We start from the raw sequence: 72,089 nt of genomic DNA, 5'->3' as shown, positions 1-72,089 counted from the left end.
CATTCATATACTTGGCAAAGAGAGTGTCCATGAAATTTCTGGCAGCACCAGAGTCAATGAATGCTGAGCCAACTATGGTCTTAGTGGCCAGAAGGATCTGTAAAGGCAGAAGAAACCTGTGAGAGTTCTCTTGAGATTTGGGAGCAACATCCCGCACATGAGACTTTCCAGGGTCACCTTGAAGAGGGGAACTCTGAGGCTTTACAGGAATAACACCCCCTACATGAGTCTTTCCAGGGTTACCATGAAGAGGGGAACTCTGAGGCTTCACAGGACAAGAGTTGGCAAAGTGGGACTGACCACCACAATAGAGACAAAGTCCAGCCGTACGTCTCCGGAGTTTCTCCTGTTCAGAGAGACAAACTCTTCCGACTTGCATAGGTTCCTCCGGAGGAATAACAAAAGGCTGCTGGGGGGTAGAAGGTAACAACGGTCTTTGGAAGCGAGGTGCCAACAAGGGTTGAAATCTTTTCAGCGCTCCTTCTCTACTTGATGCTCTCTGAGACGAGTGTCCACATTAATGGACAGAGCAATCAGATCTTCCAGCAGGTTAGGGAACTCCCTGGAGACAAGATCATCTTTAATTCAAATAGACAGGCCTTGATAGAATACAGCCTTATAGGCATCGTCATTCCAGGAAGTCTCGGCCATTAAAGTTCTAAAGTCAATAGCGTAGTCACTGACACTGCGGTTTCCCTGCCGGAGTTGCAGAAGACGAGAAGGGGTGCTTGTGACCCGACCCAGGGAGAAACTGACGTCACACATAAGGAAGGAATAAGAGGAGGGTTTACAAACAAGGAAATTAACAGCTTGCAATACAGCTTTGGTCAGTAGGTGGCAGCATAACAATGGGTATGCATATAAACATGTATATTCTAACCCTGATAACTTTAACTGCTGGGGCAGCACAAGACTATAAAACAGACTTGAGAGAATGCAATTAGCCCATATTTAACAGTATACAGTCAGAATGTATCTTAGGATTTTGGAATAAAAAAAATAATGTCCTTGATACATGTTCATAAAAGTATCATTTTTATATAAATCCATAAATAATTAACAAGTCAAATATAGAAAGGAAATACCACATGAGGAAAAGCAGCAAAAGTGAAACTTGTGAAAAGGGCGATTTAAATCTACCAATTTTTTAATGATGATAACAAGACACATCTAAATCCAAATTCATACCTCTGGCTAGTCTGGTATTTACATGTATAACCCTTTCTGGGCAGGAATATCCAGGGCCACACTGTGGCGCTAACAGTATAGATCCCAAGTCTCCGCTAAGTGGGAGATTTGCGGGGTTTGGATAAGTTAAGTGCCTCCACCCAGGGTTAAAACCAGATATTGGTGGCATACAACTCCCTGGGAACTGCAATAGCAGTGATTTTGGTACCAATTGTAGCAGACAATAAACCACACAATAGGCAGATATGTAGTAATATGTATTATTAGAAATGCAATATATGCAATGGAATAAGAACACTGAAATAACAATAATACAATGAATATTAGACAATATAATAAGTATCACCCTTTGTATGAATATGTCCACTGTCACTTTAAGAATGGTGAGTGTGCACACTAGGGTCTGCAGGGATAATATATTAGTAATCACAAATTAGTAAAATCAGAGTTATGTGTTGCAACACCAGATTGATCCACCCCGGGGTGTGTAAAGTAAAGGTCTCACCAATCCCAGTGATAGTGAATAAATTAGTCTAACGAGCCGTGTCTCGCTCACCATAAGTAAAGGGTGGCCCGGGTGCCCTCTGCCCCGGACCCTGCTCTTAAACTTTAGTACTAGACTTCCATATCATTACTCCACATTAAGAATATGTTAAAAAGGACTGGTATCTTACGTTGTGACCCAGGTGCTGCTACCCGAGTCCGTCACTAGGGGAAACGCTGACTGCAAATTAGTGGTTAGGTTCCCACTTTTCAACAAACTCAGGGATGAGTACTGCCCTTCCTAGTTATAAATCTGCAGCCTGACTCTACGATAACATTAAAATTCTATCTGTGCATAGTACAGGAGATATCTGTTAACCTTTTACCTGCCAAGAACATAGGTACTACGTTCTTGCAGGGAAAAGCCCTAACTGCCAAGCACATAGTACCTACGTTCTTGGCTGTAAAGGGCTTCTCTCTGATTGGGTAAGATAAATGCGGCTGCACTAGACAATTATCAGAAATGTCCTAAAAACCGCTGCCTTTAGCGTAGCTTTGCAGTAAGGTCGTTTGGAGTACAAAGACATAATTACCCATTTTAGATTCGTCGGAATGTGTACTTTCCAAACATATATGGTTTTGGGGGTGTCAGGAGGGTCTTTTGGCAAATAATACACAGTCATGGGTCATTCTTCACAGAAGGTGAAAAGACAGAAGAAAATTCAAATGCACTGATTTTATTTGGGGGTCCGCACATGCCAGCTGCCTTGGTGTATCAATGCATATTGGGCATCAAACTGTTCAGTAGACCCTTGGCGTCAATATTTAGGGTGTTTTACAATCGCATGTAAGAAATTGGGTGAGATAAATGCGGCCAATTGCAATATTTTTTGACAATTTTTCAGAGATGTCAAAAACTGTTGCCTTTAGCGTTGCTTTACAGTAAGGTAGTTTGGAGTAGAAATCATTTGTCATGATAAATAATAGTATGTTCGATATAAGATGCTGGTGGAAGTTTTGAGGTGATTTTTGGAAATGTCCCAAAAATTGCCAAATTTAGGAAAGATTTGCAGCTTGGTGCTTTGGGGTAGAAAGACATGCATACCCAATTTAGATTGGGGGGAATGTGTACTTTCTGAAAATATATAGTTTTCTGGGCTGAATGTACTTTTTTCTACCTTTGCCCACACCAAAATGATGTAAATGTGTTGATTTTGCAGTACCTGAAATGACAGACCAAATGGGGGTCTTCCTTTTGAGGCCCCTATATGCCACGTGCTTGGGTACACCTATACATATTGGGCATCAAACTGTTAAGCAGACCCCCGGCTTTCAAATTTGGGGTCATTTGTCTTGATAACTAATGGTATGTTCGATATAAGATGCTGCAGGGTGAAAGTTCTGAGGTGATTTTTGGAAATGTCCCCAAAATTGCCAAATTTAGGAAAGATTTGTGGCTTGGTGCTTTGGGGTAGAAAGACATGCATACCCAATTTAGATTCTGGGGAATGTTTTTTCTGAAAATATATGGTTTTCTGGGGTGAACCTAATGTTACTGGAATGTTTGGCCTTGAAATCAGAAGTATGCCGTTTTGTGGAACGGTGCTTTGGAAATTTGGTAGTGTACTGCTTGTAGATTTTGATCTATATAAGTGATAAATCTCCATAAAAGTATATATATTTGGTATTGCCATGTTCAGGAGACATAGACCTTTCCAAATTGGCTGTGTTCATCCTCCCTCTAGGGGAGGGTGTTGTAAGTAATGTATCAGTGTTTGCAGATGACACAAAACTATTCAGCCCAATTAATTCCATCCAGGATGTGGCACTTGCAACATGATCTTGACAAACTGGCAATCTGGGCAGCTAAGTGGCAAATGAGATTCACTGTTGATAAATGTAAAGTCAGGCACCTGGGATGTAACAATATCCACTTATACCCTTAATGGGACTGCACTAGGCAAATCCATTATGGAAAAGGACCTTGGAGTCCTTGTAGATGATAAACTTGTCTGTAGCAAGCAATGCCAGTCAGCAGCATCAAGGGCAAATAAGGTCTTGAGTTGTATTAAATGGGGCAGAGAGTCACTGGAGGAGGGGGTCATTCTTCCACTGTATAGAGCACTGGTAAGGCCCCATCTAGAATATGCCGTACAGTTTTGGTCTCCATCACTCAAACAGGACATTATTGTATTAGAGAGGGTACAGAGAAGGGCAACTAAACTGGTAAAGGGAAAATCTTAGCTATGAGGAAAGACTGGCCAAATTGGGGATGTTCACGCTGGAGAAGAGGCGCTTAAGGGGTGATATGATGACTATGTATAAATATATAAGGGGATCATATAATAATCTCTCTAACGATTTATTTACCAGTAGGTCTTTCCAGCTGACACAAGGTCACCCATTCTGATTAGAAGAAAAGAGGTTCCGCCTAAATATTGGGATAGCTTTAAGAAGGGGTTGGATGGTGTTTAGCAAGTGAGGGAATACAGGGATATGGGAGAGAGCTCATAGTACAAGTTGATCCAGGGACTGGTCCCATTGCCATTTTGGTGTCAGGAAGGAATTTTTCCCCCTCTGAGGCAAATTGGAGAGGCTTCAGATGGGGTTTTTTTTTTTTTTTTGCCTTCCTCTGGATCAACTGGCAGATAGGTAGTTAATAAAAAGAAGAAAAAAAAAAAAAAGGTTGAGCTCGATGGACATGTGCCTTTTTTCAACCTTACTTACTATGTTAAATAAATGATGTTTCTGATATATGTTATTGTACTATGTGAAACATGATTTGCAAATGCATGTGTTACAAAACAGGGGTTTTTAGTTACAAAGTAATGATCATAAAGTTGAAAAGCCACCATACCACGTCAAGGTAAACCCCATATGGCGGTCCCTAACTTATTTATTCTCAGGTTATAACATAAAAAGACAATTCTCTGCATAATAGCATTACCTGTAAAGGCTTTTAAGAGAGAGAGATTGCCCAAACCAACGCCCATATTTAAAAGCATAGGACCACCATTAGTATATAGGGGTGGGTATGGGGTGCTATTAAAAACCACATGAAGCTAGGCCACAGCTTCAATCTCTCGCTCTTAAAAGCCTTTACAGGTAATGCTATTATGCAGAGAATTGTCTTTTTATATTATGACCTGAGAATAAATAAGTTAGGGACCGCCATATGGGGTTTACCTTGACGTGGTTTGATGGCTTTTCAATTTTATGATCATAACTTTGTAACTGAAAACCCCTGTTTTGTAAACACATGCATTTGCATTTATATTGAATTGCTTATGAGACAGGGGCCCAGGGAAGTGCATTGTAAGTAGCACTTCCATTATACTTAAATATACTTTGATTTAGCCTTTTGAGTGCTTCCACAACCCCCCCAATTTTGTACATTATATTTTTTTACAGAAGTGGAATTACATCAAAATTCTTGCATATTTTGAAAGCTCAGGTTGTCCTGAAAAAAAACCATATATTGTTTTCCTGGGTAAACTAAAAGACCCCCCCAGGAAAGGCCCTTAAAGTGAAAGAGTGCAAAATGTTCAAAAATGGTCTGGCAATAAAAGTACTGAAATCAGCCAAATTATCTGGCAGCGAAAAGGTTAATAATGTGATTAATGTGTGTAAACTGAGGACTGTAAGTGAGAACACAAGACACATTTATCAAACGTCGAATTCATGTGAGTTTTTTTAAAACTCCCCTATACTCCCATAAATTCGACAAATTGAAATGGACGAATTTAAACGTCTCAAACTCCATCTCTAGTTTTTTGTCCGTAAAAAACTTGAATGTCATGAAGGCTGCAAACATCTCCAAAACTGGACCTCCCCATTGACTTAAACAGCAATTCAGCAGGTTTTAGGTGGCAAATAGTCAAATTCAAATTCTTAAAGGGCCAGAGTATTATAAATCTCGAAAAATCGAATTTGGATTTTTTGAAAAACTCAAATCGAATTTGGATAACTCCCTATTCGAATTTGACCATAAAAAAATTAAGAAAATTTTTATTTTAATTTTCAATTCGACCCTTGATACATCTGCCCCTTGATGTTACTTTGGATTCATTTCTGCTTTCTAATAAATTGACAAAAACTGAATATACATTAATAAATATTTTGCAGCAGAGCCTGAAAATTCGTGTGCTTCATCCTATCCCTTGGTTTGAAAGTATTACATTGGTCTAGTATTAGGCAGAGAGGTGCGCTAATATTCCTTTTTCAATATATGCACAAACATCTAAAAAGAAAGAACCAGGGCCGCCATCAGGGGGGGACAGGGGGGACAAGCGTACCGGGCCCGGGCATGAAGGGGGGCCCGGCAGCGCTGCATTTTTTGAAGATCCGGGCCCCCCTTACGAGCGCCCGAGCCGTACGTCTTGCCTCTTGCGTGCCGAATGCGGAAGTGCCGAAAAGCCGAAGCCGATGCGCCGAAAAGACCCGAAGTCACGGAAAAAGCCAAAGTCCCGAAGTCACGAAGCGCCGAAAAGACCCAAAGTCACGAAGCGCCGAAAAGACCCGAAGTCACGAAAACAGCCGAAGCCGAAGTCCTGAAGCAGCACAAAGACCCGAAGTCACGAAAACAGCCGAAATTGAAGTCCTGAAGCGGTGAAAAGACCCGAAGTCACGAAAGGAGGCGAAGTTGAAGTACTGAAGCCATGAGTTCAATTCTACTGAACACCAGTTTGTGTTTTTTTTTTTTTTAATCCCCTGGCCACCAATGTATTATTTTAATATTCTATAGGCCCCTGCCACCAATCTTTTTTTTAAAACTTTTTTTTTGGGGCCCCAATTTTTTTTTTAACTCGTAAGGGGCCCCTTGCCACCATTGTATTTTTTTGTTTGTTTTTTTTTTAAAAAAAAAAATAATTTTCTTTTTGGTGGCCCCAAATTTTTTTAACTTGTAAGGGGGCCCCTGCCACCAGTTTGTTTTTTTTTTTTTCAAAAAAAAAATTTTTTCAAATTTTTTTTTGGGGCCCCAATTTGTTTTTAACTTATAAGGGGGCCCCTGCCGCCAATGTTTTTTTTTTTTTCAAAAAAAAATTTTTTTTTCAAATTTTTTTTGAGGCCCCAATTTGTTTTTAACTTGTAAGGGGGCCCATGCCACCAATGTTTTTTTTCAAAAAAAATTAATTTTTTTTCAAATTTTTTTTTTGGGGCCCCAATTTGTTTTAACTTATAAGGGGGCCCCTGCCACCAATGTTTGTTTATTTTTTAGTTTTTTTACATTTTTTTTTGTTGGGGCCCCAAGTTTTTTTTAACTTTTAAGGGGGCCCCTGCCACCAATGTTTTTTAAAAAAAAAAAATTTTAATTTTTTTTTTTGGGGCCCCAATTTTTTATAAGGGGGCCCTGACCATCAATAGCTTTTTACAACTTGTGTGGGGGGGGGTTACTTTTTTAGCGCTGATGTCTGTGTGGTCTTTTAACTGCGATGTGGAGTAGGCGGGATATGGGGTGGAGCTTGGTCGTCAGTGTGGGCGGGGCCCCGTCGTCAGTGTGGGCGGGGCCCCGTGATTTCTAATGGCGGCCCTGGAAAGAACTGTATATAGAGTAGTACGTTCAGCACTTCTTGAAAATTTTTTCGATGTTAGAACTACTCACAATGCAGATCATCAAACACAAGCACGTAGATAGGTTCCCTGTAGCAGAATGTATGCACACGATGTAAGGCTATGCGGTAGTTCTGGAAAGGCAAATGCTACAGATAGTGAAGAATCGTCGGGAATCAACTGTAGGCCCTGCGGGTCCTATAAACCTACCAAACGGCAGCAGGATAGAGCGATACGTGAGCTGCGGGGTAACCACTCGATGTTAGCGTGTTTCTGAGACGCTGTTCGCCACCGGTATTTGGATGAAGGCGGCCTCACAGATGTAGTCGGCGTCCCTGACCGGTGCCGTATCTTTTTCTTCTGTCACAATCGGTCAGCAACCCTCGAGGTGGGAGTGTATGAATTGAATAAGTAATCAAAAGGGAGAGCTAATCTTTTCAAACTTTTATTAAATAATTAGATAAGGCCCAACGCGTTTCATATCCTACGATACTTCCTCAGGGTGTGCATACATTCTGCTACAGGGAACCTATCTATGCGCTTGTGTTTGATGATCTGCATTGTGAGTAGTTCTAACATCGAAAAAAATTTCAAGAAGTGCTGAACGTACTACTCTATATACAGTTCTTTCTTTTTAGGTGTTTGTGCATATATTGAAAAAGGAATATTAGCGCACCTCTCTGCTTAATACTAGTATCTACAGTGGAAGTGTGGATCCACTACCTCTGGTGCTGCTTTCCCCGTAGAAACTTCATATATAACAGCGCCGACTTCATCCTTTTCTGTTTATTACATTGGTCTGGCCTAAGCAAGGAAAGAGAGCAGAAACACATGTGGTTGCCGTTAGAACAAAGCCTTTCTTCATACATTAATACATAAGCCTGAAATTATCAAGGCTGCAGACAAGGGTGCACTTTGGTAGTGATGGATAGGGGTGATTACATTTTAGAAGTGAGATGTCAGCTAATGAATAAATCTACATACGGGGGGGGGGCAGATTTATCAAGGGTCTAATTTCAAGGGTTAAAAAACCCTCGAATTCGACCCTCGAAGTAAAATTGTTCGAATTCGAATGATTTTAGCGCAAAACGTCTAATAAAAATCGTTCGATCGATTTCGATAAAATCCCTCGAATCGAACAATTCAAAAGATTTTAAAAGATCGATCGAAGGATTTTTATTCGACCCAAAAAAACGTGCTGGGGAAGGTCCCCATAGGCTAACATTGGACTTCGGTAGGTTTAAAGTGGCGAAGTATGAAGTCGAAGTTTTTTTTAAAGAGACAGTACTTCGATTATCGAATGGTTGAACGATTTTTACTTCAATTCATTCGAATCATTCTATTCGATCGAATTTGACCAATTCGATGGTCGAAGTACCCAAAAAATTACTTCGAAATTTGAATATTTTTGCATTCGAATTATTCACTCGAGCTTAGTAAATCTGCCCCTAATGTAAACTATAAAAGCTGGATTGACTGGATGTCACGCTAACCTCAAGCCAGTAACTTTAAGGGTGGCGAGCACATTGGGCATAACTGATCAGTTAATTTTCTTTTGATCCTTTGCAAGCAGGTCAGATTCAAAAGTGAACGGTTATGTCCCATGCACCCCCCCCCCCACCCCATCACGGATTTGTTACTGGCTGTTAACAGGTTAGAGAGCTGCAAAGGAGAAAGTTATGTTCTGGCAATTATGTTAGAAATCCATTCACACCATCTTCAATAGATTTAATTTTTGGCTAACTAAATTGAATTTTTTTTATTTTGCGCCGTTTGATCAGTTCAGTTTGATGTTTACACTGAACAATTCCTTTAAAAGGGCTCTACCAAAATCTCACCTATATAGAGTGAAGGCATTAGTGTCCTTGAGTGGGGTGGCTAATATAATCACATGGGACTTTGCACACCACTTGTATGCAGGGGCGATCCTGGCCCTTCCGCCGTCTGAGGCAGCAGCAGTTGCTGCTGCCCCCCTCCCCCGGAAATTCACTCTTAAAGGGATACTGTCATGGGGAAAAAAATTATTTCAAAATGAATCATTTAATAGTGCTGCTCCAGCAGAATTCTGCACTGAAATTCATTTCTCAAAAGAGCAAACAGATCTTTTTATATTCAATTTTGAAATCTGACATGGGGCTGGACATATTGTCAATTTCCCAGCTGCCCCAAGTCATGTGACTTGTGCTCTGATAAACTTTAATCACTCTTTACTGCTGTACTGCAAGTTGGAGTGATATCACCCCCTCCCTTTCCCCCCCAGCAGCCAAACAACAGAACAATGGGAAGGTAACCAGATAGCAGCTCCCTAACACAAGATAACAGCTGCCTGGTAGATCTAAGAACACTCAATAGTAAAATCCAGGTCCCACTGAGACACATTCAGTTACATTGAGAAGGAAAAACAGCAGCCTGCCAGAAAGCATTTCTTTCCTAAAGTGCAGGCACAAGTCACATGACCAGGGGCAGCTGGGAAATTGACAAAATGTCTAGCCCCATGTCAGATTTCAAAATTGAATATAAAAAAAAAATCTGTTTGCTCTATTGAGAAATGGATTTCAGTGCAGAATTCTGCTAGAGCGGCACTATTAACTGATTCATTTTGAAAACAATTTTTTTCCCATGACAGTATCCCTTTAAAGTACCAGAAGCAGCATTTTTGCTGCCCCCGGTTCCTAGTGGGGTGCTGCGGCCTAAGGCGACAGCCTCAACATGCCTCATTGGCGAAGCACCCCTGCTTGTATGGACATTTGTGTTGTTTGACTACACCAATTATGGACTTTTTAATGAAGGGGTTGTTCTTCAGAAATAAAGACGTTTTTCAATTCCTTTCTAAAAAGTGTTTGAAAGGTGAACAACCCACGTGTTGCACCCAAGTGCAATTAATCAAAGGACTGGCAGTTTTTGCAATTTTTTTTGAACTATAACTATCCCTTCACTAATCCTTTCACGGAGATTTGATCATATCACTAATTAGGTATCTATTAAGATGCTGAGTAACTGATTTGTTATCAGGGACAAATTTACATAATGGGCACCCCTAGGCCCGCTGCCGTTTGTCGCCCTCATCCCTTTCCTTCTATTCGCTCAAATCTTCATCATCGGGACCGAAGCATTGGGGATTGGCGCACAGGAAATGTATTCCCTGTACTAAGCACAATTCAGCAGGAACAGTCCCCTAAGTTTGCTCATAGTCTGTACAGAGAGATCCCATAAAACTATGGCAGCATAGGTATTCCCCTGTACTAAGCACAATTCAGCAGGAACAGCCCCTAAATGTGCCCATAGTCTGTGCAGAGAGATCCCATAAAACTATGGCAGCATAGGTATTCCCTGTACTAAGCACAATTCGGCAGGAACAGTCCACCTAAAATGTACCATAACATTATGGCATAGTAATTCCCCATTTTTGAGGTGACTCTGATAAACGTGGGTCTGCACCTGTAAGTGGACACAGGTGGGTTTTGTTCAGTTTATTTTTGTGTTTTGTGAGGCCGGGGTCATTTGAGACATTGCATTTAATTCCATTAATTATAAATTAGACTATAGTTTTAATGTTGCTTTACTGTAATATAGGGATAATAGAAGTCTGAGGGGTTCTGTGACCATATAAAGGCACAAGGCTGCAGGATCTTTAAAGAGGACCGGTCACCTTGAGACATGAGTAATATATAGCTTTCCCTCCTTAGTTAAACCCTTTAGTCAGCTGTTTTTGTCTATATCCGAAACGGATTAGAAAATATCCTACATGTAAAAAGTGTTTCATAGGCGCTTCCATCTTGAAACAGGACCCCTCTGTTTTCTGTGTGTGGGCTGAGCCAAACTGCCAAATCTCATGTATGCTTAGTCATCTGTGATAGACATGCTCTGCACCACTCATGTCACACCAGGACTTGATATTCTATTAGGATTGTTTGAAACACATTCTGTATAAGCACATTGTGTGGGCTACTACTAAAAATCTCAAACCAAAATGTTAAAACCTACTAATGTGCAGTCCTTGGGGCTCATTTATAAACACTGGGCAAATCTGCACCTGTGCAATAACCAATTAAATGTTTGATTTCATTGTTCAACCTGCAGCTGCCTGTAAAAAGCCAGTCACTAATTGGTTGCTATGGGTTACTGCCCAGGTGCAAATTTGCCTTTAGCTTAAAGTCAACCCCAGAATAAAAATGTCCCTAATAAAAGAAAACATCATTCTAAACATCATTCTATGGATTTTTTGGCCATAGTGTATTTAAATCCAGCAATACATTGTAACAGCATGACTTGTATTCATTACAATACCCATTGGAAGATTTTGTTCAAATACAGTTATTTTTGTCTTGTGACCATTCCTTGATAGATTTAAACTTGGGGTAGCAAACACATTTTAGCAGATCAAGACGTCCATATGATTTGTGAACTTTAAATTTGAATTAACCTTGCCATGCTGCTGATATTTAAAAAAATAAAATGTGGGTGTCTGTGTGCCATCATAGCTAATGCATTTATAATGGCAAACGCAGAATACACAGGCATTAAATGTGCAGATTATTTGCACAGAGATATGACGATATAAAATACTTTTTAAAATGACACCATATTCTTTAAAAGGCACCTGTTTGCCTTATCTTCTGCCTACAAGAACGTATCTATTCCAGTGCAGGAGGGATAAAAAAAAATAATTAAAAAGCACCTGCTAAGTAACAAAATCAACCTTACATGCCTGGGCTTAATTACCTTGCCCGCTTGTCTTTATAATAGCAGAATTTTCTGATCGGCCAAAAAATAAATACATTAAAGGGGTGGGAGAAAAACACCACATTTATTGTATTTAGCACGAATACAGACAGACAAATGTTGCACAAGTTTTTTTTTTTGTTCATATAAGACTATTGAATCATTGATCCGAAAAATCACAGAGAACAAGTAAAATCGATTTGAAGTGACCCTCTAGGTCCCTTTTCACATCATTCAGAGACCCCCATTCCTTGGAACACAAAAGCTGAACCTTGGGAATGCCAGGCTAGTGAATTCAGTCTCTAAGCAAAGCGCCACCATTCCTGTTCTACAGCTAAAAATAATGTACAATATGGCACAAAATAAGCAGCAGATATTGTTAAAACTCCACATTTAGCTGTTGGGGGCTTTTTTTTAATTTTACTTATTTAATTTTTTTACAATGACTTGGGCTTTTAGTACTGTGTCTTTAGCCTAACATTCAGCAAGCACATAGGGGGCCATGGCAATCCTCACCCCTCACCCCGCGGAGCAGAGTTGCAGCTATCACTACAATGTGGGGCCAAAGTTTAAAAAACCTCAGCTAGTGAACTCCACTCTGCTCTACATGAAAAACCATGAGGCTATGTGGGGGCACATAATTCAAGTGATACCAACTGATCTTTTAAAATATCCTAAATAGGGATGCACCGAATCCAGGATTCAGTTTGGGATTCGGCCAAGATTCTGCCTTTTTCAGCAGCATTCGGCCGAATCCTTTTTGCCTGGCCAAACTGAATGCGAATCATAATTTGCATATGTGAATTAGGGGCTAGGAAGGAAATCGTGTGACTTTTTGTCACAAAACAAGGAAGTAAAACATTTTTTCCCCTTCCCAACCATTAATTTGCATATACAAATTAGGGTTCGGATTTGGTTCTGTATTCGGCCGAATGTTTCGAAAAAGAATTCAGGTGTTCAGCCGAATCCAAAATAGTGGATTTGGCGCATCACTAATCCTAATTCACTGCCTTGTGTCAGTGTGGGCATGCTTGCCACATGAAATTCTTGCAAATCCCCCCTATCTTCTTCTGCTACAATAACCTTCTGAAATATATATTATATATATATTTCTATATCTCAATAATACTATAAAACCATTGTCAACAATTTATAAGGTGTCAGAAATTCCTTTGTGCTTACTCATATTTGCTATTATTATTATCACATTACTCCTATTTATAGCATTCAAAAAGTAAATGAGGGACTTATATTGCATAAGATCCCAGACTCTTTCCTCTCCCAGACTCTTTTCTCCTTTTTTTATCAGGTGGCAACACCAATAGTAATCACCATTAGCTGGTAAACATATAATTAGCATGAATTGATGCCTTTAACTTTATTCCTTACCATACCAAAGACAGCAAAGTTTTAATTAAAAAAAATGACAGAATTGTTTTTAAATAAAATTTGGCAGAAATAAATTAGAACACTTTACAGAACTGTAAAAAAAAAAAAAACATTAAATCAGCCCCATCCCATGCTAAAACACACACAGACAAACACACAAAAAGACACAGAGACAAACACACACACACAGAGACACAAACACACACAGACACAAACACAGAGACACACACACACAAAAAGACACACAAACAGAGAGACACAAAGAGACACAGATACACACACACAGACAAACAAACACAGACAGACACACAGACACAGAGAGACACAGACACACACAAAGAGACACAAACACAGAGACACACACACAGACACAAACACATAAAAAGACAAATAGGGATGTAGCGAACTGCCGTTTATGTGTTCGCGAATGCCGTTCGCGAACACCGGCAAAAAATGCGAACAGTTCGCGAACTGTTCGCGAACTTCGAACATCCGAAAATCGTTCGATTCGAACGATCGAAGGATTTTAATCGTTCGATCGAAGGATTTTCGTTCGAATCGAACGATCGAAGCCATTCGATCGAATGATTTCATTCAATCCAATGGCTTCGATCGTTCGATTCGAACGACAATCCTTCGATTTTAGCGATCGAATGGTCGAACGATTTTGACGCGAACGCCTATTGGCGAACGTCGCGCGACGTTCGCGAACATTCGGCGGACGCGAACAGTCGAAGTTCGCGCGAACTAGTTCGCCGGCGAACAGTTCGCTACATCCCTAAAGACAAACAGAGAGACACACAGACACACACACACACAGAGACACACAAACACAGAGAGACACAGACACCCCTACCTCCCCCTACCTCTCCTAGGAGCTTCGTGAAACAGCACAGGAACTCTGACACCTCCCAACCCGTCTGCTGGCCAATCACCTTTGCCTTTTGCTGCTTGATGTGTGTGTGAAGCAGAAGCCCAGCGTGCATGCTGTAAATCTCTCTCTCCCTGCCCAGATGCCGCAAATCAGATTGTCAGTCCGGTCCTGCCTGAGGGCGCAATGACACCTAATCGTATCCATTGCGCTCCATTAAGAAGTGCGCCGTGCCATGACACACTGCTTGTCTTAGCAGCAATGATGCCGCAAGATTCACAAATCCATTGATTCGGCTTAAGGTCGCAACGAAAAGTAAATGAGATCTTTTTACCCCTCACTCCATGCAGGTTTGGTAGCAGGCTGGCCAGAGGCTTTAAGAGGCGCGCAGATACTTCTTCCTCGCTTCAAGCATTGACGCTGAGGTGAAATCTCACAAGATTTTGATTCAGCATATTTTTCCCATGAGGCTTTGCACACCGACTTTCAGAAAGTCGGGGCTTGTGGAGTCTCGTGCGCACTTTTGAACCTCTGTATTAGTTACATTTATTTAAAACAAAGAGAAGCTATGTGATTACTATTAACTCTTTATTTACAGTTCTACTATAAGTAAAAAAGTGACAGGTTTCCTTTAACATATTTCACATGAATTACACTTGAGTCAGAAAGGCAGCTCTTTATGTAAATATTTTTTTGCAGTTTTACCTCAAGTGGATGTGTACAGGATCATCACACTTTTACATGTGGGCTGCTTTGATTTTTTTGCCTGGGCTGCTTTTTACCCCCAGTCCGGCCCTGACCATTGCTAATTTTAGGGGCTTACAACATATCCATCAAAAGTAGAACAATTCACATGATCAAATTTGTTTTAAAGATGAAGAACTGAAAACCTATGTGTAGGGTTTTCGGTCCTTGGCCGCCCTTCCACCTACCACGCCCTTAGAGCCCCTCACTTAGGATCCAGAGATCTCCGGGAGACAAGCAGTACACCACACAAGATATGATGCAAAACTTGTCTGTTTATTAGCATGTAAAGCTAGATTTTATATTCTTTGCATGCCCCCTATGGCCCCTCCTTTAACCGCATACAAGGAGAGAGACAACAAATAGCACAGTGTGCAGAATCACAGGAATAGAGCATGTGTTACATTTAGAAGACGCAAACAAAGTTCCATAGGGTGGGGGAGGCAAAATGTCAAAGTTACAGAAATGTCAAAGTTACAGAAATAACTAAAGTGCAACAGCTGAAGTTACATATATTTCAGTAACAGTATGCAGCTTCTACAAGTTGTACAGATAATATTGATCCTGTATTTTAACTCAACCTTGCAATTGCAGTTACAAGCAACTAACAATGTAATATAAGAATTTAAAGGTGAAGGCATAAGAATCATGATTTTAAGCATATTCCTACAATCCCTCCTTTCATCCCGAAGGGATGACTCAAATGAGAAGGAAAGACTGACATCAGGAAGTGAAGCCAGAGCGAAAGGCTATTGTACAAATGAAATGAGTTGCACCAAACAGAACCCAGTTATCTTAACTATAATATAGCCATAAGGATGAGAGTGGTATTGTATTGGAGAAGGATGGAATTACCTTTTTGGCATCTTTGTTATATCCTCTATGGTGTTAGAGGGTTTATAATATAAGGCATGCTGCAAGCGGTAAAAAGAGAGTGTGTGCATTTCCAGAAATCAGAAGTTGTTAGGTGTGGCTGCTGCCATAACATGTATTTAGTACTTTTAGGCTCAAACAGTTGCAAAGTCCACAATACACAGTGACCACAATAAAACGAATTCTCTGGCAAAAATATGTAACCCAAAAAGATGATGTGATGTTAACGTGTTGTCCTCGGTTGTTGTCCTGGAGTATGATCTTCACCCGAAGGGGACCTCCCTGCATTAGCATTGGATACTGAGGTCCCTGGGACTTAGGTGGTGCAAGGAAAAGAGGCTTTATTGTGTCCTGCAATTCCCCCACTTACACAACTGGTTGAAGCGGAGTGTTCTTACAGTGTGATGAGTGTGTCCACTTGGGCTTCCACTCCACTTTCACTGCAGTATCTGTAGCAAGAGGCACTTGAAGTGGTCCATCCCAGCACAGCCGGAGAGCCTTTTGATGAGGACCTATTTTCTGGAAGCAAAGCTAGGTGATCATGGAACATCTGCTGGATCTGGTAATGCAGAATAAACTCAAAAATACAATTTGGTCAGTTCCAATGCAACTGGGTAGCATACTGAGTCAAACTTCCATGGTTCATGCAAAGCTAGATCAGCAAGAGTAAAGCATTGAGTCATGCATGCTGGTCTTCCAAAAAGGTATCTGTGATCCTAGTTAGGCATAAAAACTAGGTTCAAAACATCTGGCCATACAGTCCTGGTTTATGCACACACCTTGCAGAGTCTATTTTAATGATGCCATTTAACTTTTCCACTTCAATTTATGGATGATATACTATGCAAAACTTGATGTATTACTTGTCCAGTGAAATGTGTACCTTGGTCTGTGGACAATGCCTTTTGGCAGTCCATATCTGCACATAATCTCCTAAACAGGTTATTGGCATTGGTCTCCAGCGAAGCCTCTGGTCAAGCTTCTAGCCAACCAGAGAATTGATCAACATAAACAAGTACACATTCAAAAATGCAACACTTAGATAACTGAATATAATCTATCTATAACATTTGGAATGAATATATTGCTTTAGTAGAATGCTTAACAGGTGTTGGAACAGTTTTACCCAGATTATGTTGTGCACAAATAGGTGTACATCTGGCATTAAGCATTTGTTCCTTCTTTTCAGACATACCTTGATTCTAAAGAGCCGATAAAACATTGTTAGAGGCAACAGGTAGAACAGATTATTTTGCAATAATAGCTATGTAGATTATGCCAAGTACATTACCTTAGTACAACGAGGTCATAACACCTAGTGGGTACCTGATACTTAATGATAGTGATTGCAGATGGAGGCAATAGAACTTTGATCAGGAAATAATTTATACAATAAATCAAAACTTAAAGAGGCAGTATATGCTCATATTCTGACTGTTGGCAAATAAAGAGACACATATAAATACAATAGATCCTTCATTCTGAGCAGAAAAGACTGATTGTTGATCAGGACTAAACAGTGTCTAAAACTGAGCAGATAAGAGTTCCGTTATCATAGGATCTTTCCTTAATCAGGGATAGTTGTTGATCAAATATACTTTCCCACTTGATAAGATACTTTGTTATTAACATGCTCGAAAAATATTATAAACACTGGTGCTGCTTATTTAGGAAAGCCTACTCTATCCCTCCTTTTGACCAGAGACTATTACGGTCGATGGTCAACATATTATGAAATCTGAGGGTGTGCACTTTCCAAGTTAATGAAGAAATATGAAGCTATTTAATTTCCTTAGCTAATGTGTCCTATGAGACAAGTGAACAATAGAGTTTCAAAATAATACATAAACAGTGCTCTATGGATATATATAACGCACGGGTACAGTAAGTAAGTGCAGAACTGTTGCTTCTGAAGGTTATTAAAACCTTAGCAATCACCTCTATGTTACCCAATTGGCTGGACATGTAAATGGATATGGGCAGATCCCTTGATACACCCACAACGGAAGTAGTGCAACTATAGCATAGATGTCATCTTAGTTATATTTTCACAATAGCACAATCAACATTTAATATAATATTTTCCGTACTTTACTCTTATCCTTATTGATTGTGTTAAACCTACATACGTTGCAACATCTCATTACAGTTCAACACAGCACCTTATCTGAACCTTTATCTCTTCACATAAGACAATTCTTAGCCTAATGGTTACTTTGTTGTCTAATGCACAACACATACAAATCCCCTTTTTATCTGCAAATCTGCAAATAATATGTTCTCCTTATTTTCTAGATCTTAATAGGCAAGATTGCCACCCAAACTAGATATCTACTACTTGTGACAGTACTTAACCTATTTCGCACTTCATTTTTCCATTGCATTTGTGCACAGTATTTTTAATCAAATAATATCTCTTCCTATAAAACAAAAAAATAAAAATTAGCATCTGATATACCTTGTATCATTCCATTATGCTAACATAAAAACTAAAACTGTATTATTTAAACCAGTTAAAAAGAATTTTCAGAAAGAATTTAAAAAGGCTGAATTGAGTGGAGGGGAGGGGGTCAAAAAGAGAGACAAGTTATAAAACACAGAGAAATATTTTGCTTATCAATTTTTGCTTTGGCTTATTCAAAGCTTATTCAAAGCAAAAAGCGATCTTTTTTCTATTGTCGCTCGAAATCGCCTAGCGAGGCGATTTCGAGCGACAATAGAAAAAAGATCGCTGCGTGTGTTTTTACGCTGGCGATTTGTCGCGATTCCCCATAGACACCAGCGCAAAAGTTTCCCCAGCGATTGCGGCTTAAAAGTCGCGGCGAAAAGTCGCCGCGAGTCAAATCGCGGCGCTATCGCCTAGTGTGGCCTTAGCCTTATGTGTTTTCTAAATTCTGTTACTCACTGTTCCCGACTAGTTACCTAATTCCTGGACTCATAAATTTGATTAGAAAGACAGCTTGCCTCCAGATTGAATCCAGAGTTTATGTCTCATGTAGAATGACAACCACAAGACTGAAAAAGACAGAGAGGGGGGAAGCAATCCACAGTTGTGGTCACAAAACAGTTAACAGTAGACAATCCATAACACAATTATACCAACATCCTACACTTTAACATTTGGAACATATCACAAAACATATCCGTACATATATTCTATATATACAGTACATATAGGTTGTAATTACTTAAAACAACGCTTGTCACATCTGAACACTAGCAAAAGAAATTCCCTTAGGTAAGCAACAAGTGGCTTACCTGCCGGCTCTTGGAAATTTTGTTGCTAGACTCAGAGAACCTTGCGAATCAATTTCCAATAGACTATATGTATATATATATATATATATATGATTAACACAAGTGACAGATAGTAGTAAAAGTATGTATTATAAACAATTCTCCATGCACAAACAAACAGTTAGATGTCATTCATGAAGGACATCCACCAGAACATGTTTTGCAAAAGTTTTTTTTTTTTTTAGACTGACATACTCTTACAACAACAAGGTTAACAACACATATGCATATATTGACAAACAAAAAGACAGGTATCCCTTGTGAGGAACTCCTTGGGCGGAGGAAAAAATTTGACCAATCTTATCACGTGGACACCTTGTGTCAGGCGGGCTTAAAGCTGGGAGAGGGGATCTAACCCTCAGCCCTGTCCCCGAGGCTCTGGAGCCTTGCTACCACACAGACACTCCTTTTCCTTATATTAAAACGGGACACGCCACTGTGACACTACCTAGTAGTATGATTGTCAATTTTACTTATCGATGCAACAGACACGGTGAGACTTTCAAAAGGAATGTACTCACCAAAAGCTGAGCACCCCGCTTCTGGCACCAGAAACTGTAGGGTTTTCGGTCCTTGACCACCGCCCTTCCACCTACCACGCCCTTAGAGCCCCTCACTTAGGATCCAGAGATCTCCGGGAGACAAGCAGTACACCACACAAGATATGATGCAAAACTTGTCTGTTTATTAGCATGTAAAGCTAGATTTTATATTCTTTGCATGCCCCCTATGGCCCCTCCTTTAACCGCATACAAGGAGAGAGACAACAAATAGCACAGTGTGCAGAATCACAGGAATAGAGCATGTGTTACATTTAGAAGACGCAAACAAAGTTCCATAGGGTGGGGGAGGCAAAATGTCAAAGTTACAGAAATGTCAAAGTTACAGAAATAACTAAAGTGCAACAGCTGAAGTTACATATATTTCAGTAACAGTATGCAGCTTCTACAAGTTGTACAGATAATATTGATCCTGTATTTTAACTCAACCTTGCAATTGCAGTTACAAGCAACTAACAATGTAATATAATAATTTAAAGGTGAAGGCATAAGAATCATGATTTTAAGCATATTCCTACACTATGGATCACCAGTTATAGCTGTACAATCACCAAGTATTCTTCCACAGCCTTTCTAGTTTAGCCTTCCCAAGGAATATACAGATAGTAAACAAAGCTTCCCTTCAGATTCCCTTTAGAGGACATATTTCTAGCCCTTCACATGAAATGTGATATGGCTGAGGCTGCCTTGCATTCTTTCTCCACTTGACACAATATATTTTTTTCTGTAAAATAAAAAAAAGGTGTGTTGACATGGTGTAATATATTCCTGAAGTTAAAGCAAAGTTATATACACAAAGAGCATATCTACAGTACATGCAAGTACAGTACCTTAAATACCTGTTGTTCAAAGGTTAATAGTAAGGCTGCAGCATCCACTTAATCACTTAGGACTCATTCTCCTCCTCTAACACACTCTGCCCAAAGTAAATCCTTTAGATTTACTTTGGTTATTGACTGTTGAGCATGCTCAGTTCTTCTCAGCTCAGATTACTGGACACCCCCCCCCCCCGTCTAGCAGCCAATGAAGAAATGGCATTGCTGGTTCCCATAGAAACTCTGCTTTAGCTGCGTCCTCCTATTTTGTCTCCTCACCTGAGCTCAGCTTAACTATTGCAGAAGAGAACTTTTTATCAAAGTAAGTTTTATCTGTGTAAGCCTGCATTCTTCATTGCATGAATTCTGCCAAAGATGTGTTATAGGGAAAATGGTCACCGGATAAAAACTGCTATTTGTTTTAGGAAAATGTGATGGCGCTGGAGAAAAGAGGCAATATATGCAGTACAAATGAAGCCATTTGGGTGGGGGAAATGTGCCCAATATATATATATATATATATATATTTATATATTTATATATATTTATATATTTATATATATTTATATATATTTATTTATATATATATATATATATATATATATATATATATATATATATATATATATATATATATATATATATATATATATATATGGTAAAAAATGTATGCTTTACATGTCCTTTAATAAATCCAATTCCATAAATCCCATAGGCATTAATAGAAAGTGTTTTTTTTTCTGTGGTTACCTCTAATCTCACATTTTGATAAATATGCCCATAAGTACCCAGGCTCAGCTTACTGTGTACCAAAAACATAACTTACTGAAAATTTGCTACAAAAGGTAGTTAGAGAAGCTCCTTTCCAACTGCTACAACTGTTCTTTTTAGAAAATCATGTCCAACCACTGTGCCCAAACAGCAGGGAAGGTACTTGAGTGAGGTGGCTAATATAAGGTTAACTGAAATGTGTAATACAATTTTGGATGGGGAGATCCGGATGATATAATAAAAAAGCTGAAGGAGATCAATATTTAGGATAGGAAAGATGTTACCTTTGTGACTCAGGGTAATAACTAGATAAAACATGTATCTAAGATTCTTAGGTGACATTGCGATTATTAAAGAAGGAAATGTTAAAACTAAGTAAGTAAAGGTATGGGACCTGATATCCAGAATGCTCGGGACCTGGGGTTTTCCAGATAACAGATCTTTCCATAATTTGGATCTTCATACCTTAAGTCTACAAGAAAATTATGTAGTACATTAAATAAACCAATAGGCTGGTTTTGCTTCCAATAGGATTATATCTTAGTTTAGTGGATTAAATACAAGGTACTGTTTTAGTATTACAGAGAAAAAGGAAATAATTTTTAAAAATTTGGATAAAATGGAGTTATTGGGAGACAGCCTTTTGGTAATTTGGAGCTTTCTGGATAATGGGTTTCAGGATAACAGATCCCATACCCATATTACCAGAAATGTCTATGTAAATACCCCCATAAACATAGTGCTGCTGTCCTCGCAAAAAAATAAACACCGCTTTCCTTTCCTCTTATTCTTTACACATGGGCTTCAGTGTCTGATTTCTTTATCTTAGCTTACACCTCCCAGCCCCAGGTAGAAGCCTGTGCAGTCCAGGTAGAACCTCTGAGCAGAACTAGCACAGAGACAGAAGGTAGCAGGAGAGACGCAGGCAGGGAAGTTACATCGCACCAAACTAAAATAACATCTGCTATCTTAACCAAAACGAGAGAGCCTAAATGGCTTTTTATTGGTATAGTAAAGCATTCTAAAAAATAAATATAGTGTTCTAGCTTGCAGAATTCTGGCTAATGTATTGCCAATACATTTTATCAGTAGCTTTCCATCTCCTTTATAAGATAATTTAAGAAAAGTTAAAACTTGGGCTCCCGTTTGGTAAAATATGATATTGGGGAAAAGTGCAGGAAAAGATAAGAGGAAATGTAGGAAAGGGACCATCACCTGCTATATTTGCAGTTTTTTTGCTTAAATGTAGAATCATAGGATTACCTTTACCATCCTAGGATTAAAATGCATGTATGGTACTGATGCTGCATGACATATGCAGTGTAAGTCAGGCAGACAATTAGAATGGAGCATGAATGTATTAGAGAAAGCAAACCTGTAATTAATACAGGTAAAAGTCAACCGATTGTTTGGACACAGGGAAAATTAACTTGAGTTTCAGATTGTTGAGACAGTTGAACCCAAACAACAAGGAGGGAATTGCCTTAAAGAATTGTTAAATAGCCTAAGCCTTCTGAATTAAGAAACTGGAAACATTAAATCCATTAGAATACATTAAGGAATATGACCTTTAACTTATTTTTAGATTATTCCTCCTCATTTAGTTTTTATATAATATTTATGTTTTAATCTTTTACAGATTTGCATATTAATAGGTTTTCTCGCTTTTACTATATGGAGCATGTATGTCTGGATATGTTTAATGAACTTCTTTCACTCTTAGGGGGTTATTTAATAAAATCCCAATTTATCTCATTATTTTAATAAAAACGCTCAACCAAACTCCCATACACTTTGACCTTATTTATATTAAAAAAACTCGACAAATTTGGATTGAGAAAAAATTTGAATCGTGAGTATTTTTCGGATTGTCACATGAAAAACCTAAATTGATATATTTATATCTATATATATATATATATATATATATATATATATATATATATATATATATTTGATGAGAACTAGATCAAATATTTAATTTCATGTATAACTATAGTTTTGTTTACTCCTTGGAATGTAATTAACCTTGTTCTGATATATTGATAGCTGGTCTCTGATCAGGAAAGCTTTAAACTTGCCGAGAGGACAAGGATACTATTCATACTAAGAGACAAATGAGCTTTGGTTACAAGTGGGCCTCTAGTTTTATACTCTCTAGTTACACAAGGTAATTGTGGGACACCTGCTTGCCCCAACTTTCTCTTAGGACAAGAAGCCCTTTGTTTGTCCAGTGGGGCAAAACCTATAAAATCTCTAGTCACGGCCAGTGCATTTTTTTAGAAGTGTCCCTGTATATTTGCCCTTCAAGTGTGTCAATAATAAATAGTTTAAAGCAATATCAACATCTCTGTATCAGAGGGGTCTGGTGAAGAACTCCACAGTAATAGCAATACCATGCTGCTTTAAAATATTCTCCTCTTTGAAAAATAAGTCTGAAAAAAAAATGATGTTACAGTTAGGCAATCTTTGCAGAGAGTGTAAGTGCTTGGTAAGTGAGCACTAATGGGCATGCTCTTGCACCCCTCAGCACTCTAGCATTTGGTCCCTGGAGAATATTATAATAAAGGTTAATTTCCCCTTTAAGAAGTTACAAACAGGGATCTAAATAATAAAAAATCTACTGATCTACATTCTGAGTGATTCTCTTTTCAAGTTTTTTGAAAGGTAGAATTTTTATTTTTGTTGTAAAAAGAAAAAATAATATATTTCTATTTTTAACATATTTTACCCTAGACTGGCTTCAGCTCTAAGCAGTGTTAGCGACTGTAACTGTCTATGCACTTCATGATTTTAGTTAATAGTGAGGTTGCTGACTCAAAGATGCACCAAAAATCTGGTATTAGCAGTATAAATTGCAATGATTATTATTATGATTATTATTAATAATTCATATGTATAACAAAACAGGTGTATTCAGTGAACATACTGATTACAAAAAAACAATACAAGAAGTAAACAAGAGGGAATATGAATAGGAGAGGCCTAAATAGAAAGATAAGCAATAAAAGTAGGGATGGACAAATTTGACCTGTTTCGTTTCGCCAAAAATTTGCTGCCTGCGAAATGTCGCAGACGCCCATTAGTCTATGGGCATCAAAAATTTTTGTCACGCGGCGAAATTGTTTTGACGCACATCTTTTTTTTTTTGACGCATGCCGCCATACAAGTCTATGGGAGTAATTTTTTCGGCGAAACGAGCCGTAAAAATTCGCCCATCCCTAATAAAAAGCAATAACAAATACATTTGAAGCCTTACAGAGCTTTTGTTTTTAGATGGGGTCAGTGACTCCCATTTGAACGTTGAAAAATATATAATAAATAATATGAAGGGCAACTGAACAGTTGTTTAGAATTAGCCATTCGATAATATACTAAAAGTTAAAGATCAACCACCCCTTTAATGGAGTCAATGGAGACTTCATAAATGTGTCTAACATTTTGGAAGTTTAGGTTGGATTTTATCTCCTGTGTGGAGTGGAAGAAGTTTAGTAGTGTACAAGATTGCCAGAAAATGGCTCCACCCTGGCCATTACATCATGTTTAGTTTGTCCTGAACATCTACAAATTCCAGATTCCCAAAACTGGACCAGGGACCAAATGCTCATCTTCAAATGTGGATCTAACCCCCGTTGTTTTTTTCTAACCATTAGTACCCTTGCTCCCTCCCAAACTCATTCACACTCACAGGCTTTTAAAAGTCAAGTGGTCCCTCATACCTTCTGCCAAAGTGCAGACAAACATATGCAATATTCATGAAAATACACACCCTGCAAAGAAATCATAGGGTATTAACTACACACTCAGGGAGGCCTATTTACTAGAATCAGAATTTGTAAATAAAAAAAGTCTGACCAGACTCCCATCCATGATTTTACCTTATTTATTATTATAAAAAACCTGATTAAAAGCGGTCAGAAAAAAACTCGAAAAATTTGGGTTTTTGAGAAAAAAAACCCGGAAATTTTCAGGTTTGATGCGCAGACCATGATATTTTCAAATTTGAAAGGGGACCTCTGCCACTGACTTCTACAGGACCTTGACAGGTTTAAGATGGATTATTTTTGGATTCAGTTTTTTTTTCCTCTAAACATTTGAGCATTGGTGAAAAAAATGCAAATTTTTATTTTTCTGTATTTTGGGTCCACTGATAAAGACCCTAATTAAAACTGAAACACATTGGGCATTTTTGCTTATTTAAATATATATTTTATTTTTAAGAGAGTGCAGCTGGTTGGCTGAATCACATCCAACGGTAGCAATCCCGAGTAGAGGTTAACCCATGATTATGAACGAAGGTACATGCCTCTTGATCACTGTCAAGGAGCCTAAGTCAGAAATTACTCATTTAGGGGCAGATTTATCATAATGTGAAATTGGAGCTTACCATAAATAAAGTCACTAACGTTCTACTCATTCCTATGGATTTTAAAGGAGATGTAAAGCCAAAAAAATAAAACCCAATTTCTTTTTTCATTCTTTAATGAAAAAGAAACCTATCTCCAATATACTTTAATTAAAAAAAATGTGTACCATTTTTATAAGAAACCTGACTGTATGCAGTGAAATTGCCCCTTCGTTTTACTTGCTATGACAGCTGCAGATAGGAAACTTCAGACAGTCCATACTGCTCTGCAAGGAAACAATCATACTTTCAAATGGCAGGGGGGAGGGACTTCCCAGAACTCAAGCAGCTTTGTTTGTTTCCCTGTAAAGCAGCCGGTAACTGTGTAGAGATTTGTATCCGCAGACCGAGTGCAGCCTGCATATTCTGATTATTAATCAGTCTTGCTATATCAGCTACTATGGCAGATATTATTTGACTTGTGCTGTTTTGATAATCTATGATAATCCCTAAATTTAACATCCCAACTAAAGCACAGACCACACTGAGCATGTGCATAGTCTTGGTCTTGCAAAGATGTTTAACAAAGTTACAATATGATGACCCCCTGTGGCCAACTTTGAGAGTATAAATCATTTGTTTAATTAGGTTTCTGGTGCAGTAAGTTTATGTTTAGTATACAAAATACAACATTTCTAGCCTTATTCTATTTTAGACTTTAGTTCCCCTTTAAGAGTCATATTTATCAATGGTTGAAAGTTATTAAAGTACATCATTTGATAAAAACAATTCTAAAAATCCCATAGGAATAAACAGAACGTGAGTGATTTTTTTAGAGGTAAGCTCCAATGTCACATTTTGATAAATCTGCCCATTAAACATGGCAACCACAAACCCCACAGCTCTCTAGGGAGGAAGCAGGGGGACTGTACAAGATTAAAAAAAAAAAAGCAATAAGGGTTATTTCCTCTTTAATCCAAATGTTACACCTTGGTATTGACCAAACTAAAGTTAACACAGACATGTTCACCTGCTGTGATTATATCAGGTGGTTGTGATGTGGAAGGTCATTTTAATGTGTACACACAAATATACTGCATTCAGAAATGTCATTAATACCAGGTTGCAAGGAATCTCTTTGATACTTACCAAAAAAAGTACAGTAGATACAATCAGTACAATAGCCACAATCAGTAAAAACGACACGATGATGATGTGTTGGCTAAAACTGGGTTTTTCCGGTGGTCCATTTTCTATAGTTTCAGTTTCTATAGGAGAAAAAAATCAAATTGATTTCAAACCAAGGGATTTACAGCATATCTGGCAAGTCTGTCCATATAACCAGCTACAACTGTCTCCATCTCACATAGAGACACACTGCAGCATCTGTATGGCACACATCATTTTAATATATTTAGTATACAAAGAGAGAAAGTCAAAAATGTAATTTTCCTATCTCCATCAAGCCTTGTATTCCTAGGTGTAGTTTTTACATCTTACACATAAAGTGTATTGATAGATAGATATTTTGCCTATTCACGCTTGGGAAGATTTACAGGAGAGAAATCAAATTCATAATGGACAATCAACATTTTCAGTTCCCTCATTTTATAAATGCTTTAACAGATTCCCTTATAAGCCACCATGCGTGTCCACAGAAGTGGGTATGAGTGGGCAGTTGCCCCACCCTGACTTCTTCTGCTAGTTCCATGAAATTGTTTGTAAATTTGATTCTCAACAGCACAAATTTTTTTTTTATACTTCCCACCCCAAGGCAAGCCTTAATTGTCCTTTACTCACACAGTGATATTGGAAGGGATCAAGGACGATTTGAAGGGAAGTCTGCAGTGCTAGTAATACAGTTAAAGGAAAGATATTGCATAAAACAGCTCATATGTAAAACCCTGCTTCATGTAAATAAACCATTTTCAGAATAATATACTTTTTTAGTAGTATGTGCCATTGGGTAATACTAAATAGAAAACCGCCATTTTTAAAAATAAGGGCCGCCCCCTGGGATCGTATGATTCACTGTGCACACAAACATACATGTTAGGTCACAGAAAGCACCAGAGGAAAAGCACCGCGGCCTTATCGAAATCGACGCAGACCCAAACGGTGGTGAATATTTCGAATGCCACCTTAACCAAGGACCAAGAGAAGGTACTGTCTAAAGGCCTATCGTTCAGTTTAGTAACTCGTCCAGATTTTTTTGAACTGGATTTAGAATTATACAGATTCTTCAGAAATATTAAGTTGAAGGTCCAGTTCTGTGATGTGGAGGGGATTCAATCGTCTGGCTTACCTAACACTTTCTCTGGGGACGATTTAGGTTTAAAACCTGTAAGCCAGTATATCCCCACTACTGATAATGTTTTTATGGATGCTTTTATTACTAATGTGACCCGAGATGTTGCAACACTTGAAAGCCAATATAGGAGGGGTGATTTTCATGTATATCCTTACAATTTGAGTTCCAATGAGCACAGGGCACTACGTGAATTAAGCCAAAACCAGGAGCTGGTTATCAAACCTGCGGATAAAGGGGGAGCAATTGTTATAATGGATAAAATGGCATATTTGCAAGAAGTAAAACGACAATTGTCGGATACTAGTACTTACAAACCCCTTGATTATGATCCGCTGTTTGAAATCCAGAACAAAGTACAAAAATTAGTGTGTGAGGCCTTGGATCTCAAGGTCATAGACACACAGTTGGCAAATTTTCTGAAAAAGGATAATCCGGTTACTCCAGTCTTTTATGTGTTACCCAAAATACACAAAAGGCTGGAGTCTCCACCTGGTCGACCAATAGTGTCTTGTGTGGATTCGGTGCTCTCACCTCTATCTATATTTGTGGACCATTTAATCAATCCGTATGTCTTACACCACAGGTCGTATATTAAAGATACAGGTGACTTTTTGGGAAAAATAAAAAATATTGGATCAGTACCAGAGGGGGCGCTCTTGGTCACGCTTGATGTGGAGAGTCTCTACACCTCCATCCCACATGATGGAGGTGTGGAGGCTGTCCGCCTTGAGCTGACGCATGATGTATAAATGGATGGTGCCCAAAAAATTTTTATACTACAATGTTTACGTATGGTTTTGCAAAACAACTATGTTCTTTTTCAAAATGATTTCTTCCTCCAAATAAGGGGAACGGCCATGGGTTCCAACGTGGCCCCGTCCTATGCCAATATTCATATGAATAATTTTGAGGAGAGTAGCGTATATACCAATGAACTGTTTGGCAAGTATTGTTGGAATTGGGTTCGCTTCATTGACGATATTTACGTTAAACCGACTGATAAAAATACTATGCTTCATTTCAATTCTTTCCATCCGCCGCATGTTAAAAAATCTTTACCCAAATCCCAATTTACAAGGGTAAAACGTATTGTTTCTGACCAGGGTACCCTCAAAGCCAGAATGGATGAGATGACCATTAAGTTTCAGGAGAGAGGATACCCACTAGCCCTATTGAAGGAACAGCGGGCTCAAGTGGAAGCCCCCTTTAGGAGGCAGACAAGTAAACCGAAGGAGGGTGAGCGCCTAACTTTTGTCTCTAGGTATAACCCTCTGTCTTCACAGATTACTAAGATTGTGCAGAAACATTGGGGGTTACTGAGGGATGGTATCCCCGGTGTACGAGAATTCAAGTCACCCCCAATTATGGCCTTTAAAAAGAGTAAAACAGTAGGGTCGAGTTTAGTTAGATCAGATATTGGAGAAATTAAGGATACACAGCAAGTATTTAGACCTATAAAAAATGGCACCTTCCCCTGTTTAGCATGCAATTGTTGCTCCAATTGCCAGCGTGGTGAAGTGATCTACCACTCACATAAGGGTACCCCGATTAAAATCAAGGGACATTTTACCTGTTCCTCGACATTTGTAATTTACGTGATTAAATGCCCTTGTGGCCTGCAGTACGTGGGACAAACGTCCCGCATGGTAAAAGATCGCATACGTGAACATAAGTCCGCGATCAAAACTAAAAAGATAGATCAGGCAGTGGCCTGTCATTTTGTTGAGAAGGGACATGGGGTCCAACAACTAAAATATCAGGTGGTGGATCAGGCACCCATACTTCATCGACGTGGGGATAGACAAGAAGAATTACTTAAGAGGGAAGCCATGTGGATTCGTACATTAGGCACTCTCACCCCCTCTGGTCTGAATAGAGAGTATGACTTACACAAAATTTTCCGATAAAAAAGCATTTTTATTGTATAGAGCAACTTTTAAGAAACCGCCTTTTTTTCATATATTAGTCGTTTCAGGCAGTGGATTGATTTATCAGTGGACAGGTCCCAATAGCTTAACGAGATGGATGTGACTGATACTGTGTTTTATATTCAAGTTGCTACATTGTAGATAGAAATGATTATTGTAAGTGAATGCAGCTGTGTCATTGATAATTTGATGAGCCACTAGATGGCAGTATGTTAAATGGTATAAAATGTTTGCACCGATGTGTATCTAGTAGCTTGATAAAAGGCGATTGTACGCCTGAAACGTCGCTGCTATTTTGTTCATGCTGAAATAAGCCCTTTTGGAATAAAGGCCTTTTAAGAATTTACCTCAAGTGTGGTGCTGTCTGCTTTTCGACATTGTGTTCACAAAACGGGTGGAAGTGGCCACCTTAGACCTGCACCTGCGTCCAATATACCCTATGGGTGAGTGCTGACTTCTAATCTCCAACACATGAGCCAATTAACAGACAGAGTTGTCTTTTGCTTCCACACTTCTTCCTGTTACAGTTAGAGCTGCAGTATTTCTGGTCAGGTGATCTCTGAGGCAGCACACAGACCATCACAAAATTGTGGTTCAAGGCAAGAAATGTTTCTGTGTTAAATGGGATTAGTGGGATATCGGGGTTTAGTTATTCTGTGTCAAACACACAAACCAAATTGGCTTCATCTGTAAAAGGGGAATATTTACTTATGAAATATACATTCCAGTTTGGTAAGGTTCTTTAATATGCCACTTCATTTGATATAAACTATCTGTTGCTTAAAGGAACAGTTCAGTATGAAAATAAAAACTGTGTATAGATGTCTCTAATATAGTTAGTTAGGCAAAAATGTAATGTATAAAGGCTGGAGTGACTGGATGTATAACATAATAGCCACACCCTCCTTTAGAAGACTGAGTCTTCCTATGACTGCCACTCTATATAACGCATATACAACTTTAGATGTTCCTTCTGTTTCGCATCTTTATGGGAGGAAACCCATATTAATGCGAAACAGAAGGAAAATCTAAAGTTGTATATGCGTTATATAGACTATCTTCTGTGTATATGGCAAGGGACTGAGGAGGAGTTTGGTAATTTTGTGAAGGACATCAATGAGAATGACTTAAACCTTGGTTTTACTAGTCAATTTAGCCCAAATCAAATAGAATTTTTGGATGTAAAGCTAACAGCAGAGGATCAGGTAATAAACACGAGTATTTATCGTAAACCGTGTAGTGGCAACACTCTTTTGCATGCCTCTTCCTGTCACCCAAAAAAACTAATAGAAGGAATACCGGTGGGACAGTTTCTGAGGCTCCGAAGAAACTGCTCCACGGGTAAGGACTTTGGGAACCAGGTACAGGACATGCAGCAGAGATTTGCGGAGAGAGGCTACAAACATAAAACTATACAGAAAGCTCTATTGAGGGCAAAAGGAAGTGTTAGAGAGGACCTGCTAAGGACGAAAACAAAACAAGACAAGAGCTCTAATTGGTCAGACAAAGTAGTACTTACTACTAGGTACAGTAAGCAATTTTTTGAAATATCGAGGATTGTTAAGAAATTTTTACCTATTCTCTATGGGGATGAGCACTTTTTCAGAGTGTTGAATCCAGGGATTAATGTGATTCCCAAGCGAGCCCACACTCTGAAGGATATGTTATCACCTAGTCATTTCAAAAAGAGAGACCAGGGACGAGATCTGGGGCCACTTACATCAATTGGGAACTATAGGTGTGGGAGTCAGAGATGCATAACGTGTAGGCACATGAAAGTATCAAAGAAATTTAAATCAACGGTAACAGGGAGGGAATTTGACATTAAGGGCTACATTAATTGCAATACTACTTATGTAATATATCTGATAACTTGCCTTAATTGTCAAATACAATACGTAGGCTGTACGACTAGGAAACTGAAGGAAAGAGCTAGGGAACATTTGAGTCAGATAAAAAACCCGCGAATGGCTGAAAAGAGCAATGTCACTAGGCACTTTAATACATGTAATGGAAATTCCCTAAAATTTTTTAGTATTCAGGGGATAGAGAGGGTCAGACTGGGAGAAAGAGGAGGAGATCAGTTGAGCCTCTTGGAGAGGAGAGAAGTATTCTGGATATTCCATCTGGGCACGCGTTTGCCCTTAGGACTTAATCATGAATTTGATGTTACTTGTTATACGTGAAAAGGTTAATACTGTTATCTAGATTAAAAAGGGAGCAATTGACGGTCTAGGAACAACAAATGCAAAGGAAGTGATTGTTACAGATGTTTGGTTATTATACTATTTTTGTGAGATACACTATTATACATATCTAAGGACTGAATTTATAAATAGTGACTATTATATATACTTAGTAATTGGATTTATAAATATTAACGTAAGAAAAATATGAAAAAAACCCCATATAGGCATGGTTGAAGAGTAATTAACACAATAGGGTTAATCCCTCAAAGATTTTGATTGGTTTTAAACAAAGTGGGAGGGACTGACAGGGTATAAATCCCGCAGAGGTTGTGTGGTCTACAGATACACCTATGACTAAGCGCCGGAGGGTGCGAAACGCGTAAGGTGGGCCTGGGGGGATTGAATGTAACCAAAAAATTTTAATGATAATTTAAATAAAGAAATTTTTTTACAGAAAAGCAAGCCTTTGGGACAGCTATCTTTTGGATACAAGGAATTTTGATGTGCAAATAAGCCTCAAGCAGAGAGAGAAAGGGGATTACTGATGGAAATCAGCATTAACAGGGTTAATTGGGTTGCTCTGCTGAACTGATTCATACATTCTCCCTGGCTTTGGAACTGTTCAGGTGCCTTTACACAATGAGTTTATCTTGATCCATTTTTAGAGAACACAGTGATAAACTATAATAGATATGGGTATATATAGCTTATGTGAGTGTATGGAGGGGTCACTGTGAGTGTGTATGTACATATCTGTGCTGGGATTCATTTGGAGGGGTTGATGGACTTTTCCGTCTTTTTTCAACCCAACTAAATGATGTAACTGAGTTAAAAAACAGGCTCACTTTTTTAGGGGTGGCTAAAACCTTACCAATTCAAGATGTAGCTCTGCCGGACAATGCAATTTAAATATGATCCTTCACATATAAAAGAAGTTTCTGGACTGTATACATAATTTCAAACAAAAATTAAGTATTTTGTTAAAACTTTGCATACGTACCTATAAGTAGCTCTACTATTGCACTCTCATGATGTTCACTGGACCCGGCAAAACAATGATATTCCCCTGAATCCTGAACTGTGACTTTATGGATCTTTAAAAGTAAAACTCCTCTAGTGATGTTCTCTTTTATCAGTTCTGTTCTCTCTGTAAACTCTGGCATCTGGTCTGTGTAATCATCTTTCCCATTATAATAAAGATGAACACATGGCTTAAACTTCGACTTAAACCAACGGATCTCCATGTTCTCTGCGTTCATCTCAGGGGTCAGACGACAAGGTAACACCACATCTGACCCAACTGTTACTGATACTAATTCTGCTGATGACACCTCAAACCTCACTGTAAAAATGTAAAGACAGTTAAAACTTACACTTTAATGACAAAAACACATACAGCTATTTCATCAAAATGTAATGAAAGAAGAGAATGTACTGACATATATCCAAAAAAATAAGAATCAGAACTACTTCTGGTACAGGTATTTTCTGTTTCTTTATGGATATGAAAGTTGGATGTAGTGTTACTGAGCAAGCCAAGACTTTCCACCAAAAGTGAAATGAAAAATAGTACATAATTAAACGAATGATATAGATATATATAGAATTAGTGAAATCCCCCTAATCTTGAAAGTAGGGATGCAGGGAATCCACTATTTGGGATTTAGCTGAATTCCCGAATCTTTTGTGAAAGATTCTGCCAAATACCGAACCAAATCGGACGCCTAATTAGCATATGCAAATTAAGGCCAAATCCTTGTGCCTGCCTGAACTGAATCTGCATATGCAAATTAGGGGTGGGAAAGGAAAAAGTGGAAACAATTTTTTACTTCCTTGTTTTGTGAATTTTGTGTGAAAATAATTCATGCCTATTCTAATCCAGTCACTTATCTACCACACAACATTTAAAAGTGTGCAAACAGCACCCCCCACAAAAAAAAAAATAGTATTAGAGGGAATGTTGCGCCTGATCAGACTGTGGAATCAGGGATGCAAGCATATTCTCTGTTCAATTTCCCAACATCTCTGGATTGTCTGGAACTGAAGGTAAAAGTTGATGTCACCAAGTTTAGTTGATAATAGGACAATTCACAGAGAATATCTGTCTATATTCATATTTTTAATGTCACAGAACTGAGGATGGCGATTCTTTAAAGCAACAGCACTATTGGTTGAATTGTGGTCAGTGGATTGGGTTGCGGGTAAGGTAGTTCTGGGTCAGTAGCAGCAGGGCCGCCATTAGATCCCGGCCACTCCACACAACAGTTAAAAGCCCACACGGACATCAGTGCTAAAAGAGGTAACCCCCCCCCACACAAGTTATAAAAATGCTATTGATGGTCAGGCCCCCCTTATAACTGTGGTGCCAGGGCCCCCCTTAAGTGTTTTAAAAATTGGTGGTCAGGGCCCCCCTTACAAGTTAAAAAAAAAAAATTGGGGCCCCAGAGAATATTTTTTTAAAAAAAACATTGATGGCAGGGGCCTTTAGAGTATTAAAATAATACATTGGTGGCCAGGGGGTTACAAAAAAAATAAAAAGCACAAAGCTGTGTTCAGTAGAATTGAACTCGTGGCTTCAGGACTTCAACTTTGCCTCCTTTTGTGACTTTGGATCTTTTTGCCGCTTCAGGACTTCAATTACGGCTGTTTTCGTGACTTTGAGTCTTTTTGCCGCTTTGGGAGTTCGGCTTCGGCTATTTTCGTGGCTTTGAGTCTCTTTGCTGCTTCGGGACTTCGGCTTTTCAGCACTTCCGGATTTTGGCTGATTGTGACTTCAGAAATGGCCGCACGGCTTCGGAGCTGTCAAGGGGGGCCCGGCTCTTTCGGAAGTGCAGCACTGCCGGGCCCCCTCTTCATGCCCAGGCCACCTGTACCCCCCTCTCCCCCCCTGATGGCGGGCCTGGGTAGCGGGTCTTAGTGGGTAAAACTTTGGGTGGTGGGTCTCATATCAGGGTTGGTTGTGAGTTTCACGTGATTATAATATAATTACAGATGTACTTGGTAGCTGCAACTTTTGTATGGTGGTATAACCAATGCTATGAAAGTTTTTGGGGCAGATTTATCAATGTGAGATTAGAGCTCGCCGGAAAAAAAAAAACTCACCACTTTCTATTCATTTTTATGTTATTTTTAGATGTATATATAAATGGTGAACTTGAATTTTCACCCACTAAAAAAATGCTTTAAAAATCCCATAGAAACAATAGAAAGTGTGTTAGGTTTTCTGTGGAGAGCTCTAATCTCGCATTGATAAATCTGCCCCTAAAACTTTCAGGGTGTTGGTTTTGATAAATTTTCCCATTATGGTTAATGTCCCCTCTAAAAAACAAATTTGTGCATGTTCACAAAAAGTATCTTTTGTGTGCAGTTTATAAAACCATGTGCGCACTGAGCCGAGGGTGGGTGGAATAAATACTAAATTATCTGTATTCACACAATACTTGGCTTCATATTCATATGGATAAAAAAATGGCATGTCTGTGTCAGATGATGCTGTGCCCACACCAAAGTGATATCTACCTGACAACTGCTACAAACTTAACACTTTTAAATGGGAGTATGTGCCAAGGCACCACCATCAGCCTAACAGTCATTGTATAGTTACAAATTCTGGATGAACATTAACTACTGACATAGAGACATTCTGGGTATAAAAAGCACTTACCTGAGAGAGATTCGTTTAACAGGGAACAGAGAATTAAGAAGACAATTGTAATCCTCTGTAAACCACAGAATAATCTGTAATGGGAAATAGGGGAATTTTAAGACTGAACAACATCTGGACAATTTTTGGGCAAACATTCATTGGGGAACCCTGCTGGTATGGGGTGCCGTTTGTCCCAAATACATTCTGTATACAAAAATATCCCTAATACACAGAATGAATGTCTCTCATGTTATATAAGTATTTGTGACCATACACAGAGAAAAAAAATATACAAAAGACTTATTTCTATTAAAGAATGAAAACAAAATCTGGTTAGTGCACAAAAGGATGTCATTATATCACAAACTCCATTCTGTACAGTTTAACAAGCAATCTGTCTCACAAATGTATAACCTCCATGTAACGGACACACTTATGTGCAAAGTTACTTACAGAATGAATTATGTAAAAACAAAGTTGGACATAATATATAATAGTGTAACTAACTAGTGCTTGTCAAGCTAGATTTGACTGACAAAATAGATATCTGTGACACAAAGCAAGATTTTATAGTACAGGATTCATTCTTTCCACAAAATGACAGTTTTGTTTCACAAAACAGATAAAATAACCATTCTGTGAAGCAATACTGTCAGTCACATTCCTGAACCAATAAGAACAAAGCTTATTGCCATATACAAACAAGATGAGAAGTGGCCAGCTCTGCTCCACATGGCTAAGGCAAAGTATCTGACCTGCTATAGAGGGCGCCCTCTAATGTCCCCTCCGCTGCATAGTAATAAACATGAACAAACATTTCCTAAAAGGGCTGCTGTTAAACACTACAGGTTCATAAATGGAAATTTTAACAAATGGCTGAGAAATATAATGCTGCACTTATAATGATTGTAGAAAAATAAAAGTATGCAAAACTTATATAAATATGATCATTTTAGGTGATATGGCTATTCTTATTGTAGTAACCTGCTTGTGTGGCCATTTTGGTTAAGGGCATTCCTGCTGTTTTGCCATTATCTTATGACTCACTCCTGTTCCTCTTCCTGTCTAAGCTGAGAGCAATTATGGGACAGGCCACACCCACCTGCCATATTGTATTAAAAGTACCAGAAGTTACTGTGCTTGTCTGGCTGCTTTGCCTGATTCTCAGAGACAGTTATAAGTTTTGTATATGATAGTTAGACTCCAATGTCTCCTCCTAGCTGTAATCTTGCACCAATTGGCTTGTAGTAGTCTCTTAATAATGTGCTTAGCTATAGTTCAACTACTACATAATAGCTTTAGCCAGAGACTTGGGACTGATCATGTGCACACATACCTCCCAATTGTCCCTTTTTCAGAGGGACAGTCCCTCTTTTGACAACTCAACCTGAGAAAAGTCCCTCTTTTCTCTGCACTGAACAGCCAGAAAAAGAAACAAAGTTTCTCACTTAATTGGCTTTTGGCAGAGAGGCCAGTACAGCTAACAGGTGCAACTAAGATGCTTTATAACAATTTTGAGATAAGAAAATAAGTAAATTTAACAGTTTAGATAAGGAGAAATATTTTCAATTTTTTATAACCTGCCAAACTTTGTAAAATGAACATGGTAATTAGGGGGTGCTGCCACAAAATGGGTGTGGTCAAAAAATTGCTGCACTACATGCAAAAAAAAATTTTGTCTCTTTTTATTTCCAAAATGTTGGGAGGTATGACATACCTCCTAACTGTCCCTTTTTTGGAGGGGCAGTCCCTCTTTTAACAGCTCAGCCTGCAGTCCCTCATTTGTACTGGAAAGTCCCTCTTTTCTCTGCACTGAACAGCCAGAATAAGAAACAAAATTTCTAACTTACAAGAAGTCATCTGTAGTATGGTTACTTCAATGTGGTAAACTAATTACTCACCACGTAAGGGAAGTGGCCCAGGTGCACTGCCCTGAGCCCTCAGCATAGGGGGCGGACAAACCGAAATGTAAAAAGGAGCAGGCACTCAATGAACGCAGACTTCCAGCAGGCACCAATTCAAAGTGTAAAGAGCTTTATTGTGTCCAAAATTTCGTACTTAATTGGCTTTTGGCAGAGAGGCCAGTACAGCTAACAGGTGCAACTAAGATACTTTGTAACAATTTTGAGATAGAGATAAGAAAATAAGTAATTTTAACAGTTTAGATAAGGAGAAATATTTTCAAACTTTTATAACCTGCCAAACTTTGTAAAATTAACATGGTAATTACGGCATGTGGCCACAAAAATGGGTGTGGTCAAAAAAAAATTGCCGCGCTACATGACAAAAACATTTTTTGTCCCTCTTTTTACTTCCAAAATGTTGGGAGGTATGACCACGCATTCTCTATAGTATGATGTGTAGGTTATATGAGCAGCCACTCCTGAGTACTGTGTGTAAACAAAAGGGGGTCATTTAGGCAGGGGCAATTTTAGGGGATCATAATCTATTTATATAGAAGCAACAAGCTATACAATGCTTTATATTTATTTATAACAAAAGACTCTAATGATGCCGTCCCCTTACCTGCCCAGTGCTTAACCCTTTCACATCAGAGTGGGTCGAGGGGACACAACACTAGAGCAGAGAGCACAACTGTGCCCATGTCACATGCATGTCCAGGGCCACCAGCAGGGGAGACAAGTGTTCCGGGCCTGAAGGGGGGCGCAGAAGTGCTGCATTTTTCAAAGAGCCGGGTCCCCTTTATGAGCGCCCGAGCCATGCGGCCATTTCGCATATTATCGAATGCGAAGTGCCAAAGACACGAAGCTGAAGTCCCGAAGCGGCGAAAAGACCCAAATTCACTAAAGGAGTTGAAGTTGAAGTCCTGAAGCCTTTTGTTTACATACAGTACTCAGGAGTGGCTTATAACCTACACATCATACTATACACAATGTGTGACAGTGCACATGATCAGTACCAAGTCTCTGGCTAAAGCTATTATGTAGTAGTTGAACTATAGCTAAGCACATTATTAAGAGACTACTACAAGTCAATTGGTGCAAGATTACAGCTAGGAGGAGACATTGGAGTCTAACTATCATATACAAAACTTATAACTTTCTCTGAGAGTCAGGCAAAGCAGCCAGACAAGCACAGTAACTTCTAGTACATTTAATACAATATGGCAGGTGGGTGTGGCCTGTCCCATAATTGCTCTCAGCTTAGACAGGAAGAGGAACAGGAGTGAGTCATAAGATAATGGCAAAACAGCAGGAATGCCCTTAACCAAAATGGCCACACAAGCAGGTTACTACAATAAGAATAGCCATATCACCTAAAATGATCATATCTATATACGTTTTGCATACTTTTCTTTCTCTACAATCATTATAAGTGCAGCATTATATTTCTCAGCCATTTGTAAAAACTTCCATTTATGAACCTGTAGTGTTTAACAGCAGCTCTTTTAGGAAATGTTTGTTCATGTTTATTACTATGCAGCACAGGGGACATTAGAGGGCGCCCTCTATAGCAGGTCAGATACTTTGCCATGTGGAGCAGAGCTGGCAACTTGTTTGTATATGGCAATAAGCTTTGTTCTTATTGGTTCAGGAATGTGACTGACAGTGTTGTTTACAGAATGGTTATTTTATCTGTTTTGTGAAACAAAACTGTCATTTTGTGGAAAGAATGAATCCTGTACAATAAAATCTTGCTTTGTGTCACAGATATCTATTTTGTCAGTCAAATCTAGCTTGACAAGCACTAGTTAGTTACACTATTATATATTATGTCCAACTTTGTTTTTACATAATTCATTCTGTAAGTAACTTTGCACATAAGTGTGTCCGTTACATGGAGGTTATACATTTGTGCGACAGATTGCTTGTTAAACTGTACAGAATGGAGTTTGTGATATAATGACATCCTTTTGTGCACTAACCAGATTTTGTTTTCATTCTTTAATAGAAATAAGTCTTTTGTATATTTTTTTTCTTCTGTGTATGGTCACAAATACTTATATAACATGAGAGACATTCATTCTGTGTATTAGGAATAGTTTTGTATACAGAATGTATTTGGGACAAAATGGCACCCCATATTGCTGGAGGGTCTCATACACTGAGCAATACGATGCTAACAGCTTTTCAGGCCTGTGTATGGCCACCCTGACTCTTACTCTTTTTTTCTGTTCTGCACATTTCTGCAACCCTGATCTTTTTATGTCACTTTGTGTCTCTATTTCTTTAACTTTTTTTGTATTGTGTTTGGCTATTACATCCCCTTTTACTTCTGCCTCCAAAGTCTCTTATTCCCTAGTCTCATTTTTTCATGTATTTCCCAACTTGCTTATTTTTATGCAATCCTTTTTGCAAAAAGGATCAATTATCCAGAAACCAGTTATCCAGAAAGTTCAGAATTACAGAAATGCCATCTCCCATAGACTCAATTTTATCCAAATAATCCACTTTTTTAAAAATGATTTCCTTTTTCTGTGTAATAATAAAACAGTAGCTTGTGCTTGTTCCCAACTAAGAATTAATTAATTGGAAGCAAAACCAGCCTATTGGGTTTATTATTTATTTAATGTTTACATGATTTTCTAGTAGACGTAATGAATGAAGGTACAAATTACAGTAAGATCCATTATCCGGAAATCTAATATTTAAAAATATATGCAATTTCTTCTGTATTTTCTTTACACTTCCCCCTTCCTCTCTAAATTACTTTCACTTCTATTCATGAAAATTAAGCATATTTTAATAGAATATGAGCAAACTTAGGGGGCTGTTACTGCTGAATTGTGCTAAGTACAGGGGAATACCTATGCTGCCATAGTTTTATGGAATCTCGCTGTACAGACTATGAGCAAACTTAGGGGTGTTCCTGCTGAATTGTGCTTAGTACAGGGAATACCTATGCTGCCATAGTTTTATGGGATCTCTCTGTACAGATTATGAGCAAATTTAGGGGACTGTTCCTGCTGAATTGTGCTTAGTACAGGGAATACCTATGCTGCCATAGTTTTATGGGATCTCTCTATACAGACTATGAGCAAACTTGGACTGTTACTGCTGAATTGTGCTTAGTACAGGGGAATACCTATGCTGCCATATTTATCTTTCTGTACAGGATATGTGCACACTTAGGAACAGATTTTTTAAGGTTAGAATTGTAATTTTGAATTCAAATTATTCAAATTTTTTTGTGTCAAAACTCACAAACTCGAATTTTAAAGCACCAACTCGAATGTAAATTTGAATAAGAGATTTATCACACCTCGACCATGGAAACCTACTGAGTTCATTTACAAGTCAATGGCAGAGGTCCATTGAACCATTTGAATATGTTAATTGCCTTCCTGACATTCAAGCTTTTTTTTTTCCAGAGGAAAACTTGATTTGAATGCGACTATATTTTCTCTACTAAGACATGGCTAATTAGCAATGTTTCCAGCTCAGAAATCAGAGCATTCTGCATCAGAATGTAAGAATCAGCCTATACTAATGTTTTGCTTGATAATTTCCGATGACCCCTAAGCTATACTTCTTTTCAGTAACCCAGAGCACATTGAGCATGTGCAGTGCCACTGACTCTCACAAAATGACCTAATAAGATCCAAAATGGGGTGCTTCTGACAGCTTTGAAGGCCTGGATCATCTATAATAATAAAATCCAAGTGTCTCTGCGTCCAGTCCGTCCCTGTGTCCGTGGAAATGCGCTACTGCGCATGTGCCAATGCGCTACTAACCGGCTCAATATCGATCAAAACAAGCAATGAATGAAGAGAACTACTCGGGGAGAAGAGCGTTGAATCTGTTACTCAACACTGCAACGTCACAATACGATGCTCGCCATGTGCTTTTAACCTAGCGCTTGGGGAGTGTAGCTAAGGTAGGTACAACCAGAGAACTGCACAATAAGAGACCGAACATTAACGCCACATTGGAAGCGAGGCCTAACTAAGCGGAAGCAGCAAACCCCACTACGTTTCGCATAAACGTAATCATTAAACACTAGGCTAGCCAAACAAATAGTCAAACGATGAACACGCCTTTCGGGAAAGCAATTGCATCGATAATTACCGTAATAACGATAGCATCTCCACTTACTTACCGGTAGACGCCATTTTGTATGCCTTCAATCGCTGCAGCGCCTGTGTGGCTGAACACGCGTTGCTCCTGCGCAGTACTCTACGTGCGGATCATACCACTTGCGCATAAGAAATGGGGTAGTAACTTTTTTTTGATCCACGCACTTAGGCTCCAAATGTCGCATGTAATTTCAAAACAATAGGGTGCCTGCAGTAAGCGAGAGCACGAGCTGGTAATACAAAACAGTCTACTCCTGTGAGCGCATTCATAAGAAAGAATGGATGGTTTGTTCCATTGAAATAGTGGGCGGTGATTTTACATGATTTTGTCTATGGGTAGGGGAAAAGTAAAATGGCTGTTGATAAGGTTAGGCGGGTAATACCTGGATGGAATACAGTGTCACATTTGTAGTAATAGAGACTGTTTTATTGGGTATTTGTTGTCAGCAGACGCCCTCATCTATTTTTTACAGCTCTCCATCTGCACTCAGCTACAACAGCACATTTTGTATATACTGTCTAGAGCGAGTTGTCAATCATCTGGCCTTTGAATTTGTTGGTTTAATTATTATTACTAATACATTTAATTCCAGGGCTAAAACCTGGGCAGTGTACACCCCTGAATAGATAATATGCTGAACATACTTCTTGAGCAATGTTTTATTTGAGATATATATATATATATATATATATATATATATATATATATATATATATATATATATATATATATATATATATATATATCCTATATAATAAAGTTGAAGTGTCTCTGCGTCCAGTCCCTGTGTCCGTGGGATTGCGCTACTGCGCATGTGCCCCATGGACCGTCTCTGGTGGCCCGTTCTAGCGCCCGTTAACTTAACGGGCTTAATGTCTAGTTTATTTTATAAACCTCTCTGCTACTATTGGTTTAGTCACCCTATAACAAAGTATAACAAATACTGCATCTCTAGCTAAATTCATGTTTAGGGGTTAGTTCTCCTTTAAGAAATGTAATGAAAGCACATCCCTGGCAATGCAATGTTTTTCTTCAACTATTTGTATCTGTTATTGTTATAACCAAAACAAATGTGATCTTTGTGAGTCTGTACACAAGCTATAGCTAGAACATAATTGGCGTGTTGTTTTTATAACTAAGCTGCGTGTGCACAACCATTTTACCCGTTTCACCTACCTGAATTCCAAAAGTGTATGATGTTTTTGTAAGGCAGGGGTGGGACCTGCATATGATGAAACATGGCTCATTTTAGAATCAGAAGATGTGAAGGTTCTATGACAGCATACACATATTGATGGACCAGTTGCAATGTCTGCAAAGTAAATTTTTATGAAGTTAAGACACAAAAATCTGCATAAATAAAGTCCTTTTCAAAGTAAACATGAAACCCAATTTCTATTTTGTTTTTTTTTCAAAATGAATCAGTTAATAGTGCTGCTCCAGCAGAATTCTGCACTGAAATCCATTTCTCAAAAGAGCAAACAGATTTTTTTATATTCAATTTTGAAATCTGACATGGGGCTAGACATTTTGTCAATTTCCCAGCTGCCCCTGGTCATGTGACTTGTGCCTGCACTTTAGGAGAGAAATGCTTTCTGGCAGGCTGCTGTTTTTCCTTCTCAATGTAACTGAATGTGTCTCAGTGGGACCTGGATTTTACTATTGAGTGTTGTTCTTAGATCTACCAGGCAGCTGTTATCTTGTGTTAGGGAGCTGCTATCTGGTTACCTTCCCATTGTTCTTTTGTTTGGCTGCTGGAGGGGAAAAGGGAGGGGGTGATATCACTCCAACTTGCAGTACAGCAGTAAAGAGTGATTGAAGTTTATCAGAGCACAAGTCACATGACTTGGGGCAGCTGGGAAATTGACAATATGTCTAGCCCCATGTCAGATTTCAAAATTGAATATAAAAACATCTGTTTGCTCTTCTGAGAAATGGATTTCAGTGCAGAATTCTGCTGGAGCAGCACTATTAACTGATTCATTTTGAAAAATAGTTTTTTTCCCATGACAGTATCCCTTTAAAGCATTCATAGCTGTTGTAAGCTCTTTTAAAAATCTCAACTGTCAATCAAATATTGTCTGCCCCTGGGCATAGAGGCCGGGCAGACAATTACTTTCACTTTCCATTCAGCACTTACTAGACCAGGGGTCCCCAACCTTTTTTGGACTGGGGACTGGGCCCAAAAATTATTTTTTTCGAGGACCGGGGGGTGGGGGTCAGCATCCAATTTGGGGCGCGCCGGCGTCCAATTTGGCGTGCCGCGTTTCTGTGCACTGGGCTCGTCGGTCCAGTGAGGGAGTGTCCACGGCCAGGCGGTTGCGGACCCCTGTACTAGACGTCACTGCTCTCCCCACATTCCCGCGTTCTCTTTACCATTTAAATGTGTAGCCATTCTGGTGCACAAACAAGATTCTGAGATGATACTTGTCTTAATAACAGTGTCCACAAAATGGCTCCTGCCTGCTTGTTATAATTATGAATTCCCAGACTGAAGGAAACAAGATTCAAATAATTCACATCATGTAATTAATATTCATTTTGCTTGACTAATGTGATAAAATAGGATTTTGAATAATTTTTTTGGGATGACTGTTCCCCTTTTAAGTTAAGAACACGAAATGGATGGACCACATTTTGTTTGATTTGTTATAAAAAATATTTATTATAAAAAAAATGTCCCTCCAACTGTGGTAAAACCTTGAGTTTTGACATGAATAGCGTGATGTACTCAATAGAGTAACAAAGGAAATCAGCATTGAGCTTACAAAGGTGAATAAAGACTTGCCAGATATTGAAACAGAAAATAAAAACATGCTCGCTAATATGAACATACAGAATGGAAATGCTTAATTTAAATGTAGCTAAATTCACTCAGTAAAAAGGGAAGATTGTATCATACTTACCGTGATCTTCCTTTCCTGGACAACTCCATGTCATACTCACCGGGATAGTCCCGCCCCAGTGCTCCCATCAGAAGGACCCTCCCCAAAGCTTTAAAAGCCCAACAACTTTCCCTTGTTTGTTATAGCCAGGCCAGTCTATGGTGGTGTAAAAGGCTAAACCCAGAGTAACATAGACCTTTAGAAAACCCAGAATGCCAAGATTGCATGCTTCCTGTCCACCATAAGGATTAACATTACAGAAATAGCCTGTTATAATGAACCTGTGGATCAAAACTTTTAGCTATAACTGAATGGATGGAGAATACCTAATTTTACAGCCAGCTTTATATGGTACCCATTAATATAACATGTTCCATGAGTATATAGTCCGAGAGCTGACCCCTATTGTATTGGAGACAAACTAAATAGGTCTGTACTATAAAATACCTCATTGCAAGGCTCTAAAACCCTGTGGCAGTAGTGAATACAGTATATGTGAATTAACCAAAAATTTGCACTGACTGATGTACCCACTGTCTTCCAGACTGAGACCAGTTGCACCCCTGTAACCAAGAAAGAGATCCTGATGAATATCATACCAGTTTTATAAATAGACCTTGATTTATCATTGGAATATACAGAACATTTATCTTGCCTGATCTCCAGCTGTGGCGATATTAGAATCCTTGTTAAATGTATATATGACTGATACCGGACTGGGGGGTGGGGTTGGGCTTTTAAAGCTTTGGGGAGGGTCCTTCTGATGGGAGCACTAGGGCGGGGCTATCCCGGTGAGTATGACATGGAGTTGTCCAGGAAAGAGAACTACATTCCCCAGTGCAGATATTGAGGATATACCCTACCACTTTCATCAATCCATGAATTGGCAAGCAGTTAAGGGTTAACACTAAGAGGTGATGTGACTTGTATTTATTATGGCAGTGTCATATGTTCTCTCTGCTGACATAAATACTCTAGCTGGAAAAGGCCAATCTGTTCCAAACAAACAAACTCTGTATGCCCTGACAGAGTGGAAGGGAGCAGATTCCAAAAAATCTCTGTTCTGGTTTTTAATTTTTAATTGGCGTATCCAATGTGCAAAAAAAAAAAAAAAAAGGAATTATATATAGGCGGGGGTGCAGCGAGGCTGTGACCACAAAATACATATAGACAATTACAAGAGTCCTCTGCACTCAACCCATTATCAATATATTTAAGACACTGAGACATTTTGTGCTACTGCTACTGAAAAATGCCTTACCCTTTAAACAAAACAGGGATTGTTTGTCCATATATTGCAATATATTTAAGCTGAACAACTACGTCATAGTCATCCCATATCTGGCCAGTCCTATGCTCAATTTTATCTGATTCATTAAGAATTCTAAAAGGGCAGCCAAGTTTGGGAGTTTTACTTTGAAAGCAGCTAGTAAGTTGCAGGTAAAACTTAGTCCCTTTATAAAATGTATAATTAAGCAATTGAATTCTTAATGAATCAGATGAAAATTAAGCATAGGACTGGCCAGATATGGGATGACTATGACGTAGTTGTTCAGCTTAAATATATTGCAATATATGGACAAACAATCCCTGTTTTGTTTAAAGGGTAAGGCATTTTTCAGTAGCAGTAGCACAAAATGTCTCAGTGTCTTAAATATATTGATAATGGGTTGAGTGCAGAGGACTCTTGTATTTGTCTATATATGTATATATATATATATATATATATATATATATATATATATATATATATATATATATATATATATTATATATATATATATATATATATATTATATATATATACATACATACATACATACATACACACATACATATATGGTATTTATTTCACAATTTACCTTCTCTACTAAAAAACTTTAAAATTTTAAATAAACCCAATAAACCACAGCAAAAGGTGGTTCAAAAATCTAACAAAAATGTTATTTGTATATAATGGAATTTATTGTAGATGGCCTTATTTAAATTTGGTGCTTTATGTACACACTCACAGGGGTTATAAGAGTTTAAATGATTTTAAATGTGCATTTATTAGAAGGCTAATTTGTGTCCCCAGCCTCTGTCAAATTTTGACAAAGGCTAGGGATCAAAAACCTGTGAGTACAGTTTCATAAGATGGCATATATATATATATATATATATATATATATATATATATATCTTTAGATAATTCCAAAGTTTAAAGTATAACTGGTACCTGTATCTTATTATTGCTTCCTTGGAAACGGCAATCCAAAATCTGTTCAAAGGCACAGTATGCTAAGGCATATAGATCCTTGGGCCTGGGAGCCTGGTAAATGCTTTGTTTTCCCCAGACCATAGCAGCAGAAACCACACCTGTAAATACAAAACTTAAATTTTCCTTGAGCCTGGAGGCCAGACAGACAGGTTCTTTTTTCCAGAAAGGCAAGAGTAGACAGGTCCTTCAGGAGGCCATTCTTTCTGGGCCGGAGGCAGTCCTTCTGGGGCGGAACCAGGGCAGGCCAGTCCTTCTGGGGCGGAACCAGGGCAGGCCAGTCCTTCTGGGGCGGAACCAGGGCAGTCCTTCTGGGGCGGAACCAGGGCAGTCCTTCTGGGGCGGAACCAGGGCAGTCCTTCTGGGGCGGAACCAGGGCAGTCCTTCTGGGGCGGAACCAGGGCAGGCCAGTCCTTCTGGGGCGGAACCAGGCCAGTCCTTCTGGGGCGGAACCAGGCCAGTCCTTCTGGGGCGGAACCAGGCCAGTCCTTCTGGGGCGGAACCAGGCCAGTCCTGTCCTTCTGGGGTGGAACCAGGGCAGGGCAGTCCTTCTGGGGCGGAACCAGGGCAGTCCTTCTGGGGCGGAACCAGGCCAGTCCTTCTGGGGCGGAACCAGGCCAGTCCTTCTGGGGCGGAACCAGGCCAGTCCTTCTGGGGCGGAACCAGGCCAGTCCTTCTGGGGCGGAACCAGGCCAGTCCTTCTGGGGCGGAACCAGGCCAGTCCTTCTGGGGCGGAACCAGGGCAGGCCAGTCCTTCTGGGGCGGAACCAGGGCAGGCCAGTCCTTCTGGGGCGGAACCAGGGCAGTCCTTCTGGGGCGGAACCAGGGCAGTCCTTCTGGGGCGGAACCAGGCCAGTCCTTCTGGGGCGGAACCAGGGCAGGCCAGTCCTTCTGGGGCGGAACCAGGGCAGTCCTTCTGGGGCGGAACCAGGGCAGTCCTTCTGGGGCGGAACCAGGGCAGTCCTTCTGGGCGGAACCAGGGCAGTCCTTCTGGGGCGGAACCAGGGCAGTCCTTCTGGGGCGGAACCAGGGCAGTCCTTCTGGGGCGGAATCAGGCCAGTCCTTCTGGGGCGGAACCAGGCCAGTCCTTCTGGGGCGGAACCAGGCCAGTCCTTCTGGGGCGGAACCAGGCCAGTCCTTCTGGGGCGGAACCAGGCCAGTCCTTCTGGGGCGGAACCAGGCCAGTCCTTCTGGGGCGGAACCAGGCCAGTCCTTCTGGGGCGGAACCAGGGCAGGCCAGTCCTTCTGGGGCGGAACCAGGGCAGTCCTTCTGGGGCGGAATCAGGGCAGTCCTTCTGGGGCGGAATCAGGGCAGTCCTTCTGGGGCGGAACCAGGCCAGTCCTTCTGGGGCGGAACCAGGGCAGGCCAGTCCTTCTGGGGCGGAACCAGGGCAGTCCTTCTGGGGCGGAACCAGGGCAGTCCTTCTGGGGCGGAACCAGGGCAGTCCTTCTGGGGCGGAACCAGGGCAGTCCTTCTGGGGCGGAACCAGGGCAGTCCTTCTGGGGCGGAACCAGGGCAGTCCTTCTGGGGCGGAACCAGGGCAGTCCTTCTGGGGCGGAACCAGGCCAGTCCTTCTGGGGCGGAACCAGGCCAGTCCTTCTGGGGCGGAACCAGGCCAGTCCTTCTGGGGCGGAACCAGGCCAGTCCTTCTGGGGCGGAACCAGGCCAGTCCTTCTGGGGCGGAACCAGGCCAGTCCTTCTGGGGCGGAACCAGGCCAGTCCTTCTGGGGCGGGAACCAGGCCAGTCCTTCTGGGGCGGAACCAGGCCAGTCCTTCTGGGGCGGAACCAGGCAGTCCTTCTGGGGCGGAACCAGGCCAGTCCTTCTGGGGCGGAACCAGGCCAGTCCTTCTGGGGCGGAACCAGGCCAGTCCTTCTGGGGCGGAACCAGGCCAGTCCTTCTGGGGCGGAACCAGGCCAGTCCTTCTGGGGCGGAACCAGGCCAGTCCTTCTGGGGCGGAACCAGGCCAGTCTTCTGGGGCGGAACCAGGGCGGCCAGTCCTTCTGGGGCGGGAACCAGGGCAGGCCAGTCCTTCTGGGGCGGAACCAGGGCAGGCCAGTCCTTCTGGGGCGGAACCAGGGCAGGCCAGTCCTTCTGGGGCGGAACCAGGGCAGGCCAGTCCTTCTGGGGCAGAACCGGGGCAGGCCAGTCCTGCTGGGCCGGAATCAGGGCAGGCCATTTCTTCTGGACTGGAACCGGGGCAGGCCTGTCCTTCTGGGCCGGAGGCCAGAGCAGGCCAGTCTCCGAGTGCCATCCCGCCAGCAATTTAGATTCTAGCCAGCGATTTAAATTCTAGCCGCCGAGAAGGCCTTACGTTCACTTCCCTTATTTCCGTCGCATGCTATCTGACGCTGGCGTTTTTTCGCAGCGCGTTGGATCGTGCCGAAAACGTCTGTGTAGTCCTACTAGGGAAAAAAAGATAAATATATCGGAAGGCCGGTATTTTATTCCAGAAAAGGTGGCAACCCTAGCCCCCATAAAAAATACAAATGGATCCATGTGTCACACAAAATCTGATACCCAACTGGTGCACAAAGACAGATGGAAGAGAAACAGATTCTGAGAGGGGGATAGTGAACATTTAGAAATCTTGGTTTTTGTTTTTTAATTTCTCAATAGTTTCCCTTTAAAAAGGCAAGTACATGTATAGGATCGCTTATCCGGAAACCCGATATCCAGAAAGCTCCGAATTACGAAATGGCTGTCTCCCATAGGCTCCATTTTATCCAAATAATCCAAATTTTTAAAAATGATGTGTAACAATAAAACAGTAGCTTTTACTTGATCCCAACTAAGATAATTAATCCTTATTGGAAGCAAAGCCTGTTGGGTTTATTTAATGTTTAAATTAATTTCTAGTCGACTCAGGGTATGAAGATCCAAATTACAGAAAGATCCATTATCCGGAAACCCCCAGGTCCCAAGCATTCTGAATAACAAGTCCCATAGCTGTATTATATAAAGCAAGCTGAAAGGACCGCACCCAGCAGGAAACATCATTGTGCCTATTAATAATGTATAAACACTGCCAAAGAGTTAACCCAATATACACTGAGAGCAATTGGAGACACGCCTATGTAGATCCAGCTTATTTAGCCCCTCCCCTCGCCAGCAGCTTGGGGCTCAGTCTGCAAATCATAAACTAACAAATCCAGCAGTAGAGGGATCGTCGAACGAGAAAGGGGCGTGACCAAAATATTAAAATTGTTCTTCAAGGGCATTCAGCTGCCTCTGACTAACGTCTTTGTCACGGGAAAATAACTCGCGCATTGGTATAAGCGCCTTAGGCATAGCTGTTCAGTTCACTGCCATTACATGTAGCAGAGTCTCCTTCCGCATGGGACTATATTGCCGTTCCATTTACACAGGGTTGTTAGAGCGCTCTTGTCATCCAGCGTTGTGTCAGGAATCACAGTAGCAATAATGCTCTCTCCCTAAACGCTTTCGCTTCACGCTGCTGACCAACCTGTCCCTTTACCCGCCCCAATGACCATGATATTTGTGTGAGATCAGTATCCCGCCCCACAGCCCACCCTACCCGGTAACAAGTACAGGGAATACCTCACTAAGCGTAGAATTGTCTCAAGACAGAATAACGACGCTCCGTGTTGTCACACACAGCTCCGTTCTGTTCTTCTTTGGACGCATATAGTTGTCATTTCCTTCTCTGTGGGCGTTTTTGTTCTCTGCAGCTCTGAAAGCCTCTCTGGAACTTTAGAGGCGGTTCCTTTTTACGAGGGTTATAATGATTGTTAGATTGGAACTTCAGCAGTTGTCATTGTGCCAGTTCTGACTTCCCTATAGTCAGTGGTGTCAAGTTTCAGCATTATTGCCTCAGTGCTGAGCCTCCCCCATCTTCTCTTACCCACAGCTTCATCCACCCTGTTAAAGGAGAACTAAACCCTAAAAATGAATGTGGCTTAAAATGCCATATTTTATACAGTTAACTTATTGCATGAGGCTATAATGGCTGTAATATAAGCTGATGCTACAGGTTTGCTGATTATTCAATTCTGATGCTAATTGCACTGGTTTCTGTGCTGCCATGTAGTAATTATCTGTATTAATTACTAATCAGCCTTATATTGTGACATTTCTATTCTAGGTGTACTGTATATTGTGAGTGGGTCCCTAAGCTCAGTAAGTGACAGCAGCACAGAGCATGTGCAGTGAATCAGCAGAAAAGAAGATGGGGAGCTACTGGGGCATCTTTGGAGAAACAGATCTTCAAAGGGGAACTCCACACAAACATAACTTGAGCTTTTTGAAAAGTAAACATAATTTCAAGCAGCTTTGCAATATACATCAATTAAAAGATATGCAGACTTTTCATGATTTTTAATGGTTTGGAACAGTTCCCTAAGCCTAGCCCCATGATCTCCTGCTGATCTGTCTGACTACTTTGCTGAGCTGTCTGACTACTGTTACTTTGTATCAACAGCCACCTGTCCTCAGCCTGCATCCTCCAAACCCCACAATTCCCTGCACATGTGATTTCAATAAGGAAAGGAACATCCCAGTGCAATGCATTGTGGGTTATGTAGTTCCTGCATGCTGTCTGTAAGCTGTGGAGTAGTTGTTACAATCTGTAACATCAGTGTTTAGTCCCTCCTTCCCTGCCAGGATTTCAAATGATGCAGAAAGAGAAGAACTGTTACACAGCTGGATTTCAGCATAGAAAATGGCATTTTTTAAGAAATAGGTAACTGTGAAGGATATATTAGGGGTTGCTTATTCTGGTAATTCTGATATATCCATATACTGCTACATACCTATTGCAACAGCTTATTCTGGTAATTCTGCTATATCCCTACTTGTATCTGTTAACCCCAATAACTTTTGTCTGTCAAGCCTATTCTACTTTAGTTGTTTGATAAATATCTCAAGCACACATCTGTGTCCCCTCCTCCGTGAACTAGAGATATTTTTATAGCCCCAAACCTAGTTCTGGTGTCTGTAAAACTCTGCCCTTTGCTAGCTGTTTAATTGATTAATTAGGCTCTGGTTTTCCCAATCAGCTACATATACTGTAAATTCATACCCAGTATTGGGGATGGCACTCGTGTCTGGGGCATTGCACAAGTGCTAACATTTCCTAAGTGCTAACATTTCACAAGTGCTCAGAAATGACAGTTAAACAAGGCAGTGCTAAAATTTCACAAGTGCTCAGAAATGACAGTTAAACAAGGCAGTTGGACAAGGCTTTGACAAGGGAAAAGGAACCCGATTCCCCTGCAATCAACAGTGAACCATCTGGGATAAGAAGAAAAGAGATTTGTTTGTACCTGCCAGTTTGTAACCTCTTACTCCAAACATGCTTTATCCTGTATTTCTCCTCCTTTCACTCTCATGCTTCATAAAACATTTTTCACTACCTCCCCCATCAAATCCCACTTCTGTACAAATCTCAGCCTCTCTTCTCTCCTCTCCTTCCCTCTCCACACATGAAGTTTATAAAGTACTATTCCACAAAACTCTTTTTCATACAAACTAAGGACTTATAAATCCCACTCTCACTTAGTCTATCTTTCCTTTCTATTGCTGGCAGCTGGGGATATTTCCCCAAACCCTGGCCCTTACCCCATCCCAGTTATATCACGACCACGAGCTCCTTCTCTCCGGAGCAAATTCAATCAGTACAGAACTCTTACTCCTATACCCAAAAACCCAGTTAATCTTTCCTGTGCTCTCTGGAATGCCAGATCTGTCTGCAACAAGCTCACCGCTATACACGACCATTTCATTGCAAATTCCTTTAACCTACTCGCACTTACTGAAACCTGTCTCTCTCCTACTGACACTGCCTCACCTGCTGCCCTGTCCTATGGGGGCTACACCTTACTCATACTCCCAGACCTGGTAACAGACCTGGAGGTGGGGTAGGTTTGCTTCTCTCTCCCCGCTGTACTTTTAAAGTTCTTCCACCTGTTCCCTCTCTATCATTCTCATTTGAGGCTCACTGCATTAGGCTCTTTTCTCCTGTTTCACTCTGCATTGCTCTTATATATCCACCACCAGGACCAACTGCACAATTTCTGGACAACTTTGCTGCTTGGCTTCCTTACTTTCTTTCATCTAACATCCCATCCATCATATTAGGTGACTTTAATATACCCGTTAACAACATTAACAACTCTTCTGTCTCTAAACTTCTTTCACTAACCTCCTCCCTAGGCTTATCTTTGTGCTCAGAATCCCCCTCTCACTCCAATGGTAATGCTCTGGATCTCATATTTACCAGACTCTGTTCAACCACCAATTTTACTAACTCACCATTTCCCCTCTCTGATCACAATATGCTCACATTTCAACTCTCACTAACTCCCTCCTCACCCCCTGCTATTCCCCAAACACGTACTTACCGTGACTTGCAAGCTGTAGACGTGACACATCTCTCTTCTTCCTTTGACTCTCTTCACTCTAATATCTCCGCCATCTCTTGTCCTAATGTGGCTATTTCTGTCTACTATAGTACTCTCCAAATTACAAGCGCACACCCTGGCCCTCCTGAAATTAGAGTACCTGGTGCCCAGCGAAATAGGGGATCGGCCACCCCCTCAGAATTCCAAACGAAGAAAAATTCACTGGCACTCAAGTAGTACTTGCAGGGTGAAACCCTTGCTTTAAATTTATTCAATGCGGCATGCAACGTTTCGGGGACAACCCCTTTATCAAGCAGGGGTTGTCCCCGAAACGTTGCATGCCGCATTGAATAAATTTAAAGCAAGGGTTTCACCCTGCAAGTACTACTTGAGTGCCAGTGAATTTTTCTTTGTTTACTATAGTACTCTCACCACTGCCCTAAATGAGCTTGCTCCTATAAAAACTAAACGTTCTAGATCCAAACCACTTCAACCTTGGCATACTGCTCATACAAAAGTGCTCCAAAGACACTCACATGCACTTGAGCGTCGCTGGCGTAAATCCCATTCAGAATCAGACTTTTGGAGCTACAAATCTGCCCTTCGCTCCTATAACACCAGCCTCTTCCAAGCCAAACAAACATACTTTACTCATTAACTCCCTTTCTAAAAAACCAGCACAACTTTTCTCCACTTTTAACACTCTCCTTTCCCCTTCTCCACCCCCTCCATGCACATCTGTCTATGCTCAAGATATTGCTGAGCACTTCAAAAACAAAATTGATACTATCAGAAGGGACATTACACTACTCAACCCCCCTAGACTTCCACCACCCTCCCTCCACACTGCCCAGTCTCTCCTGTGCTCCTTCACCCCTGTCACTGATGAGCAAGTCTCAAAGCTTCTGGCCTCTTCTCACCTTACCACCTGCCCGCTTGTTCCAATTCCCTCAAAACTTCTCCGCAATACCAATGCTTGTCTAATCAAAGCCTTAACTCACCTATTTAATCTTTCCCTCTCAACTGGACTGTTTCCTTCTCAACTAAAACATGCTCTTGTCACCCCCATTCTGAAAAAACCCTCTCTTGACCCCTCCAATCTTGACAACCTCCGACCTCTCTCTCTGCTACCTTTCATCTCTTAACTACTTGAGCGCCTAGTCTACAACCGACTAACCTCATTCCTCTCTGACAATAACCTGCTGGACCCCCTACAATCTGGTTTTAAGCCACAACACTCCACAGAAACTGCCCTGACTCGACTAACTAATGACCTTTTAACCCCTAAAGCCAACAATCATTTCTCACTACTAATACTGCTTGATCTCTCAGCCGCATTTGACACTATAGATCACCCTCTCCTCCTCCAGTCCCTCAATTTGCTTGGCCTTTGTGACACAGCCCTGTCCTGGTTCTCTTCTTACATCACCAATCGTTCCTTCAGTGTCTCCTACAATGGAGTATCATCTTCTCCCCTACCTCTTTCTATTGGAGTTCCTCAAGGCTCTGTCCTGCCTATCCGCTATCTCTAATTGGATGTTGAAACGCTACCTTAAATTAAACCTCTCTAAAACTGAAATGGTTCTCTTTCCTCCAACTAACACCAGTAACATCCCCGAAGTATCCATCATAGTTAATTCCACTATCACCCCCTCTCCCCAGGCCTGGTGCCTTGGGGTTATCCTAGATTCTGCCCTGTCATTCACTCCTCATATCCAGTCACTTATTAAAGGACCAGTAACATCAAAAAAATTTTTAAAAAAAATCGTTAGTACACATCAAAAAAAAAAAACACCACCACAAATTATTTAAAATCACAAAGCCTTTATGAAGAAATAACTTACAGAAACTGCACGTCCTGTACAGAAACAGCGAAAGGGCGACCATCGATGCTGCTGGGCTCGATTTCTCCTCCCTGGCTACTCTACTGTCAGCTTGTGAAGGAGCAAGATGGATGCCTCATGCCTGCGATGCGATGCAGTTACTGCTCGGGCCCCCTCCTCCTCCTGTACTATAGATGAGAAGCGCCCATCTGGACACTGGAGGAAGCGGTGGTAGTGGAGGCGGTGGAGGGAGCTGTAAATCAATGTTGGCAGCGGCAGCCGCTTCTCATCATCAGTCACTGGCCAGACCCCCTCCTCCTCCACTGCTCCCTGCCCTGTCACTCCTGCTCTGTTCCCTGCACATGAGTGATTGTTTCTGCCTGCATTCCGTTTAGCTAACAGACCTACGTGTGCCTTGTAGCTGTACTGTGCGCTGGATTAGCACTGGGCGCAGGAGCAGAGGAGGTGCAGCGGAGCGGGGAAAAGGAAAGCTGTATCGCATCCAGCTACAAGGCAAACGTAGGTCTGTTAGCTAAACGGAATGCAGGCAGAAACAATCACTCATGTGCAGGGAACGGAGCAGGAGTGACCAGGGCAGGGAGCGGTGGAGGAGGAGGGGGCCTGGCCAGTGACTGATGATGAGAAGCGGCTGCCGCTGCCAACATTGATTTACAGCTCCCTCCACCGCCTCCACTACCACCGCTTCCTCCAGTGTCCAGGTGGGCGCTTCTCATCTATAGTACAGGAGGAGGGGGCCCGAGCAGTCACTGCATCGCATCGCAGGCATGAGGCATCCATCTTGCTCCTTCACAAGCTGACAGTAGAGTAGCCAGGGAGGAGAAATCGAGCCCAGCAGCATCGATGGTCGCCCTTTCGCTGTTTCTGTACAGGACGTGCAGTTTCTGTAAGTTATTTCTTCATAAAGGCTTTGTGATTTTAAATTATAATTTGTGGTGGTGTTTTTTTTTTTGATGTGTACTAATGATTTTTTTTTAAAAAAAATTTGATGTTACTGGTCCTTTAAATCATGTCACTTCCACCTAAGGAACATATCCAAAATACGATCATTTATCACCCAAGATTCTGCCAAAATTCTTATTCACTCTCTCATCATATCGCGTCTAGACTACTGTAACTCTTTTAATTGACCTTCCCCTCCAGAGACTGTCACCTCTCCAGTCCATAATGAACACTGCTGCGAGGCTCATACACCTCAGCAACCGCTCCTCCTCTGCCTCGCCCTTCTGTCAATCCCTGCACTGGCTTCCGTTACCTTTCAGAATCAAATTCAAATTAATGACACTGACTTTCAAAGCACTTCATAACTCTGCCCCACCCTACATCTCTGAACTCATCTCTATATACTCACCCAACCGCTTACTATGCTCCTCTACTGACCTGCTACTCAACTCTTCTCTCATTACCTCCTCACATTCAAGACTTTGCAAGGGCTGCACCCCTCCTCTGGAACTCTCTCCCACGGTCTGTCCGACTTTCTCCCAACCTTTCTACCTTCAAGAAATCTCTGAAAACACAATTCTTTCGAGAAGCCTACCCTTACTCTGCTTAACTACCAAACGCAACACCACATACAACGCCACATTTCTCACCCACTTAATTCGATCTTGCCCACTCCCACACCTTGTGTATTACTCCCTTCCCTTTAGACTGTATGCCTATGCATATGGCCTCCCTCACCTTTTGTACCTGTATTGATTGTGATGTATGTAACTCCATATGTTCTATGTATATAATTCATTTGATTTAGTTGTATAATCACATGTACTTTACAGTGCTACGCAATATGTTGGCGCTATATAAATACATGTTAATAATAATAAATACGTGGGCCTCTTTATCGAATTTTGGTTTGGAAGCCAGAGTTCCCCTTTAAGGTGGATGTAACAATTACGATCTTTCTTGGTAAAGATGTATCCAAGAAAGATCGTTTGTTTCAATACACACGTGTAGAGCTGAATCATCAGATACACAGATAGAAACAATAGAATTCTACCTGTATCTGACGATTTAGCACTAACATTGGCCAATGTTTGGGCACCCAATCAAAATTTTCCGTCCAGCCCGATCGACAAGCCGACCAAACAACAATGCAAAAAAAAAAAAAAAAAAAAAGAGATGCACGGCAACCTGTATTTGGGGGGGGGGGGTTTTCTTTATTAAAGATTGTGATTGGAATATATTTTCTGACATTTAGGGAAAAAAGATTTGATTGCACAGGGATTCCTATCAACAATTTTCAAACATAAATGATAATATTCCCACCCACACATGTTATTCCTGACACCCAATCCATCCCTCAATAACTCTTGCCGACTGCATCTTAAAGGAGACATATTGTGCTAAAAACAAGAATGTTATATAGTTGAATTGGGTTGAAAAATGACAAAGTCCATCAAGTTCAACCCCTCCAAATGAAAACCCAGCCCCATACACACACCCCTCCCTATGTTTAATTAAATTCTATATACCTATACCTATACTAACTATAGAGTTTAGTATCACAATAGCCTTTGATATTATGTCTGTCCAAGAAATCATCCAAGTCCCTCTTATAGTCATTAACTGAATCAGCATCACAACATCACCCGGCAGTGCATTCCACAACCTCACTGTCCTGACTGTGAAGAACCCCCTACGTTGCTTCAAATGAAAGTTCTTTTCTTCTAGTCTAAAGGGGAGGCCTCTGGTACGGTGATCCACTTTATGGGTAAAAAGGTCCCCTGCTTTTTGTCTAGAATGTCCTCTAATGTACTTGTAAAGTCTAATCATGTCCCCTCGCAAGCGCCTTTTGTCCAACAACCTAATAATATATTTTTATATGACCACATTTATATGAGAACAGTCTATTCCAATGACGGACAAATGGTTATGTGTCAGAGTGTAAGAATAATAAAGTCTAATAACAAATGCCCCTATCATTCTGACTCAGCAATAACCACATGCCCAAGGCAGGAAAGGTGAAGGGAGGGGTGATGTTCCCCCATTTATTTATTCTCTTATTAATGACACCCAGTGATGAGAGTCCACTTTGTAAGTTACTGAAAATCCAGAGTGTCAGCAGATACTAGATGAGGCCCCTTTTTACAGAAGTGTTTTCTTCATTTGCTGATTCCTCCCTGTGTCTGCTTTTAACAGATAAAGAACTGCAAGGCTGAGGGACAGTTGTAAGCGGGAAACTATTTTCAGTGAAATATCTGCAGATAAGAACATCAGTCCTCTTCCAACATTTTGGGAGGGTTCAAGTTATATAACGTATGTATGTGTACTCCCATTTTAATCTATAAAAGCTTGTGAAAAGGGGAGTGTCTTTGGCAAAATGCTCGTGGGACACTTCGGTGTAACATGATCAGTTTCCCAAGTCAAAACCATTAAAAATTCTTTGTTAAACTCAATAAACCTCATTTTATTTGAAATAGCCTTATCTCGATGTTTTGCCTTCCATATAACGAGGTCATAGCAATTAAATTATCAACAAACCCCAAGAGAAAAACAACCCCAACCTTGACAGTCTCCCCTCATAATTTAACTCTTCCCTCCCTCTAACCAGTTTAGTTGCACTTAGTCTCTGCACTCTCTCCAGCTCATTTATATCCCTCTTAAGGACTGGAGTCCAAAACTGCCCCCATACTCCAGATGAGGCCTCACAGGGACCTATAAAGAGGCAAAATTATGTTTTCATTCTTTGAGTTAATGCCCTTTTTTTTATACAAGACAGAACTTTATTTGCTTTAGTAGCCACAGAATGACACTGCCCAGAATTAGACAACTTGTTATCTATAAAAGTAATTTTTTGGATACTTCGACCATTGAATAGGATACTACAACTTCCTATTTACTTCGATTCGAAGTAAAAATCGTTCGAATATTCGATAATCGAAGTACTGTCTCTTTAAAAAAAAAAAACTTAGACCAATACTTCGCCACATTTAGCCTGCTGAAGTGCTATGTTAGCCTATGGGGACCTTCTAGACCATTTTCTAAGTCTTTAAACATCAAAGTAAAATCGTTCGATCGTTCGCTAAAATCGTTCGCTAAAATCGTTCGAAGTCGAAGTATTTCAGTTCGAAGGTTGAATTTCTAAGTATTTTACACTTTGAAATTCGACCCTTGATAAATCTGCCCCTTGGAGTATAACTTGCATTTATATAATTTCTGCCAAAGTGCATAACCTGCATTTATCAACATTGAACCTCATTTTCCAGTTTGCTGCCCAGTTTCCCAGTTTAGACAAATCACTCTGCAAAGTGGCAGCATCCTGCATGGAACCTATAGTTCTGCACAATTTAGTATCATCTGCAAAAATAGAAACAGTACTTTCAATGCCCACCTCCAGGTCATTAATAAACAAGTTGAAAAAACAAGTTGCAGTCAGCCATTTCTTCTACCCCAGTAGGCAAAAGCCCAGGACCAGACGGGTTCCCAATGGCATATTATAAAGAATTCCAACATATACTTTCCCCACATTTATGTAATTCTTTCAATGCTTTACAATCAGACGCAAAATTTTCACCCCAATCCCTAGAGGCACAAATAACCTAAAATCTAGCAAAGATCCTTCAGAACCAGGCAGCTATAGGCCAATTTCCTTAATAAATAATGAGGTGAAATTACTGGCCAAAATTATAATGAAACAAATGCAACAAGTTCTGGAAAAATTGGTAGACCCAGAACAAGTAGGTTTCATACCTAACAGAGAGGCGTGCAACAAATAAACATATATTTGAAAGAAAAGCAAGGGATCAAGTACAGAGCCCTGTGGTACTCCACTAACAACACTGGTCCAATTTCCACTGGCTGTTAGACTGGAGGGTGTGTTTATCTGAGTTGAGAAGAACTGAGCATGCTCATGAGCCAACAGCTAAAGCAAATTCCTGAGGGAGGGGGCAGAGTGGGTTAGAGAAGCAGAAGGAATCCTATGTGATTAAGGGGATGCTGCAGCCTTACTATTAACCCTTGAACAACCAGAGTGGAAGTTATCTAAAGATTTCAAAGAGGCTGTTCACTGATTCAATGTTTGTGTAAGGGGTTTACATGTCCTTTAAACACACCCTCCAGTCTAGCAGCCAATGAAGAGATGGCATTGCTGGTTCCCATAGAAACTCTGCTCCAGCTGTCTGCTCCTATTTTTAAATCCTAACCCCCTCTCCTGAGCTACAGTGCTCAATCAGTGCTCAATCCAAGGAGAACTTTGTCATCATAGCAAACACTGCCTGTTTATGCCTGCATTCTTTAAAGGAGAAGGAAACTAGTCAGTGCAAAAACCCTCCCCCCTCCCGTGTGTTGCCCACCCTGCCTCCTCCCCCCTGGCCTACCTGTCCCACTGGGCAAATGCCCCTAACTTGTTATTTACCCTTCGCAGGTCCAGTCTATGGAGTTCACCGATGAAATCTTCTTCCATGCGATCTTCTTTCTGCTTTGACCGGCGCATGCGCAGTAGAAGCATTTCGCCGGTACGATCTACTGCGCATGCACCAAAAATGTTGTGTCTTTTGGCGCATGTGCAGTAGATCCGTATCGGCAAAATGCTCCTACTGCGCATGCGCCAAAACACCAGTCAAAGCAGGAAGAAGATCGATTGGAAGAAGATGGCGTCGGTGAACTCTGTGGACTGTGAAGGGTAAGTAACAAGTTAGGGGCATTTTCCCAGCGGGACAGGTAGGCCAGGGGGGAGGAGGGAGGGGGCAACACACGGGAGGGGGGAGGGTTTTTGTGCTGACTGGGTTTCCTTCTCCTTTAATTGCATGAAATTCACATCACATATCACATACAGTATGTGCTTTTTGCAGATATAAATGCACTGATGATGTGTCAGGAAAATGGCCCCCCGGTAAAAGCTGCTACTCGTTTTAGGGAAATTAAATGACGCTAGCAAACAGAGGGGGTGTATGCAGTACAGAATACTACTACAGATAATGCCATTTGGGTGGGGGAAATGTGCTCAACTTATGTACATGGTAGGAAAATGTAGGCTTTACATGTCCTTTAATCATAGGCTTCATCTTAATCATTTAATCCCCCCACCTGTGACATTTAGTATGTTTGTTCTGTGTGGGAGGTGTCAAACAATGAATAGTGTATGACTCTCGTAAGTTGTTTTTTATGAGAATGTGCCTTTAAAGCCTGCATGTTCTAAAGTTTCAGTGGTTTCCTTCTTACTCACAGGCACGACAGGGAAACTATGTAAGTTTTGTTTCTTATGAAACGAAACTAAACGACTCAACAGGGAGCCTAATGTTTGTCCAGCTCTCACAAAGTTCATCAAGCAGCAGTTCGGCATATGGATGTGTTTCAGCATCATCTAGAGTTACTATGTACAGTATCTTAGCACAAATGCTTGTTGTTATATCACCAACTGCCTAATTGTTTCTTATGCAGCATTCCCAGTTTTATTACTTATCACTGGGCCTAGTGATATATTTGTTTGCTTAGGTTTCTTTACAATGCGGTCATAGCTGCTTCAGTGTAGTTTTTGGTTATTTAAAGGACGCTGGCCTTATTTTGATGGACTTGAAAATTGTCCCTCAAAGAACTAAAAGGTTGATTTGACACAGCACAGTTTTTCCTCTTTATTAAAGCACATGCAGTCTGTCTTTCAGTATGAAATGTATCTGTATCCCAATTGTGTGGTTAGCGATAACCTATATGCTGTAGTCTATGTACAGGTATAGGATCCGTTATGCAGAAAGCTCTGAATTACGGGATGGTCGTCTTCCATAGACTACATTTTATCCAAATAATCCACATTTTTAAATAAATATTGTTATAATAAAACCTGATCCCAACTAAGATATAATGAATCCTTATTGGAAGCAAAACCAGCCTATTGGGTTTATTTAATGTTTATATGATTTTCTAGTAGACTTAAAGGGATCCTGTCATCGGAAAACATGTTTTTTTCAAGATGCATCAGTTAATAGTGCTGCTCCAGCAGAATTCTGCAATGAAATCCATTTCTCAAAAGAACAAACAGATTTTTTTATATTCAATTTTGAAATCTGACATGGGGCTAGACATTTTGTCAATTTCCCAGCTGCCCCTGGTCATGTGACTTGTGCCTGCACTTTAGGAGAGAAATGCTTTCTGGCAGGCTGCTGTTTTTCCTTCTCAATGTAACTGAATGTGTCTCAGTGGGACATGGGTTTTTACTATTGAGTGTTGTTCTTAGATCTACCAGGCAGCTGTTATCTTGTGTTAGGGAGCTGTTATCTGGTTACCTTACCATCGTTCTTTTGTTTGGCTGCTGGGGGGGGAAGGGAGGGGGTGATATCACTCCAACTTGCAGTACAGCAGTAAAGTGTGACTGAAGTTTATCAGAGCACAAGTCACATGACTTGGGGCAGCTGGGAAATTGACAACATGTCTAGCCCCATGTCAGATTTCAAAATTGAATATAAAAAAAATCTGTTTGCTCTTTTGAGAAATGGATTTCATTGCATAATTCTGCTGGAGCAGCACTATTAACTGATTCATTTTGGAAAAAAAAAAAAAATTCCCATGACAGTATCCCTTTAAGGTGTGAAGATCCAAATTACAGAAAGATCTATTATGGATATGCATTCTGGATAACAGATCCCATACATGTACTCAATAACTGCCCATACAGTAGAAATACATCAGGGAAGCTTAGACGTGCCGACTGTAGAGTGGGATACAGAACACAAATTTTTTCCCCCCCAAGAGTTTAATGTAATTTTATTTTTGTGTGGATTTCTTCTGCATCTTTTAAGCTACAGTATATGTAATTGAATTCAGGTTTGATTTGCAGTACGTGCTTAAAACCTCAGAACAGAATTTCCCTGAGATCACAAGAGACCACAGCGCACACAGTATTGAAGCAGTAAAACTGGTTCTTGTTTACGAATAACTCAGCTAAGACATGAAAGTGAAACGAGCCCAATTACATTTAACCCTCAACAGCTTCAGGATTTGTAGTTTAAAATAAGTACATATAAGTCTCATCCCTTCTACAAAACATATTAAAATTATATTTATATGACAGATTTGGCAGCGGTCACTTTTAAGGGGTTGTTACCCTTTGAATTAACTGTTAGTATGATGTAAAGCAGTGATCCCCAACCAGTAGCTCATGAGTAACATGTTGCTCTCCAACCCCTTGGGTTTTGCTCCCAGTGGCCTCAAAGCAGGAGCTTATTTTTGAATTCCAGGCTTGGAGGCAAGTTTTGGTTGTATAAAAACCAGATGTACTGCCAAACAGAGTGTCAATGTAGGCCAACAATCCACATAGGGGCTACTAAATGGCCAATCACAGCCCTTATTTGGCACCCAGGAACATTATTCATGCTAGTGTTGCTACCCAACTCCTTTTAGGGCTCTTACTCACGAGCGTTTTTACCTGCGCTCCCCTGCGTTCCGTTTTTCGGCGTTCAGCCGCAGGGGAGCGCAGGAATAGACGCATTTCATTATTTCAAATGGGGCTGTACTCACACAGGCGCGTGTAGGCGCCGAACGCAGGAAAAATGCAGCATGTTGCGTCTCAACCTGCGTTCGGCGCCTACATGCGCCTGTGTGAGTACAGCCCCATTTGAAATAATGAAATGCGTCTATTCCTGTGCTCCCCTGCGGCTGAATGCCGAAAAACAGAACGCAGGGGAGCGCAGGTAAAAACGCTCGTGAGTAAGAGCCCTTACTTCTGAATGTTGCTCACGGGTTCTAATGGTTGGGGTTCCCTGATGTAGAGTAATGTACTGAAACAATTTGCAATCGCTTTTCATTTTTTATTATTTGTGGGTTTTGAGTTATTTAGCTTTTTATTCAGCAGCTCTCCAGTTTGCAATTTCAGCAGTCTGGTTGCTAGGGTACAAATTCCCCTAGCAACCGTGCACTGATTTGAATAAGAGACTGGAATATGAATAGGAGAGGCCTGAATAGAAAGACGAGTCATAAAAAATAGCAATAACAGTACATTTGTAGCTTCACAGAGCTTTTGTTTTTAGATGGGGTCAGTGACCCCCCCCCATTTGAAAGCTGAAAAGAGTTAGAAGAAGATAGTTAAAAAAATTATTCAAAAATAAAACGGAAACCAATTGAAAAGATGCTTAGAATTAGCCATCCATTAACATACTAAAAGTTAACTTAAAGGTGAACCGCACCTTTAACAGTTCTCTTTTTTTTTTTATTCAGAGTTTTTTTAAATGACTGTGATCCTGCCAGTGGAGTCATTTCATACCTACTGCTACACCATGGAACAGACGAGCATTATAGTCTAAGCTCCCTCAGGCCTCAGGCAAAACACTGTATTCATTATGAATATATGTTCCCTCTGCTTTATGATATAATTCAATCACTCTTTACTGCTCTGCTGCAAGTTGTGCCATATCAATACCCCTTACCCTCTAGCAGCTGATATAGTGATAACAAATAAATCTGATCAGTCTATCAAGGGAACCAATGGCAGGTAACAAGATAAAAGCTGCCTGAACAGAGAGCACCTCCATGTTTCTAAGCTGTTACCACTGCTTGACTTTGGGCTAATAGCACTGCTGTAATGAAACTGCCCCATATTAGCATAGAAATTGTCAAAACTGTGAACAAAGCCCTGTCCCCTACTCAGCCTTTGTATTTGTCGTAAGTAAATCACAAAACAAAGTCAGGTCTCATTTTGTCAAAACCAGATATGTTTCTACACAAAGGATGTTTAACTGTTATGGTTAAAATGTTTCACACCTACAGTAAAAAACAGAACCAGAAAGGAAGGAGACCCATTTTTTAAATGTGTTTAAAGGAGAATGAAAGGTTAAAACTAAGTAAGCTTTATCAGGAAGAGATATATATATATATATATATATATATAGATATATAGATATATAGATATATAGATATATAGATATATAGATATATAGATATATAGATATATAGATATATAGATATATAGATATATAGATATATAGATATATAGATATATAGATATATAGATATATAGATATATAGATATATAGATATATAGATATATAGTGAACAGGAAGTGAGATACACATTAAATACCATTATCAACCAATCAGTGTATTTTGAGCTATTACTTCACATATGATACTAGTATTATTTATTAAGTGCACATGTATTTACTGCACATGAAATGATGGGATTCATTAAGAATTTTATTGAATAGATCACATATTGGTACCATCGGCGATATTAATTGAACCCACGGGTTGACTCACAAGGAATACTTGTGACTGAATGTTACAATAGGTGATTTGGTCTAATTTAGAGATCTGCGGAGTTATATTTAATAGTGAGAGTTATAGTTCCACTATGGATATATAGAAATTGAGGGATTTTTTAAGGGTTGAAGCACATTTTTAGTGAATGTTTTATATATTTTATATGATATAATCATGATTTTGGGGAGCTTTTTAACTAGTCACAGTCAATAGTAATAAATAATACTCCTGCCATATGTGCAGTAATAGCTAAAATACACTGATTGGTTGATATATAATACAACCTTCATGTTGCCAGCACTCTACAAAAACGTTTACATGCCTGGGTGCAGTGTCTGTAACTTCTACAATAAAACATTTTTTCCTTTTAATAAGTCCTGAGAGTGAGGACTTTATTGCATTTTGGATTGGATAAATATGCGGGACACTGCACCCAGGCATGTAAACCTTTTTTGTCGAGAGTGCTGGCAACATGAAGGTTGTATTATATATATATATATATATATATATATATATATATATATATATATATATATATATATATATATATATATATATATATATATATAATGGGTTGAGTGCAGAGGACTCTTGTATTTGACTATATGTATTTTGTGGTCACAGCCTCATTGCACCCCCGCCCAATGGTTTTAAAAAATAGTGGTGAGCACAACTTCCCCTTGCTTGATATCATACCAAAGCATTATGTTATACATGATTGGTTAAAATACCACTGCAAAATCTACGTAATAAGGCTAAGCAAAAAATATTCTTATATGGGCATAAACTTTATACTTGGTACAGTTGTTTATTTACCTGACCACAAGCCATTTCATAATAACCATTAGGTTCCACTTTTATAACTGTTACATTGCACCTCGCTGTATCTTATAAATTGTTTACGGTTATACAGAAATATACTGCTATATGAAAAATATATTGCTATAAGAAATGGAGAATTGCATAGCACAGAACCAGAGTTCAAATGTTAAATAGGCGTTACAGGTAGGAGTGGGCCCGGAGGTAATCAAGATCCAACAAGGATAAGTAAACTTCTAAAATAAGTGAATGTAAAACTGGTGAGATTGCTATTCTAAGCATTTTTTTTCATTATTTATGGTTTGTAATTGCAAGATATTAAGGGATACTTGTACTGTTAATATGAATGAATTTTGTGACAACAGCGCCACCTGCTGGTCAGTTTCCCACCAGTCTGAAAACATTTGAGAAAGGTTTCTAATTCTTTCCAAATCAGAAGAACATCAGAGCAGCCTCTTTCTTTCTCCTGACAACTTCCTTGACTACTCGGTGGTCAGACTGGTGGGAAACTGACCAGCAGGTGGTGCTGTTGTAACAAAATTTATTTATATTAATAGTGCATGTATCCCTTAACATTGTGGTATGACAAATTAATAACTAATAAATGTGCATTGAAAAAGTTCTTAGACTAGCACTCTAATTTTACATTCACTTATCTAAAAGGCTTACTTATCCTTTAATGTATGTGCGTGTGTGTGTGTGTAGCTGCATTGCCCAGGAGATCGTATCTTCCCCGGATAAAACCTACTTAGTGAGAGCGGTTAAGTCAAGTGCTTTCCACTGTCTCTCTCTCGTCTACTCTAATATTATGGCTTATGATAGGACTGCTGAGCACCAAAAATATCCTCATAGAAGGCTCTTTGTGAAATAATGTAGCTTAATATAAACAAAAGTATTTTCCCCCCTTTTCCCCTCTCTGGGGTACTCACCATAAAGAGCAGCGTGTGCACTCTGGTACATTCAGGCTTCTCTCCAAGTCTCCCTAACTCTCCCCCCCAGGGATACCCATTCACCAGCAGCACCACTCCTCACTCCAGCACAAGGAAGTAGGACACTGAGGTGTAGTCCCACAGCTCTTTTATCTGCTGCTCACCTGTAGTCTGATTGGACAGCTACCTGTAGCTGGGCAACTGCAAAACACTCAATGGTGCATGGAATAGAGGGCACACCCTGTTCTCCTCCATTCACTGGTAGTTCAACTATGGCTCTTGCACACCCGTCCCTTAGTAAATTAGAGTAACGACACCTGGTGCACGAAAATAGAGGATCGGCCGCCTCCCAAACAGTCCAGCAGAAAGAATCCCAAGGCACACAGGATAACTGCAAGCAAGCTGCCTTGTGTGTTTATTGCGAAGTGCAACGTTTCAGGGTCACGTCCCTTTCTCAAGCATGCGTGACCCTGAAACGTTGCACTTCGCAATAAACACGCAAGGCAGCTTGCTCGCAATTATCCTGTGTGCCTTGCGATTCTTTCTGCTCCTCCATTCACTCCCAGCTTTTTCAGAGCCGGTACACAAACACAGTCACGCTTGCTGCAACACTATACATTTTCCCTGGAGGCAACTGCTTACACAAAGCAGGTGATGAGAGATAAAGGCAGATGTTTTTTAAATGACTGTGATCCTGCCAGTGGAGTCATTTCATACCTACTGCTACACCATGGAACAGACGAGCATTATAGTCTAAGCTCCCTCAGACCTCAGGCAAAACACTGTATTCATTATGAACATATGTTCCCTCTGCTTTATGATATAATTCAATCACTCTTTACTGCTCTGCTGCAAGTTGTGCCATATCAATACCCCTTACCCTCTAGCAGCTGATATAGTGCTAACAAACAAATCTGGTCAGTCTATCAAGGGAACCAATGGCAGGTAACAAGATAAAAGCTGCCTGAACAGAGAGCACCTCCATGTTTCTAAGCTGTTACCGCTGCTTCACTTTGGGCTAATAGCACTGCTGTAATGAAACTGCCCCATATTATCATAGAAATTGTCAAAACTGTCCATGCACCTCCCATTTGCCCACCACTAGATAGTGGCATGGGTGGTGCATTTCTCTGCCAGCTAAATACAATTTCCACAAAACTACCTTATGTTTGCTATTAACTTAAGATCTAATTATATATCTATCTCTCTATCTCTCTATCTATCTATCTATCTATCTATCTATCTATCTATCTATCTATCCATCCATCCATCTAGCATCTGTATATCATCTATCGATCATCTATCTACATACATACATGCTTTTAAGTAACGGTACAGTGATTTCTCAGGGTGAATTAATATCAGTCAGAGTAACATTTTTCAGTAATGAGGGTTTAAATAAAAAGAGGAGGCAATTTAGAGTGGAAACAATGCTGTGTATCACACGTTTGTGAGTCATACAAATACAGGGAGTGAACAAAGCCCTGTTGTTGTGTTTTGGTAGCTGAAGATGAGTAGAGTATAAGAGTGCTTTATTAGCAGGTTCATGCAGCCATTACAGATCAACAGTAGCTTCACACTATCACCTTAAGCAGCATAGAAAGCACTATGCATACACAACACAACCCATATGCACATTGACACCTGTCACATACTCAGCCTGACACCCTTGTATTTGCGGTAAGTAAACCACAAATCAAAGTTGTCAGGAGAAAGAAAGAGGCTGCTCTGATTTTTTTAAAAACAAAGTGGAGTGATAGTGTGTATATGTGAAATGTGAAAGTGTGTATGGTGATGAGAAGGGGAAAGTGTGTGTATTTGGGAATGTGTATGAATATATGCATAGAATGAAAGTGTGTAAAGAAAAATGAAATAAAGAACACAGTAAGTGTAATGTGTGTATATGGAAAAGTGTCTTATGGGACGTTGGTTTTTTCACGGCTAGATCCTCTGCCGCTAGCATTTATGTCTTTTAAGAGAGAGAGATTGCACAAACCAAGGCACTTTCAAAAGGTGAAAAGGACCACCAAAAGTATAAAGGGGTGGGTATGAGGGTGCAACAACCACATGAGCTTAGCCAAAGCTTCCGGCAAATACAAATACAAAAATTGGTTAATAAGGTAGGGACCACCATGTGGGGTTTTACCTTGACGTGGTATGGCGGCTTATCAATATTATGATCATAACTTTGTAACAAAAAAACCCTGTTTCAAAATTACTTGCACTTGCATATTTACTGGAATCATTTAGACAGGGCTCTTAACATTTTGAAATTGGCCTCAGGTGTGCACCCACAACCCCCCATTTTTGTAATGGTAGAGTGACCACAGAAATGGGGAAAAAGTTGCGTTCTTCCTTTAATTTCTCCCAAGTAGGAGAGCTAAGTTCCAAGGAAAGGTTTCTCTGTTCAAAGGCTTTAGGCAAGTCAGAGACTCCATGCCACAGCTTGGAGATCATTTTGGAGATCACTTTCCATAGAAAGGTTGTCCTGTGGAGTGTTAGGAAGGTCTCTCAGAGCAGGGCACAGAAAATGAAGGTTACTTGTCTGTGTTAAAAACTCCCAGAGGGGCTGGGGGTGCTCCCTGTCACTGCAAGGAGAAGAGGGAGACGTGACTGTGACCAAGAGTCTCTCTGAGAAAGTGAGGGAAGCCAGGAAGTGGAGTGATTTCCCAAAGGGGCACTGTGAGTACAGGGGTGACCCCAACTTATCTGATTTTGCTGGTAGTCCACAAGGGGCCCAGTTTAGTGAGCGAACTCAGCAAATGTGTGAAGGTAGCGCCCGGTGTGCAAGAGTTAATTTTAGGATTTATGTTTTGTGCTGAAATGGTCACCCCTGTGTCTGATTAAACTGTGAAAAGGTGAATGCATAATGATGCAACACTGATGGACTGTTTGTCAGTGCCTTTTCATTGAAAAGTTTAGAAAATAAATCGGTGTTTTCCCTGAAGAGCTGTTTTCTCCCTGTCTTTCTGTTCTTTGTCCTACGATTGCTAATTTTGCAAAAGTTACGTGTACAAGCAGCCATCTTGTCACACTATGTGCTGACTTGGGCAGGGCAAGTCATGTATAAGTGTTTGCAAATGACTCAAATACAGTAGCCCAATTCCATCCAGGATGTGGCACTTGCAACAGGATCTTGACAAACTGGCAATCTGGGCAGCTAAGTGGCAAATGAGATTCAATGTTGATAAATGTAAAGTCATGCACCTGGGATGTAAGAATATCCACTTATACCCTTAATGGGACTGCACTAGGCAAATCCATTATGGAAAAGGACCTTGGAGTCCTTGTAGATGATAAACTTGTCTGTAGCAAGTAATGATACAAGATGAGCTCAACCACTGCAGGCGCTCAGCCGGAGAAATTAGGGAACGTTATATCTTGATCAAATGTGGCTTTTATTCACGCAAACAATGTGACAAACAGTGGCAATCATAGTGCAGTTAAGCCTACGCAGAGCTCTGAAGAAGTGCCGTCTGTTTTGGGCACGAAACGCGTAGGCTTAACTGCACTATGATTGCCACTGTTTGTCACATTGTTTGCGTGAATAAAAGCCACATTTGATCAAGATATAACGTTCCCTAATTTCTCCGGCTGAGCGCCTGCAGTGGTTGAGCTCATCTTGTATCGTAAGAGTTGGGATTGTTTGTGCCTGTGGAGCTCTCGCAGGATGCCGCTGGAGGGGAGACGTGTTTCTTGGACGCCGAGTTGGTGAGCTCCGCTTGTTTTTCCTTACAAACTTACTTTGTTTATGTAGCAAGTAATGCCAGACATTCTTCCACTGTATAGAGCACTGGTAAGGTCCCATCTAGAATATGCCGTACAGTTTTGGTCTCCATCACTCAAACAGGACATTATTGTATTAGAGAGGGTACAGAGAAGGGCAACTAAGCTGGTAAAGGGAAAATCTTAGCTATGAAGAAAGACTGGCCAAATTGGGGATGTTCACACTGGAGAAGAGGAGCTTAAGGGGTGATATGATAACTATGTATAAATATATAAGGGGATCATATAATAATCTCTCTAATGATTTATTTACCTGTAGGACTTTCCAGCTGACACAAGGTCACCCATTCCGATTAGAAGAAAAGAGGTTCCAGCTAAATATTGGGAAGGGGTTTGTTACAGTGAGAGCTGTGAAGATGTGGAATTGTCTCCCTGAATCAGTGGTACAGGCTGAATACATTAGATAGCTTAGATTTAAAAATTGCAATTTCAGATTTTGAAGTTAGCAAGAGAGGCTTTTTGCAGGTTTCATTTAGACCACAAGTTTGACCTTGATGGACTAGTGTATTTTTTTCAATCTAAATGACTATGGGGCAAATTCACTAAAATGCGAAGTGCCTAACGCTAGCGCAAATTCGCCAGTGTGACGTCCTTTTGTTACTTCGCCGATTTACTAGCGGGTGCTGGCATAAATTCGCTAGCGAAGTGGACCTACTCTAGCACTACTTCGCACCCTTACGCCAGGCGAAGTTGCGCTATGGCGAAGGGACGTAACTACGTTAATTCACTAACTTGCGGATTTTACTGAACGTTACCTCTTGCGCCAGACTTTACTTCGCCACCTCAGACCAGGCGAAGTGCAATAGAGTAGATAGGGATTGCTTCAAAAAAAGTTAAGGGTGAAAAAGATTGTACATTTTTTTGGGGGTACCCTCCTTCCCCCCTACATTTCCTAACATATGGCACCTAAACTATACACTGGGCTCATGTGTAGGGCAATATAACAACTCTATTTTATTTTATGAAGCTATATATACATCCATTGTACTTTAACTTGACGCCGTATGCAAATTAGGCATCGCTAGCGTAACTTCCTTTCCTTGACGAATTAACACTAGCGCAACTTCGCTACCGTTCGCCTCCCTGAGCGCAACTTCGGATTTTAGTGAATTAGCGGCTGCCTAGCGCAACTCCGCAGGTTAGTGAATTTGCCGCTATGTTACTAAGCCTGTTTGTCAACCATATAAGACATCTTGACACAAAAACAGAAAATACAAATATGTGATTAAAAGAGAGAAAGTCCAAAAGATTGTCACAGTCTGTAATTTTTCCCACAATGCATTGGTTTTCCCAGAACCTCAGTATC

The 72,089-nt window shown here is 40.3% G+C and overlaps 1 protein-coding gene across 5 annotated transcripts; it reads right to left on the bottom strand.

Moving 5' to 3' along the window:
• Positions 1-14,777: 14,777 nt before the first annotated feature.
• On the bottom strand, positions 14,778-67,251 carry LOC108699414 (myelin-oligodendrocyte glycoprotein). 5 transcript variants are annotated; one of them, XR_005963594.1, is made up of 7 exons: positions 66,998-67,251; positions 42,897-43,032; positions 35,701-35,774; positions 33,037-33,378; positions 26,758-26,876; positions 20,201-20,401; positions 14,778-15,097 (listed from the first exon to the last, which is right to left on the bottom strand). XR_005963594.1 is itself a non-coding variant. In XM_041573607.1 (6 exons), exons 1-6 carry the CDS (start codon positions 55,109-55,111, stop codon positions 20,300-20,302), a joined length of 816 nt encoding a protein of 271 aa, XP_041429541.1. In that variant the 5' UTR covers positions 55,112-55,207; the 3' UTR covers positions 19,783-20,299. The 5 variants fall into 5 exon arrangements, 1 of the variants encoding a protein (XP_041429541.1); XR_005963593.1 differs by lacking the exon at positions 66,998-67,251 and adding an exon at positions 55,069-55,206; XR_005963595.1 differs by lacking the exon at positions 66,998-67,251 and adding an exon at positions 50,424-50,714.
• Positions 67,252-72,089: the final 4,838 nt, after the last annotated feature.

The sequence above is a fragment of the Xenopus laevis genome, chromosome 8L (assembly GCF_017654675.1).
Source record: "Xenopus laevis strain J_2021 chromosome 8L, Xenopus_laevis_v10.1, whole genome shotgun sequence".
In the NCBI taxonomy this organism is placed as follows: domain Eukaryota; kingdom Metazoa; phylum Chordata; class Amphibia; order Anura; family Pipidae; genus Xenopus; species Xenopus laevis.
This window is presented reverse-complemented; position numbering and strand designations above follow the sequence as displayed.

Bases quoted from the DNA above. Each gene is read 5' to 3' on its own strand.
- LOC108699414 (XM_041573607.1), bottom strand. From the start codon at position 55,111: ATGGTCGCCCTTTCGCTGTTTCTGTACAGGACGTGCAGTTTCT. The intron at 35,775-42,896 runs GTAGGTGAAACG...TTCCCATTACAG, and splicing joins CATACACTTTTGGAATTCAG to ATTATTCTGTGGTTTACAGA. The intron at 26,877-33,036 runs GTACGTATGCAA...TTTCTCCTATAG, and splicing joins AATAGTAGAGCTACTTATAG to AAACTGAAACTATAGAAAAT.